This window comes from Lagenorhynchus albirostris, chromosome X (assembly GCF_949774975.1).
Source record: "Lagenorhynchus albirostris chromosome X, mLagAlb1.1, whole genome shotgun sequence".
NCBI lineage: Eukaryota > Metazoa > Chordata > Mammalia > Artiodactyla > Delphinidae > Lagenorhynchus > Lagenorhynchus albirostris.
The window spans coordinates 131,268,994-131,338,995 of record NC_083116.1 but is presented as its reverse complement, the minus strand read 5'-3'; the positions used below and the strand labels follow the sequence as shown (position 1 = coordinate 131,338,995).

The 70,002-nt window shown below is 52.9% G+C and overlaps 2 protein-coding genes across 4 annotated transcripts; both read left to right on the top strand.

The window, feature by feature from the left end:
* The first annotated feature begins 22,237 nt into the window (after positions 1-22,237).
* On the top strand, positions 22,238-31,548 carry AKAP17A (A-kinase anchoring protein 17A). 3 transcript variants are annotated; one of them, XM_060138010.1, is made up of 6 exons: positions 22,238-22,379; positions 24,013-24,790; positions 25,416-25,564; positions 28,386-28,626; positions 29,628-30,571; positions 30,843-31,548. In XM_060138010.1, the coding sequence occupies exons 2-6, from the start codon at positions 24,029-24,031 to the stop codon at positions 30,853-30,855; spliced, it is 2,109 nt and encodes a 702-aa protein (XP_059993993.1). In that variant the 5' UTR covers positions 22,238-22,379; positions 24,013-24,028; the 3' UTR covers positions 30,856-31,548. The 3 variants fall into 3 exon arrangements, with proteins under 3 accessions (XP_059993993.1, XP_059993992.1, XP_059993994.1); XM_060138009.1 differs by having other exon boundaries at positions 30,813-31,548; XM_060138011.1 differs by lacking the exon at positions 30,843-31,548 and having other exon boundaries at positions 29,628-30,575.
* A 14,845-nt stretch (positions 31,549-46,393) lies between these two features.
* Positions 46,394-60,405, top strand: ASMT (acetylserotonin O-methyltransferase). The gene is made up of 5 exons (XM_060137461.1): positions 46,394-47,128; positions 49,111-49,240; positions 52,122-52,190; positions 54,187-54,327; positions 60,346-60,405. The coding sequence occupies exons 1-4, from the start codon at positions 46,564-46,566 to the stop codon at positions 54,251-54,253; spliced, it is 831 nt and encodes a 276-aa protein (XP_059993444.1). The 5' UTR covers positions 46,394-46,563; the 3' UTR covers positions 54,254-54,327; positions 60,346-60,405.
* The last annotated feature ends 9,597 nt before the right edge of the window (positions 60,406-70,002 follow it).

The following is a 70,002-nucleotide window of genomic DNA, read 5'->3' as shown; positions in this document are numbered from 1 at the left end:
GAGGAAACCCGTTTTGAAATTTCCTGTGTAACGTCTGTTTGTCTGCTCGCTCCCGTAGTCCAAACCCGCCGGTCCCCGTCCTATCAGCGCGCGCCCTGCCGGGGGCGGGGTGCCGGCCCCCAGAGCCGCGACCTCAGGGCTCGTCCTGTCCCGAGGCGGCTGCGGGGAGACCCTGCCTCTCCGAAAGGGTTTGCTGCCTGCAGACCGGGCCGGGAGGGAGGGCCCAGTCCGATGGTGTAGCTGGCGGTGACCTGAAGTGGATTCCCAGACGGAACAAATAAATGCCTGGGATTTTAAATTTTTTTTAAGTTTTAAAAATATGCTAAGCGAACTGACTTCCTCTTGCAGGCGAAAGCTGGGTGCCTGGCGACCTCTTTTGGTCTTGCAGCCAGAAGGTGACCCGCCCGGTGACACTTGCCCGGACACTGCCCTGGCGGGGCCGGGGGGGGCGTGCCCCTGACACATGTTCCCCATCCACCCACCCACCCCCGATGGAGCGGGGTTCACGCCTCCCGGACCGCGTCCTCTAGGGCAGAGAGGGAGCTGGGTGGCCGGCGGGGCGCACGTGCGCAGGTGAGGATGATGACTTCACAGCCAGGCGCGCTGTCATCGGAAAGGGGCAGCTGCTCGAAAGCCCACCCCCACCCCCCACCCCCGAACCAAGGTCCAGCCCTGGCGCCCCGGGGCCACTTGGAAGGGGGAAGGAGGGTGGTGATTCTCAGAGGTTGTGTGCCGGGAAGTCATGGGGATGATGAATTCGCGAATATGGAAACGCTGTTCCCGGGGAAATCCAGGGTCATCTATTTACAGAGTATGGAGGATGTATGTACCCCTAGGCATCTGTTGTCTGTCGATCGATCATCTATTTACATTCTATACCTGTATCTATGTTTATCTATCATTTAATTATATTTTTCTATCATGTATCTATCGTCTGTATCTATATATTGATCTATTATCTACCTATCAATTCTCTACTTATTTATCTTCTATCTCTATAACTATCATCTATTATCTATCTATATCTATCCATCAATACGCCTGCCTGATGACATATATCCATCCATCAATCTTTCTATCTCTATATTTATCTATTATCTACCTATTAGTGATCTTTAGATATCAGATGATATTATCTACCTATCATCTGTCTTCTATCTGTCTTTGATTTCTATTATCTATCTATCCATCATCATATCTATCTATTATCTGTTTGTATTTGTCATCTGTCTGTATCTATTTATGCATCATCTACCTATTATCTCACATGTATGTATCAGTCACTTTTCTATCAATCATTTATTTATCTATCTGCCTGCCCATGCACACACATAACCTTCCACCCATTCTTCTATCTGTCTACCCACCCATCCATCAGTCTGCCTACCTACCCATCCATCCATTCATGCATACGTCCATCCATCCTTGCATCTATTACCGCTTTTTATCTATCTATCCATCTATCCATCCATCTGTCTGCTTACCTATCCATCCATCCTTGTATCTATCACCACTTATTAACTATCCATCTATCTACCTACCTATCTACCTATCTATCTATCCATCCAGCATCTCACTGTGTATCTATCATCTATCTGTATCTACCATCCATCAGTCCATCCATCGATTTATACATCTCATCCTTCTATAGACTGTGGTTCTCCCATGTTGCAAGTTCACAGCTAATGGTGGTGGGTTGGCCCCTCAGAGAGGACGTGGCCCCGGGCTGCTACGGTTCTGGGCACCACCAGGGAAGTCTCTGTTTCTTTTTAAATGGCCCAAATGTAAAACGGAAGAAAAGAAAGGACAATGGTGCACATGTGCTGGGCATAAGTGTCAGAGGAGAATTTAAAAGGTCAGTACGTTGTGGGTAATGATTGGAACTGGGTGAAGGTATATGGGCTTCCATGCGCTATTCTCTGGTTTGTGTTTGAAAGCGTCTGTGTTAGCTCAGCTCAGCTGCCATAACAAACACCACAGACGGGGTGGCTTAAACGTTAGACATTTATGTCTCCCAGTCCTGGAGGCTGGAATCTGAGATCCAGGCATAGGCAGGGCTGGTTCCTCCTGAGGCCTCTCTCCTGGGCGTGTAGACAGCCGTCTCTTCCCTGTGTCCTCACGTGGTCGTCCCTCTGTGTGTGTCTGTGTCCTGATCTCCTCTTCTTATAAGGACACCAGTCCTATGGGATCAGGCCCAACCTAATGACCTCATCTTAACTTGATCACCTCCATAAAGACCCTGTGTCTGGAGTTCCCTGGTGGCGCCGTGGTTAAGAATCCACCTGCCAATGCAGGGGACACGGGTTTGAGTCCTGGTCCGGGAAGATCCCACATGCTGCGGAGCAATTAAGCCCATGCGCCACACTACTGAGCTTGTGCTCTAGAGCCCGCGAGCTACAACTGCTGAGTCTGTGTGCCACAACTACTGAAACCCACACGCCTAGAGCTCGTGCTCCACAACAAGAGAAGCCCCCACTCGCTGCATCTAGACAAAGCCTGCACACAGCAATGAAGACCCAACACAGGCAAAAATAAATAAATAAAATAAACAAATTTATATTAAAAAAAAAGAATTTGAGGAGGGGGACACAATTCTGCCCATCACCCCTGATATCTAAAGGTTCCACCTGGTGAGTTTGCACATCATTTCCATTTTCAAAACCATCCTTTCTCATCAAGGCTGAGGAATCCAAAGTAACTTTTGGGAGGTGGGGCTGGGGAGGACAAAGTTCAGCCTCTGAGGGGGCTGACTCACTGGAAGGCAGATTCGAGAGGAATTCTTCCCTGGTGTCCACGGCTGATTTCAGGAAACCGTTACAAGGTTCCTGAGGAGGTGGTCAGGTTGGAGGGGCCATGATGGAGTTCCTTATGGGAAATGGGCACCGTGCGTGGGAAAGGGGGCAGGTGGATTGGGCCACAGGGCTCAGGTGTGCCCAGGTGTGGCCGTGAGGTTGAGAGGTCTTATGAAGTCATGTGGAGAAAGAACCACCTGGTCCAGGAGATGGTGGATGGGATCGTTATCTACAGGATGCTGCCCCGGCCATACAGAGGATGCTGAGTGATTAACTTCACCATCCTAAGGTCAATTCTCTCATCTCTAAACAGACCAGGTGGAGTTTACCTGAATCCGCTGTCCCATCAGCTCCAAAGTGTGCAGGTCTAAGGCAGACCCATGCCAAGAAAGAAGTTTTTTAAATGATGCAGCCAATACCTCAGAATCCTGATGGGCTGAAGAATGGGCTGAAAGCGTCAGAGACCCTGCCCTGGAGTGTAGACCTGTGGTGAACACACATTGGAATATTTTGTCTGTAGCGGGGAAGCAGGTACATATTTAAGCTTTGAGCCCCATGTGGTGTCTGCTGAGATCACTGGACTCTGCCATTGTAATGAACAGTGTGGTGCTGACACCACAGCAGTGTGGTGGACCCAGCACTGTTCCAATAAAACTTTATTTACAAAAGCAGGTTGAGGGCCAGATCAGGTCTGAGGGCTGAGTTTTGGAGCCCGGTTCTGTGGCCCCTGTGGTGGAACGGCGAAGTCCCCTGTGCAGAGACCACACGCGGGGGTTAACATAGGGCCATTCGTGAACCCCATGTGTTGGTGGGACGTGGTCTGTGTGTGCCTGGTGGGGAACATGGACTCATCTTCCTGAGGATCTGCTGACTGTTTTCCCCAGTGGCTGCTCCATTTCGCCTTCCCACCCACTGTACATGAGTGTTCCGATTTCTCCACATCCTCAGCTTGCTTCTTGGTTTGCCTCTGACACAGACGGACCCCAGGACTGGCCGCAGTGTGGGCAAGGTACCGGCTCTGGGAAGTTCAGAGGCTCCATGGCAAATGGCCCCTGGTGCCCCTTAATTCCCACAAGGCATTAGGAGGGTGACAAACAGCCCCACTAGAGCCACCTGCATGCCTGATGCTGGACCCCCCCTGGTTGACCTTCATCTTCTAGGGTTTTCATCTGAGAGATGTGCCCCATCCTGTCCCCAGCGAACAAAACTGGGGTCCACTCGCCTGCATGCAGTAAAGCCAATCTACTGACACTGGGTTGCGGTGAAGGAAAGTACAGCGTGTATTGCAGGCACCAAGCAAGGAGTCCAGGCAGCTGGTGCTCAGAAGACCCAAACTCCCTGACGGCTTTCAGGGAAAGGGTTTTAAAGACAGTGAGGGAGTGGAGCTGTGGGCTGTGTGATCAGCTGGTGGACATTCTTCTGAGTGGTTGGTGGCGAGGTCATCGGGAGTCCACATCATCAACCTTCTGGTCCCAGCTGGTCTGGCGTCTCCATGCTGGTGAGCAGCATATGAAGGTAACTTCTCCAACCTGGTGGAGGTTTCAGTATCTGCAAAACAGCCCACAGGATACAGCTCAGAATATGATCTACAGCCCTTGAGGAGGAACTAAAGTCCTTGACTTTGTTTTATGGCCCAACTATTATAATTTTGTCTTGCTTGACTGTTTTCCTTTCTTCCTGCATTTTCTCACTTCTCTGATTAAATGTATTCTTTGGAACTCGGAAGGCCTCGGAGGCTAAAGCTTTTCTACAAATGAGAAGGCATGCGGAGGACATTGCAGGGTGGTGGTGGTGGGGATCTGTTCCCCTACAGGGTCCTGTTCGGTTAGAGTGGGGAGAGAGAAGTCCATTCTCCACGTGGTGTGAGATTATTTAGTTGCTGAAAAACACTTTAGGACGACAGGATGGCAATGTGGCAGCCACCCAAGCCCCACAAACCCCCAAACCCCAAGACCCATCCTCTTGGGGTCGTTCCAGCAGGTGAAGGGTCTGCGCTCCATCCTGGCTTGCTGGGACAGCGGTCCTGTCTCCAGCAAACAAACATGGGGTGCAGGAAGAGAAGGGTGATCTGCCACTGGAGAGGGTCAGACCCCCCAGGGTAGACGCTGATGCCATCTGGGTTGAGCGAGTGCCCTGAGCATGTGTTGGGGGAAATCCAGTTGCCCACACTTCCTCATCCAAACCACAGAGATCAGACCCACATGCCGGGTCACAGCCCCAAGCCTGCACTTTTGTTCCCACCCCCACTTTCAGAGCAAAGCCGACCCCAAGAGGCAATGAAGCGAGGCCCCGGTTCTACAGAAACCATGATTGGCTTCTCAGGAAGGTGGGTCCCTGCCCCACGGCCTCCTGGTCTCTGTGCAGCCCTGGGTGGACTGAATGGTGCTGAGAATCTGGTGAATGCACAGGAAAAGGAAGGGACACACCCTCCAGCTCACACCACAACATCAGGTCCTCAACTTCTGGGCCGGTTGTTTCCCTCCAGAGGCTGGTACTGACAAAACCTCAAGAGAAAAAACAAGCTCATGGGTACGGGAGGCCCAGGGAAACCGTTTCACTTCCCCATAGCCCTGGCGTGAGGCCAGGCTGGGCGGTCTCGGTGTGTGAGTGATCCTCCAGCTTTAGGGGGTGTCACAAAAAGCTCTCGGCCCCATTAACTGGGACCCAGGAGGCAATGACTCTGTGTTGTTCAAGCAGCATGATTCACAACAGCCCAAAGGTGGAAACAACCCAAGTGTCCATGGATGGATGGGTGGGTGGATGGATGGATGGATGGACGGATCCTTGGATGGATGGATGGATGGATGGATGGATGGATGGATGGACGGATCCTTGGATGGATGGATGGATGGATGGATGGGTGGATGGACGGATCCTTGGATGGATGGATGGATGGATGGATGGATGGATGGGTGGATGGATGGGTGGATGGATGGATGGGTGGGTGGATGGATGGATGGATGGGTGGGTGGGTGGATGGATGGATGGATGGATGGGTGGATGGGTGGATGGGTGGATGGATGGGTGGGTGGGTGGATGGATGTTGGATAAACAGCACGGGGTCCATCCATACAGTAGAATATGACTCAGCCATGAAAAGGAGTGAAGCTCTGACACAGGCTACAACGTGGATGGACCTTGAACACACGATGCTCAGTGAGAGAAGCCAGACCCAGAAGGACACACAGTGTGTGATTCCACTGATAGGAGACGTCCAGAACAGGCAAATCCCCAGAGACAGAAAGTGGGTTCGTGGTGCTTTCTGTGGAAGGGGAGGGGGGATGACTTAATGGGGACAGAGTCTTCTTTGGGGGGGATGAGAATGTCCTAAAACTAGATAAATGTTGTGGTTGCACAGCACTGTGAAAGTGCTAAGTGCCTCTGGACTGTGCGTTTTAAAGGGATTACTTGTATGCTATGTGGATTTCCCTGTAATTTAAAAAAAATAAAAAGAATCAGACGGACTGGCCTCCGTTCATGGGAATGTCAGCTGCACCAGGACCTTCAGGTCTCCCACTGGGCCCCCTCCCACCCCGAGCTGAGAGCCCAGAGCCCACCGTTGGGATGGGGGAGTGTTTGATTCGGCAATAAGGTCCCTCTGGCATTCGTATGATCCTGCAGAGCAGAGCCAGGCTGCACACAGAGCTGATGGGACCCTGGAGGTCGCTCTCTGGAAACAAACAGTAAAACTGACAATGGATGGAAAATAAATAACCTGCTTTTGACTCACCCCAGTTTTAGTTTCTACGGCCCCATCAGCGTGAGCTCCCCATGAGGGTTTGGGACATTGCAATGCTGATCTTGAAACCAAAAGCAAACACCAGGCTCTGTGGGACGCCCAAGGCCCACCTGCACTTGGCTGGCCTATCGGGATGTGTGCGGGCTCCCAGCCAAGGACACAGCCCCAAGAGAGCAAACCCTCACCTGCCAGGCCCGTGCGTGCCCTCTGGGTCTCCTGGCCTGGGGTCTCCAGACCCCAGATTTCTCTACATGTCCAAAAGACCCGAAATCTTGCACGTTTTAAATAATGCCGGTGTGTGAGTCTCTTGGGGCAGCTGCTACAAATGACCATAAGCTGGACGCCCTAAAATGATTGGAACCCACCCTCCCCCACCCTGCAGACCAGACGCCTGAGGTCCAGGTGCCCCAGGGCCACGCTCCCTCCAGAGGCTCCCGGGGAGGGTCCTTCCCGCCTCTTCCAGCTCCTGGGGGCTCCAGGCGTCCCTGGGCTCGTGGCCGCGTCCCTCCCGTCTCTGCCTCTGTCTTCCCGGGGCTTCTCCTCTGTGTCTGGGTCTCTCCTCTTCTGTGTCTTAGAAGGACCCTGGCATTGGAGGTAAGGCCACCCTCCTCCAGGGGGACCTCATGTGGATCATTGCATGAATTACCTCTGCAAAGACTATTTCCAGTTACGTCCCACAGAGAAGTTCTGGAGGTTGACATGAAGCCTCAGCTTCCAGGGCTCGCCTGCGGTGGAGGGGCCATGGGGTTACGCCGGAGTCTCCCCTGGACCGGGGCTTGCTTTGTGGTTGTGAATGGGTTAATTCTGAGGCAATCCGGGGGTTGTGGACCCACCCACAGAAAGCACCCACGCCTGTGCGGTTTGGGGTTTTCCTCTGGGGCAAGTGCTGGGCCACTCTTCATCTGTCTGATTCCCTCTCATCAAGGCGAAGACAGAACTGCTCAGAGCGAGGGACCCCTCCCTGACTCCTCGTCAGACTCCTGGCTTTCGGCAGCTCAGAAACTGAGCAAAGAACCTCATCTATCTGCCTGTCTCTCTATATCTATCTACTACCTATCTATCTATCTATCTATCTATCTATCTACGGCTGTGGTTCTCACCCAGGGATGACTTTGCCCCCAGGGGACATATGACAACGTCTGGAAACATTCCCGGTTGTCAGCACGGAGGGGAGGGGGAGCTCCTGGCGCGTGGTGGGTGGAGACCAGGGAAGCTGCTGCACAGCCCACGGGGCCCGGGACGCCCCGCATCAGAGCGTCCTCCAGCCCCAGATGCCAGGAGTGTGAGGCTGAGAAGTCTGCCCTAAGAGGGCGAGTCTGCCCGCACTGTCCTTCCTGGTCTCTCCCGCACTGATATCCCGGCACAGCGTGCTTTTGGGGTTGCTTAGCTTCCGTGCGGTCACCATCGCTGTGAATGGAGATTTGGAGACCAGCCGAATAGAGAGACCCTGGCTGTGGCAGATGCGCTGGAGGGCTCCTGCCGGCCCTTCTGTCCTGTGACCAGGGCCATACCACCCCCGGGGGCCCTGGCCTGGTCCCACCTGGCTCCGGGGAGGGTCACACTTCACTCACACTCCTGCCGTCCCCGTCTGGGGAGCGACTGCGACCCCAGAGAGGACAGTCGTCTCCCGGGATTCACAGCCCCCTGGAGGGTGCACATCAGACCCAGCTGGCAAGGAAGGTGTAAGAAACAGCCCCAGGCCCCCAGGTGCCTTATGGACAAGACACCTGTTCTCCAAGGATTCTTCGGTTTCGGGACCAGGGCACTGACACTCCCCCTTGTTTTGCGGGTGGCTTTTCCCTATCAGGGAACAGTCACCCTATTGGGAAGATACGTGCTGTTTAGTTTCTGTAATAACGTGGTGTCATTTCTCAGGATGTTTTATAGGGAAGGAGACCCTGAGCGTGTGTGTGGCTGGAGTGTGGAGGGGTAAGGAAGCAGGAAGATGTCAAGGGCGAGGCATTTGGGGTTGATCCTGAGGTTGGATCTGCAATGCAATTAGGAAGGACATTTGGGTCAGGAATTCCACCTGCAAACACCATATACTTTTTTTTTTTTAATATTGGGAGATAATCCAATAATGCTGGGATGATGGGATGTATTCCTTCAACACCGTGTGGCAAAGGGACCTTTCTGAAGTTGGCTGCACACCCCGTGAAGTGGGGCTCCCCCCACCCATGACATCAGCAATCTCTGCGGTCAGCCGACCTTCACCCCACTCATCCATGGGAAGCAGGTCCAAACTCATCCTTCAGGGAATCTTTCTGAATTCTGAAACCTCCCTGGGACTATCTCTGTTTTTCAATACAAGGAAGGAGGAGTTGTGTATCCTTTTATGTCATCAAAGTGAAATACAAGGGTATCTATATTAATTTACTATAATAAAGCCGGGAGGGAAGATCTATGGTGTTACATTAGACGTTGCATAACTAGTTTTTAAAAAAATTTTATAGGGGTATAATTCATTTACAATGTTGTTAGTTTCAGGTGTACAGCAAAGTGAATCTGTTATAAAAAAACATATATCCACTCCTTTTTAGATTCTTTAAAAAAATAAAATAGAACTTGTGTAACTAACACAACATTGTCAATCAACTATACTCCAATATAAAATAAAAACAAAAACATAAAAGCATAAAAAAAGAAGCTGTATAAAGTTTGTGGTATTTTCCAAGTACGTGGGGCAACAAGTGGAAAAAATGATTCTTTCTAGTTATAGTTGCCATTTTCTAAGACTTTCACATCAGTTGTGCTTTTCCAAAATTGTTTTCTTTCCCTGTTGTGGGCTTCACTTTTATTGCCTTGTTGCTGCCTCTGCTTCAGTTTTTATTAATCACTTTTCTTCTAATTGTAAAAGGAACGCCCACTGGAGAAAATTGGCGGTAGGAATGGAGATAAACTTCCCTGGTGGCGCAGTAGTTGAGAGTCCGCCTGCCGATGCAGGGGACGCGGGTTCGTGCCCCGGTCCGGGAAGATCCCACATGCCGCGGAGCGGCTGGGCCCGTGAGCCATGGCCGCTGAGCCTGCGCGTCCGGAGCCTGTGCTCCGCAACGGGAGAGGCCACAACAGTGAGAGGCCCGCGTACCGCAAAAACAAAAAACAAAACAAAAAACAAAACAAACAAACGAAAAAAAAAGTCTGGGCTCCTAGAATGGAACATCTTTGCATTTACTGTTAAAAGTATTATTACTTTGTTTCATGCCCTCTATTTCTCATGCTACACTTGCTTGAATTATTTTCAGGAATTATTATTTCAGTGTTTTGCAACTACCAACCTTCCCCTGCTGACAGTTGCATTTGCAGTGAGAAGTAACTGTATGGAATCCTGTTTTTAAAAAAATTATTATTATCATGAAAAGCGGACCCCAGTCCACTGTGGACCCCAGTCTGTGGGATGAGAATACAGTCGGGTATTCCAGAGCTAGATCCTATATTTCTTGAAACATTTTACATCTTTTATTTCAAAGTCAGTGTTTTCTATATTGTACTTTAAAAATACATTGTGTTCTAAATTAGGAGTTTGGGATTAACAGATACACACTACTATATATACTATATATAAGATAGACAACGAGGACCTACTGTATAGCACAGGGAACTATATTTTATATATATACATATATATATATATATATATAAACTGAATGACTTTACTGTACACCAGAAATGAACACAGCATTGTAAATTAACTATACTTCAATTTTAAAAAGGTTACAAATATATAATGTTCATATTAGTTCATAACAACTAATATGTATAATATTACTCCATTACCATTAATTATTAATTACAATGTAATTATGCCAATGCATTGTGTATTTTTATATATTACACATTTAAAATGTTTTTTGTTAAACTCTTTATTTTTTATGGCAAACTGCCAATTATTTTGTACCAAAGCTTTTCCACTCTAAAATTTTAGATTTCACTTCCTCTCTTCTTTGGCCAGAGTTCGTTTTATGAGATTTTTTTTTTTTTTCCAAAAAGGGAACATGAGGAGCATGTTTTGAATCATGCCTGCAATTTTATGCTTCCAAGATGACACCTTTTCCAGCATAGGATTTTGGGGTGGAAAACCTTTCCCTGTCAAAACTAGATAGACAGCCCCTGCCCCCAGCCCCACCCCCCAAAAAAAACTGGAGAGACCTGGTGCTTCAGATGTTTGGGTATTTGGTTCTGGGGATGACTGAGGATTTGTTTCTGTAAATAATCTGTTTATTTTTCTTGGGTTCTAGATGATGTTCTTTATCTTCAGTATTTCAGAAGAATTACCAAGAGGAATTTCTGGGTCTCTTTTCCCTTGGGGGAGGGGTGCTTTGCTTTGCACAGCTGTATTCAGTACAGGGATATTTTTGTTTATTTTTTTTTGATTATTGTTTCTGCTTTATTGGTTTTCTTCATGGAATTTATGTTGCAAATATACTATGTGTAGAGATATGAAATAATAAATATGACATGCACATAGATAATGTAATCTATGTATACACCATACGTGTGTATATACACAAACACCATATATATACTATATTCATATATTTTATATATATTCATGTAACTCATACATATGTTATATCACATTCATGTAATAATATATTCAGTATTAAATTATCTTTTAATCCTTTTACCTCACTATTCCACCGGAGTTTGACCCTTCCTGATGGATTTAATGACGGATGACCTCCCATCTTTACTGCCCTGGCTCTTGATTTTAATTTGCCTGTTAAGAATTCTCCATGCTGTCCTTCCTACTCGTAACTTTTCTGATCACTCCAGTCCCAAGGACACCCTTCCCCTGGCACTTAGATAAGAGGCGGGGATCTCTGACCACCTGTCCCCCATCTTTGTGCTGGACCTACAGAAGGAGCAGCTGCTGTGGGGTCTACCGTGTTTCTGAACAATCAGCAGTCGTCCTGAAGGGCTTCCCCGGTTCTCTGGGTTCCCTGTGTGTCTGCCTCTTTCAGGCAGGGTCTCTGCTCACAAGCAGGTAGGGGGTGGGATTAGGGGGTGGGGGGCAAGCAGAGGATGCTGCCCTGCTCACCGGGGTGACACCAAGGATTGGCCCCCACCTCCCAGAGCAGGAAGAGTCAGGGCTGTCCTGTCATCTCCCGACAGTGCTTTCCAGGATCCTGCCCCTGGAAAGGGGGCAGGACCTCTGGCTAGACCTACCGATGGCATCAGGGCAGACGCTGAAGTGAGACATGTGATTTGAACTGGGCCCATCAGATGTATAGGTATGGAGAGAGATTCATTTTAAGGAATTGGCTCACGCAATTGTCGGGGTGCAAGTCTCAGATATTCAGGCTGAAGACCCCAGGGAAGAGCTGAGGTTGCAGCTGAAGCCCAGAGACCATCTGCTGGCAGAATTCCTTTTTGGCTCAGGGAAGATGGGTTTTCATTCGCTTGAGGCCTTCAACTGATTAGAGGCCCGCCCACACTGGGGAGGGCAGTCTGCTTTACTCAAAGTCCACTGATGTAAATGTTCATCTCACTCACAAAATAGCTTCGGAGAAACATCCAGGATAATATATGGCCCCATATCTGGGCACTGTGGCCCAGCCACGTGGGTACATAACAGTAACCGTCACAAATAGATAACCTTGTATGCTGAGAGGTGGAGGGATTGCCTCTTTGCTCCACATGGAGAATGGAGAAAACCTGTCTGCAGGGAGCAGATCACAGCAGGACCCAAGAGAAAAGCAGAGATGCAAAGCAAAGCACAAACGCTATCTGGTCCCTAAAAATTCCCCAGCTCCCATCCCTAAGCAGGGCCCTTTCTCTTTTGGGTGGTTAGAGGGATAGCTCTGAAACCCGTGGTAGTCCCCAGTGATAGTTAACGCACTGGGCAGGTTTCTACACCTGGAAAGATTGTACCATCCTGCCCCACAGGTCCACGGGCCCATGCTAGTTGAAAGTGTGTAGGCAGATGCTCTCTGCTCTGACCTGTTCCCAGAACATCTACTGAAAACAAGCCCAGTTTAAAAAACCAGCAGAATGCCCTGCTGCTCTCTTTAGAGTAAAAATAACTGGCTTTCTTTCCTTGCGGTGAAAACCCAGCCATGAAAAGGACTGAAGCTCTGACACAGGCTACAACATGGATGAACTTTGAACACAGGATGCTGCGTGAGAGAAGCAGACACAGAAGGACACACAGTGTGGGATTCCACTGGTAAGAAGTTTCTAGAACAGGCAAACCCACAGAGTTGGAAAGTGGGTTCCTGGTTACCAGGGGCTGGGGCGTGGGCTGGGGAGTGACAGCTCATGGGGACAGAGTCTCCTTTAGGGGGATGAGAAGGTGCTGGAACCAGAGAGAAGTGGTGGTTACACAACACTGTGAACGTGCTGAACGCCCCTGAGTTGTACGTTTTAAACGGTGAGTTACATGTTCTGTGGGTCACCGCAGTAAAGAAAAATACCTGGTTTTAAATGAAGCTTCTTAGGGACCAGGGTGGGGAAGGAGGGCCGTTGTCTGCACTCCTAATACGCCTTGGGCAGCCGTCCAGCGCTTCTGCAAATGGTCACTGCGCCAGTGAACGTCGCAAGACCATGCAGGTGGTCCATGGGATAGAACCACCGGGAATGAGCTGCGAATACTTACAAAAATCCAGCAGGTCCTGGGACCAGCTCGTGTGGCGCGCTGTGCCCTGAGTCCGAGTTCTTCGTTTCCACGTCGCATCCGAAACGCAGACCCAGAAGTGGCGGCCATTCGGTCAGCCACCGTGAGTGAATCCACAGCCTTATGAGGTGGAGTCTTGTCTGTTTTTATCTACCGGCGTCGGCTGGTTTGCGTAGACACCGATGGAATGCAACGGGTTCAGGTGACAAACTGCGGTGGGGTCCAGGCTTGGTCACAGGGGGGACATCTGTCCCACAGACAGGCTGTTGTCTGGGATGCGGACGCTGTGGTGTTTGTCCGGGGACGCAGTCACCCCTGGAAGGTGTCAGGGAAACACGATGATGACGTTTGCTAAAACGGGACGTTGGACCAGGGCAGGTGGCTGAGTTCTTGCTGCTGCCTTTGTGGAGAGGCAGGCAGGCTCGGGGTTGCTGTCTGTTTCATACCCAGGCTGCTAGGTGTTCATTACCGAAAAGGCTCGCTCTTCTGAGCTTCAGGAAGGTGCTAACTTTCCGTGGACAAGCCTTCCAGTGAGAAGGCGGTGCTCAGCTTTCGGTTTGCCGACAAGATTGAGCAGATACCACTGTTCCTGCGTCCAGGCTAATCTTACCCTCACAGCTTTCCGTGTGCAAGGAAGAAAATCATAAAGCCAGCTTGCGCTTCTGCAGCTGCCTGCGACCAGAGGGTGGTACAGTGAATGCTAGGGAACTGGCTGGTTTATGGAGAGAGCCAGGCGTGGTGGTCCTGGCCACAGTGGGTAGAGGGAGAAGGGGAACGCGGCGGGTAACACTTTCTCCAGCTCTAAACATCCCTGGAATTCTGCATGTCAGTCATGTCCACAGGATGTCCAGGTGCAAATGGAACAGAAAAAAGGCAGGAAATGAAGAGCCGGCCCGAGCTATCCCCTTACCTTGGGGAGCCCCACCTCTGAGCAAACCTGGGTGACTGAACAGGGCTGGCAACCCAGCTGTGGGGGGGAAAACCCAGCACTACTGGTGACAGTTTCCTGGGTTTGTTGATTGCACGTCCTGGGGGGGGGGCAAAATAAAAGAAAACTACTGTGCCCCAAATTCAGTCTTCAGCGTAACGATGCTCATGTCATGTGATCACTGACAATAAAAATTGATGCAAAAATCCACAAGGAACAAAACATTAGCGTTTTAAATAAGGATGGGACCCATGAGGTGAAGTGAAACATTATGAGAGGTTGATGGTCCCTTGGTCAAGAGAATTTTGTCAAGTGGGGCAATTCTCTCAACCTAAGATGAGATGGGTGAAGAAGGAGACTTTGAGAATATTTTTGATGAGCGTTCATCCATCGAAGTTGGGCCAGTAGAAATGTAGGAAGGATGGGTGGGTGGGTGGGTGGATGGATGGAGAGGACAAAGGTGGCCAGCGCTCTAACACTGGACCCTAGTTCAGTTCACTGGTCGCTGGGATTCTTGCAACCGTGAATAAAAAATATTGCCTGCCCTTTCAGTAAATAAAGGATGTTGCGGCCATGAGGCCACTACAGCCACTCCCAACGGTGCACCCTGGGGGGACTCAGGATGGAGAAAAACAGGATGCTGGCCCCGGACAGCTGAGGTGCACATCAAAGGAATGAATTCGATGAGCCCAGACTCTTGCATCTCCCCATACATGGAAACGCGCTAAATTCATGCACTTGAAATGCCTGGTTTTCTTTAATTAACTGTGAACTTTTAATGTTCTGACCACCTGGTCTTTGTTGCAAAAACCCCTAGATACCCTGGCCCCTCCCTGACCTCTTGCAAGCAGTGCCTCAGAGCCTTCTGAGACGCTGCCTCCCGGACTTAAGTCCTCAGCAAGTCCACCAAATAAAACATAATTCTCGACTTTTAGGTTCTGCATTTTTTTCAGTCCACACAACGCTTACCCACTCCCCCCGTCGCCCTCAGGGTCCAGCTACAGGAGGTGAGAGCCCAGTCCCCGAGGATGAGTCCTTCTCTCGCCGACCTCTCAGGACTGGGCCCTGTCTGTGAGTCTGTCTGGCAGCCCTCACTTGTTGGGGGCCTCGTGGTGTGGACCACAGTCCTGGGCCTCCCCCACCCCCAGCTGTCACCTGCCACTGGAAACTTCCAGTTGACCATCGCTACACAGTTGGCTCTGGAGCCCATGCTTTTTCCTGGTTCTGTTCATCCCGGACAAACACCTTCCACTCTGTTCTGAATTACACCCCAGTTACCCTAAAGAGAAAAGGCAAGGCCCGCACGTTGGTGACAGACCTGAGGACGTCATTGCTGTGAAAGGAGGGACTCTCCTTTATCTCAGTTTTGTACCTTTATCTCCTGCTCCGAGACTGCCCCCTGCTCTGATCTTCACAACATCTGATTTTCTCCTCCTCACACAGGAAATAAGAACCCCCCATAGCATATAAGACCCCACCCCCCCCCATAGCATATCTCCTTAAAATATCACTTGCACATCAACATCTAATGAATTCCCGGACTCTGCAACACAGGAAGCAGCATTTTCTCATCAGGCTATGTTGTCAATGAAATCTCCCCACTCCCCCTGTTCCTAAGCAACCTTAGATAACCTGTCGTGGTACCCTGGGTCCTTTCTCATGGAGTGTATTTGATTCTTGTGATCTCATCATTAACAGGGCTAGACACGGATCATCTCTCCTGGTGACCTCACCTCCAGACCACTTCCAGTGACTGGGGTGGTGTCTGTCTCCTGTCGACCACCCCTTAGGTCTCTGTATCTGCAAACCCAAGCTCAGAGATGATTAACGTGTTGTAGTGCAGTCGGGGGAAGAGAAAGGGACGGTGGGAGAAAGTCTCCGAGAGAACCACACACATAATACCTTTCCTTCCAAAGACTTGGAGAGGTGAGGCTGGTACCGTTTACTAAAAAAAAGAAAAAAAAAATCCCAGCTCTAATTATGCAGATCTGGGGAGGAAATAATGTAGAGATTTAAGGAACGTTCTTGAGAAATAATGGGGAAGGCACCAAATCATGAAGACACTTTACTCATGTCTACAGACTGGGAACAACCACCCTGAAAATATAGTCCATCTTTGCACAGAGTGAGGAGGGAGGGCCCTTGCTAAACCGACCTTCTGCTCCAGGAAACACTGTGTGTCTCTCTGCGATCGTATGATGGACCACACAGGTGAGGGGAAGTGGGAGATGAAATCGATCTTAACGCAGCAAGATATAACCGCAGCCTCCACTTGGGTGCTGACGGCTGGTGTATGGTTCAGCCTCTCCTGGACCCGCCAGGATCTCGTTGTCCTGGGGACCCCACCGGAGGGCTCTCTGATCTCCCCCAGGGAAGGTCCCATAAGGACATTTGGCCACTCCTGTCTGGGCTTGTGCAGAGGGTGCCTCTTTGCACCAGGAGGCCACGTTCCCTTCAACTACGTTCCACAAGCCCTGCTGTACTGCCCTTAAAGCTCTCGCCCTGTTCTCATGAGGGGACCCCACCCTCGCCCTCCCCAGGCTTTATGTCACCCTTTCTCATCTTCCTTCAAAGCACTGCCATAAATTGTAGCACTCCTGTGCTTTGCTTGTGCGTAGTGAAGACTTAACCTGACCCAGAGACAGGCCTGTCTTTGCCCTCTACTCCCGAGAGGTGACCTCCAGGCCCCTGCAGTGTCCTGCTTCATAGGCGTGTCTTTGTTTGCTTGGGGACGTTGGCTGCTGGACCCTTTAACGATGCGATTTATGATGGGGACTTTGGGACATGCCATATCAGTTCCAAACTCCAGGAGAAGATGGAGACTACAAACATTAGTATCCTGAACGTCTGGAGGGGGCTGGAGACTAAAGGACAGCCACGTGGTTGAGTACCAATAGTACCGGATGCTGAGGCTCAGGTGAGTTTCCCTAGTGGACAATATTCTGTGCATATTGTCACACATTGATGCGTGCATGCATGGATGGGTGGCTGGCTTGCTGGCTGGCTGGATGATGGATGGGTGATGGATGGGTGATGGACAGATGACGGATGGATGGATGGGTGGATGGATGGATGGATGGATGGATGGGCGGCTGGATGGATGACGGATGGCTGATGGATGGATGACGGATGGATGGATGATGGATGATGGATGGATGGATGGATGAATTGGGGGGTGGATGGTTGAATTGTGCCCAGTATCTTCTCCTGTACCGGGGATGCACCTCCAACATCATGGTTTTTCCTGCTCTAGACTCACCCGGGGCTCCTGAGTTTACAGAACAGCTCCCTTAAGGCTGCGGGCACCTCCAAGCTAAGTCAACCCTCCTGGACCCACCTGCCTCCTTCCTCTTCCAAACTGCACCTTCTTCTGTTGGTTTCCCCTCAGTGCATGTCATTGACCTCAGCCGGTGGCCAGAGCCTGGGACCTCAGAGTCATTCTTATCCCACCACCCCTGACCCTCGTAACCCAACCAGACACCCTTGATCAATCCCTGAGTCCTTTATCCCAGCCTAATCCCCTTTCTCCATCTTCGACAGTGGTGCAGTCACCCACCCCAAACTACTGATCCCACAGTCTGACGTCACCGTTGAGTACCACCGTATCATCACAACAGCGGGGGCGTGTAACATGTCTGCAGCATGAGGTCTTCATGTAACACTCAGAGAGTGAGTGGGTGAGTATATCTGTGCCTGACTCAGCATAGAGGTTGCTGTCACGGCTTACTCAGCATCCTGTGTGTGTGCATTAGGGCTGTTTCCAATGTCAGGTCTTCTAATGCAGCCAGAAGCATTAATTGCACATATGCCTTTTATACCTACAGGGACTACATATATATACACACACACACACATATATGTATATACACACATATGTACATTATGTACACATACTATATGTGTGTGTGTGGCCACACGCGCACGCATGCAGAACTTACACATATGCTTTTGTATATCTGTGGGGAATAATTCTATAGTCTGAATTACCAACACTGAGGCTGGAGACTCAAAGAGAATGTGAGCACTTTAAACAGGGTACTTGAGAGATTTTGTGGAATTTACTTTTGAACATCAGGCTAATTTGTACCGCCAGCACCAGCAGAGGCGAGAGTGCATTTCTGCAGAGTCTTCAATTGTGGGGCGCCTTTTTCTTTCTATTGTGCTGCTTATGGCGTGATACATTGTGTAGAAAGTTCTGGAATAAATAAGAAATGATCTAATAGGAGACTGAGTGGCCGAAGGTGGACTCCATAAATATGGGAATGTTCATGGGAAATGACTGGACTGATACTTTTCTGAGGATGGATGACCCTTCAGACCTTGGCTTCACATCCAGACCAGAGGATTAATATGGTGGAGCTCTTGCCAGTGTTCATTAAGGAGGTGGGTGCGCCACCTGGTGGAAAGGGGTTGTTTTGAATAAAGTCTTGAGAGGCATGGATCTGTGAGGTGGATGGAGAGAGGGATGGCTGGATGGGTAGGTGGATCGATGGGCAGATGGACAGGTGGGTGAGTGGGTGGATGGAAGGATGGGTGAATGGATAGGTGAGTGGACAGATAGGCTGATGAGTGGGTGGGTGGGTAGACCAGTGGATGAGTGGATAGATGGATGGATGGATGGATGGATGAAGAGACAGACAGATGGAGTGTAGAGGATGAATGGACAGATGAATGGACACACAGGTGGATGAATGGATGGATAGCCAGACAAATGGTTGGTTGGATGGATGGATGGATAGATTGTTGGATGAAAGGACAGGTCAATGGATGGATGGATAGATGCGTAGATGAATGGATGGATGGGTAGGTAGGTACATGGATGGATGGGTGATGGACAGACGCATGGGTGGATGGGTGGATGGGTGGAGGGTGAATGGACACACAGATGGATAGGTGGATGGATGGATGGGTTGTTGGATGAGTGGCTGGATGGGTCAATGGATGGATGGATAGATGGGTAGATGAATGGATGGATGGGTGGGTGGATGGTTGGATGAACAGATAGATAGATGTATGCATACATATATACATACATTTATAGATGCCCATACTAACACCAGGCACTTTTCTCGAAGGAAAGGATTAACAGGGTCCCTCGATATGGCTCAAAGTGAAAGGAATGCTGATACAGAGGGGGGAAGGTGTCTAACCTGGAGGGAAGTATCTGAATCTAGATGGAAGCCAGAATTGGAGTAGCTCTGGGTTCAGAAACAGGTGTCCAGCTTACTGTTCTCAATTCTCGCAGTACCTCATTGAATGCCTACATCCAGCATGAACCTGAGTACCTCTGCATTAGCTGTAATTAGTTACATGAAGATGAGGGCACAGCGGAGGAGGGTGGGTCTAATCTAATGTGTACGAGGCCCTTATGAGAAAAAGACGGAGACACACACACAGAGGGAGGACGATCCTTTGAGGATAGAGGCAGAGATGGCAGTGAGGCTGCCACAGCCCAAGGGACACTGGAGATTGCCAGCAAACCACCCAAAGCCAGGAGACAGACCTGGGACAGATCTTTCCTTGGAGCCCTCAGAAGGAACCCACCCAGCCCACACCTTGATTTCAGGCTTCTGGTCTGAAGGGGGTACGTTTCTGTGCTGTCTGGGGTAATGTGTTACAGCAGTCCTAAAAACTGAATCGAGTGATGATAAGAAAATCACTGCTTATTTAAGCACGAGAGGAGGTCATTTTCTGCGTGGGGTAAAGAGGCATGTTTTTCTGTGATTAAGGAGGGCTGAGGATCCATATGTTGATTCCAGATGTAGTAGTCATATATGGCTGGGTAACAAAGGGCTCCAAACGTAGAGGCTGTAAACAACACATGTTTACCATCTCCCAGTTTCCCTAAGTCAGGCGTCCAGGCACGGGCTAATGGCGTCCTCTGCTCAAGGGTTCACCGGGCTGAAATCAAGGTGTCAGCCGGGGCTAAGGGTCTCACTGGGGGCTTGGGGCTCTCTTCAAAGCTCAGTGCTTGTTGGAAGAATTTCAGTTTCTTGTGTTGGGGCATTAAGACCGTCATCTCCCAGAAGCCACCTGCCAATCCCTGCCAAGTGGTATTTTTCCACCAGGCACTTTGCTCCCTCGAGGCAACCAGGCAGTTCCTCTGCTGTTTCAAAGCTCTCCGACGTCTTAGCCCTGACTCCGACACCTGATTAGGTCAGGCCCATCCAGAATAATCTCTCCTTCCATTAGCTCGAATCAGTGGATTATAGACTTAAATTACAACCACAGAATTCCTTCACCATTGCCATATAATCCTGGGAGCGATATCTCATCCTATTCCCAGGTCCCCGTCATGCCCAACGAGAGGGATTTATATACCCACGCATATATCACGCCAGGACAAAGGATTCGGGCTACAGGTAATTGGGAACTTTGTTTTCCTGTTTCTGGGGTACATCCCCTGGAGGAACATTTTGCTCAAAACTGTAAAAGGATTTTCCTTGAACATTTCCCAAATTATTACAATCATCTCTTAGTCTTGCCGCTCCCGAAGAAGTGAATACCTCATTTCTTAATTCACTTTGCAAATTGCTTGGTAGAACACAGCGGAAAAGCAGTTTCCAAATTTAACTGTTCTCCAGGGAAATAAGCAAGCCATCCACATGCAAGCAGCCTTTGGGAGAACGGCTTTCAAGGGAACACCAAACACCTTTATGTTCTCCAGAAGAAGAAGACAAAAGAAAGCAGAAAAGATACATACCCCAATGAGAAGCCTGCCTGTGTTCAAAGAGGGACCCCCCTACCTGGGGGACCCTGGAGCCTCCGTTTCCTCCTTGTCAGGTGGATGTCATGATTATATTTGACTATATGGGTAGCATTTAATTCGACTACATATCTCACCCATAGCAGACACCCAGCAAATACCCAGGAGCCTCTTTTCAAAACTCCACCTGACATAGGGTGGAGTTACCCACTCTCGCCCCTTCTGAAGCAAATGCTTTGGCACTTTCCGTGTTGAAAAACAGAGGGTCTGTGCTCTTGTTCTCCGACCCTGGGTTGTTTATTTTTTAATAAACTTATTTATTTTTATTTTTGGCTGTGTTGGGTCTTCGTTGCTGTGCACTGGCTCTAGGCGCGTGGACTTCAGTAGTTGTAGCACGCGGGCTCAGTAATTGCGGCTCATGGGCTCTACAGCGCAGGCTCAGTAGCTGTGGCGCACGGGCTTAGTTGCTCTGCCGCATGTGGGATCTTCCCAGGCCAGGACTCGAACCCGTTTCCCTTGCATTAGGCAGGCGGATTCTTAACCACTGCACCATCAGGGAAGCCCTCAATCCTGGATTTTCAATGTGGGGACTTGTGACATATTTGGGGCATCAGAATCACATGCCTTGTGCAGCGCCTGGCACAAAGTGGGAGCTTAATAAATTGTCATTTGTTAATTTATATCATAAAATTATATGTATATTATTATGCATAAAATATATGTAACATGTAGTTATGCAAAAGTTCATTACATATGAAATACGTTGCATATAACGCCTAAAGCATATTATTACTTATTTACATTTAAATTTTAGATATTATTAGGCTTCACCTTAAAATGATAAAATACATAAAGTATATGTCAAGTAAGTAAAAGTAATCGATATGTAATTTGTGTCATTTTCAGATATTAAAAATAAATATTATAGAAAAATAAATGTTAAAATGTAAAACATTCAAAATGTAAAAATACTATATGTTTACACTAACATTGTATTACATATGTAGATGTAATTACCTTATAATATAATAACGTTATGCAACGAATCAATTCCTATAGTAAATAAAATAATATGTAATTAGGTAATAGTTTATAACGAAATTATATTACATATTATGTGCGATGCATAATTATAATAGAAATTTAGGCCCGAACACCTGGTCCCGGTCCTAAGGCAGGTGGCCTCACACTCCTGCCCCAAGTGTGGCCTCCGCCTGGACCTGAACACAGGTAGCGGCCTGGGGGCGGGGTGGGCTCGCGCATGAGCAGTGCAAAGCCCGGGGGGGGAGGGGAGGCCCCGGCCTGCACCACCCCGTCGTCTCCGGAAGTCCCGCCTCCGAGGGCGGGACCAGGGCCTGGAGGAGAAACAGGGAGCCGCCGCGCGGCCGCTTCCGCGGGCCCCGGCGCCGGAAGCGGATATGCGTCACAGGGGCGGGCGGCGGCGGCGGCGGCGGCGGTGGCGGCGGGTCGCATTGGGGTTGCCTCCGGTGGACGGTCGCGACGCCGGGCGGGGAGGCCGCGCCTGCCAGGGTCGTCGGGGGCCCGCGGAGAGCTGGGGCCAGGGCGGCGGCGGCCTGGGACGCAGGCGGAACCCCGCTCCGGTGAGCGCCGCCCGCAGCCGCCTCCGCCCGCGAGCCGGGCGGGGCTCTGGGAGCGGGGACCCAGTGGCCGTGGTATCAGAGGGCCGGGGTCTGCGGGGCTCTCGGGAACAGGGACCCAGGGGCGGAGGACCCAGAGGTCGGGAGTCTGCGGGCGGCCTGGGGGCGGGGGTCGTAGGCCTGGGGACCTGGAGTCTGGGAATCGAGGGCCTAGGTCTGTGAGGAGCCGGGGGAGGGGGACCTGGGGTGACGAGGTAGCAGGGGCCGAGGTCTGCGGGGATCTTGGGGCCGAGGACACTGGGGGCTGGGAGAAGAGCCAAAGGCGTCCGGGGAGACGGGGGTTCCCAGGAGGCCACTGGTACCGGGGGGGGGGCGGTGCGGGGGGTGAGGGCAGGGCCGGTGACAGAGAGGGAAGGAGGCGGGGCCGGGAGCTGGGGGGGCCGGGAGCTGGGGGGGCCGGGAGCTGGGGGTTCCGAGGTTAATGGGGTTGGCGGGGGTTACAGGCAGCGGCCCGGGACAGGGAAGGCGGGAACTGAGGGGCGGGGGGGACAGTTAGAGGGGCTGGAGGTACTGGGCACCGCGTAGGGTCAGCTGGGGGTATCAGGGCAGCGAAGGAGCTGGGGGTCGCGCCCAGGAGGCAGGAGAAGCCAAGCAACAGGGAAGCTGGGAGTACCAGGGCTCCCGGCAGGCAGGCGGGGGAGGGGGTAGGGTGTCCGGGGCTCTGGTTCGGGCCCTCCCTGCGGCCTTTGGGGTCCTGTGGAGCGGGGAGTCACAGGTCTCAAACCAGGCCAGAGCTCCTCTGCAGTGCCCCTGACCCTGCCACGTGGCTTTCCTCCAGCTGGGACGCCCGCACCCCTGGGGTTCCTCCTGGATCTGGGGCGGGAGCTCCGAGAGCTAGCGGGTGGGCGGGCAGACCGGCTGAGGCCGCCACCTGTAGGGCTTGGTGTCCGTGGGTCAGGCTTTCTGGAAGCAGGCACGTCTCCCAGCAGGTGGGAAGAGCTGGGGGAGGAGGGTAGGAGGGGCTCCCTCCCCTCCCCCGGTTTCCGAAAGGTCACTTTTTATGCTTTATCTGGGAACAGAGAGGGTGCCTCTGCCCACAGTGGGGAAGTTGAAGTCGATGGCCCTTGGCTGTTTTTTTCAGCCTGAAACTTCTTTCCTGTTTCTTCCGTGGAAACACAGGGCCACCTCCTCCACAGACCCTCCCAGATGCCTGTCCTGGGCCGTCCCTTCCCTCCCCCGTGAGGTGTGTGCACCCTCTGGTGGAGGTGGCGGGTGGAGCCGGCCTGCCCCGTGTTCGCTGAGGGCAGCGACCGACCCCGCCGAGCTGGGCTCCCACTGCCCTGGCCCCGGGAGAGCTGCCTCTGGGTACTGGGGGCAGGTCAGCGCTGCTGGAGGAGTCGGGCTGCCAGCTGTGCCTAAACGTTTTGTTGGCCCGTTTTCTCCCCTGCTTTAGTGTAATCTCATTAAAAGCACCAACGTCTCGGGCCGAGGGCCTTTCCCTCTGTAGAGGCCCGTGTGCCTGACGTACAGAGAGCGAGCAGACTTGCCTCCCTGCTCCGGGCCCGCGGCACCGGCCAGCCTGGGACACCTCGGCCCGGTGCCCGGCCCTGACCCGTCGCGCACGCGTGTTTTTCAGGCCCGAGGTCCCGGCTATGGCTGCGGCTACCATCGTGCACGACACGTCCGAGGCGGTGGAGCTGTGCCCTCCCTACGGCCTGTACCTGAAGCCCATCACGAAAATGACCATCAGCGTGGCGCTCCCGCAGCTGAAGCAGCCGGGCAAGTCCATCTCCAACTGGGAGGTGATGGAGCGCCTGAAGGGCATGGTGCGCGACCACCAGTTCTCCGCGCTGCGCATCTCCAAGAGCACCATGGACTTTATCCGCTTCGAGGGCGAGGTGGAGAACAAGAGCCTGGTCAGGGCCTTCCTGGCCTGCCTGGACGGCAAGACCATCAAGCTCAGCGGCTTCTCCGACATCCTCAAGGTGCGCGCCGCCGAGTTCAAGATCGACTTCCCCACCCGCCACGACTGGGACTCCTTCTTCCGGGACGCCAAGGACATGAACGAGACGCTGCCGGGCGAGCGGCCCGACACCATCCACCTGGAGGGGCTGCCCTGCAAGTGGTTCGCCCTGAAGGAGTCGGGCTCCGAGAAGCCCAGCGAGGAGGTGCTGGTCCGGGTGTTTGAGCGCTTCGGGGAGATCCGCAACGTGGACATCCCCATGCTGGACCCCTACCGCGAGGAGATGACGGGCCGCAACTTCCACACCTTCAGCTTCGGGGGCCACCTGAACTTCGAGGCCTACGTGCAGTACCGCGAGTACGCGGGCTTCATCCAGGCCATGAGCGCCCTGCGCGGCATGAAGCTCATGTACAAGGGCGAGGACGGCAAGGCCGTGGCCTGCAACATCAAGGTGAGGGAGGGGCCCCTGCAGCGCGGGCAGGGCCCCGTGGAGAAGGTCCCCGCGGCAGGCCGCGCCCTGCAGGACGGCAGCCGCGGGCAGCGGAGCGGGCGGCCCCGTGCTTCTCTCACAGAGCCTGCGTCTTCAGGGCGCGCGAGGGAGCCGAACGTCCTCCCGTGGCTGCCAGGGTGACGGTGGCCCTGGGAGGGGCTCCAGCCGGGCCCCCAAACGTCCCTTGAAACGAGGCGACGGTTCTTTTACGGCCGCGCACTGTGCCCCGTGCCGCCTGGGCGGGGGAGGCGCGGCAGCCGGCCTCGGGGCCCCGGGGCCCTGTGGCAGGAGGGGAGAGGGGCGCGTTTCCCGCCGGTACCGGGGCAGGGCGTCGGGCCTCCGGGTACGCTCGTGCTCCCGGCGCTGTCCCCGTGGTTCGTGGTCCCCTTCCCCTCTCGGGAGAAGTGGGGTCCTGAGCGCTGACCGTGAGGCTCGGGGCCCGCGGCCACGCAGGGGAGGGCGTCCCGGGAGCCCCTTCCCTGCGCTGAGTCTGGGGGAGCCGGCCTCGCGCGGGCGGGGCTGTCGCCCTCAGGGAGGCTCTCCGGTCGCCCGACCCGCCCCAACCTGCCCCGTTCTCCCTCTGAAGGTTTCTTTCGATTCGACCAAACACTTGAGCGACGCCTCCATCAGGAAACGGCAGCTCGAGCGGCAGAAGCTTCAGGAGCTGGAGCAGCAGCGGGAGGAGCAGAAGCGCCGGGAGAAGGAGGCGGAGGAGAGGCAGAGGGCCGAGGAGAGGTGCGTGCGGCCGGGGCCGCTCGGGGCTCCCGCCTGGGCCCCGTGCGCGCACCCGTGTGCGCATGTGCGGGCGGCAGCGGCGGCGGCGGCGGCGGCGGCGGCGGCGGGGCGAAGCCCCCTACCCGCGTGGCCCTGCCCAGTGCCCTGGACGGGCCTTCCCCCTCCGAGCCTCCCTGAGTGCCATGCGCGGGTCCTGCTGACACAGGCACGGAGTCTTGGCTGTTTTGCAGGTTTTTGCGTTCAGGCTGAAGCTGCTTTTAAGTGAAGTAGAGAACTGATGACGTTGGCGGGTTTTTGCAAAAACGCCTCATTTAGGTCTGTAAAGTAACTGAGGTTCACGTGTCTAATGGCACACTCGGGGGACGACCTTTCCCCCTTTTATCTTTTGCTTTATGAGTTATAAGAGCAACCTGACTAACGATACTACCTGGATTTTAGAAAACAAGGAAAGATTCTTCTTGGTCCATCACGGCTGCTGTGCGCTTGGTGTTTCTTTCCAGCGTGTGCGTGTGTGTGTGTGTGTGTGTGTGTGTGTGTGTGTGTGTGTGTGTGTGTGTGTGTGTGTGTTACAGTCAAGGTGTCGTGTGTTTTGCAGAGTGTTGTTCAGTCTTAGGTGTGCGTGATCTGGGCAGTTCATTGTTCACCAGTCTGTTTATCTGTTGCCTGAATTGACTTACCTCTTGCCCTGGCTGTCGGGTTCCTGTTTTGTTTTCCCTTCTTCACCGACAGCACTAACACAGATGCGGAGATATCTCGGCGGGTAGCAGTTCCTTTGTCTGCACCGGAACCCAGTTCCAGGGTAGTGCGTCCAGACCATGCCGCTGTTCTCTGCTCAGCCCCACGTGGCTCCCGCGGGGAGGCGGGGATGCCTGGGCTGCAGACGAGGGTGTGGCCGTTGGTCGGGGGCCAGGAGCCCCGGAGTAAGGCCGTGGGTGCAGAGAGAGGAACGGGCGTCCGGGGAGTGTAGGCTGTGCTCGCTGCGTGGCTGCCCTCAGGAGGCGGCCCTTGGCGGGGACGGTTGGGATCGTGCAGTGAACCGGGCCGCAGCGTCAGCACGGCCCCCTCAGGCAGAACCGGGAAGCGCAAGTGGCGTGCGGACCACCCACCCGCCCTTGTCCCAAACGGGCCTTGTCCTCCCTCTTCGAGGTGGGCCGTGACCACAAGCCCCCGAGCTGGGGGGTGTAGAAGTTCCCCACGGCCTTCCTAAAGCAGCTCTGAGGTCTCGTTAAAGGCAATTTGCTTGACCTTATGGCAGGAAAAGCGGGTGGGGAAACGGGACTGAGAGTGGCCTTGGAGGACACAGAGCAGGACACGTCCTGGTGAGGACCCGGCCTCGCAGCCCCAGGGCGGCGCCTCGGCTGTGGCCACGGAGCGTGGCAGGGCTGGCCTGGCACGAGCGGTGGGCCTGGAGGCGCCCAGGGTGAGCAGTGGTGGCCAGGGCTGTGGGGCGGAGCCTCGGCGTCTGTGCCGCATCACGGGCGCGCGTCTCTGGGTCCTTCGGTGTTCATAGGAACAGAGTGCAACTGCCCAGTAGCGGTCGCGTTCCTGGTCGTGGCACGCCGTGGGCCATGAGCTCCACAGTTGAGAGCTGTGGGCACTTGAGGCCCGTGAGGCAGCTAGGACCCGCAGCTCTTGACGGACACCTGCTGCGGGAGGCCTTCAGGTGTGTGTGGCCTCCTGGACGCCGGCACCCTCGAGCTGTCCTGCTTCCCCGCGTTAGCTCGGCCTCGGTGCCCAGCCCGCCCCCTCCTCTGCGTCCGGATGAGCTTGGGTCCTCCCGCCGCCTCCTCCGGGCCTGGCACCCTGGGAGTGATGTCGGCTCTTCTGCAGACAGTCCGCCTTCTGGCCTCAGGGGTCTCCTCTGTGTCTGGTCCTTCCCGCAGCGACCTCGCCTCTCTGCTGTGCCGGCCCCACCGGCAACTCAGCGAACAAAAGCTCGCAGGAGATGCGGGTGTGCCGGGTGGACACATCCGTTGGTCTTCAGACCTTCCCTGGGGGTCTGGAGCCATCCTGCTTTCGGTGGCATCCTCATTTCCGAACGAGGAAGGATGTTGTTAGGGTCTAGGCTGGCGGGTGTGGTGCGGGGGTGTTTATGGAACAGTCGCTGTCTCCAGGGAGTGTGTACGCAGTGATCTCGCAGGGTTTCCCCAGGCAGTGCGTCCTCTCGGGACCCCTTGATCGGGGTACACCCCAAGGCAGACCGGGTCGGGTTTGCGTCCCCGTGCCTTTGTCGTTTCCACTACTTCCTATGAAAGGCCATGCGGTACAGTCTGTCGAGTTTGGTCTTGCCCTTAGCTCGCTGCTTCCGGAACCTTCCTGCGGCTGTGTACGTTGCCGATTCCCTCCCGCTCAGGGCCCGCGGGTTCCCAGGGTGTGAAAGCCCGGGCCGGGTGTCTCCGCTGCCGCTGGGGCTGGGGACGGTGCAGCACGTTGGCTCTAAGTTCAGGGTGCGTGCGGCCAGCGGAGGGGCCTCGTCGCTCCGCGTCGCAGCCCTTTCCGCGTCCGTCCGTCGTCGCCCCTCCGCCATCCGGGTGCCTCTTGTTCAAAACTCAGCGGCCGCTGCGTCCTCCCTGGCCATCCATCCCTTTCTTCACGATTCCGGGCTGGGGTCGCACTCAGCGAGACTCTCCCGCGGATGACGGCGGAAAGTCGCAGCCCCTGAGCGCCGCGCTCCTCGGGGTCCCCGGATGCGACTGAGGTTTCTCCGGGGAGGAAGCGCCGCGATGCCGAGCCCCGCGGCCGCCACCCGGGTGCCCTGTGGATGGCGCGCCCTCGCGCATGCGGCCCGCGGCCTCACGGAGCCCGTGTCTCGCTCGCGCAGGAAGCAGAAGGAGCTGGAGGAGCAGGAGCGCGAGAGGCGGCGGGAGGAGAAGCTGCGCAGGCGCGCGCAGAGGCAGCGGGAGCGCGAGCTGCGGCGCGGCCAGCGGAAGCTGGAGAGGCTGCAGGCGGAGGAGCAGCGGAAGCTGCAGGAGAAGATCCGGCTGGAGGAGCGCAAGCTGCTGCTGGCGCAGCGCAACCTGCAGTCCATCCGGCTCATCGCCGAGCTGCTGAGCCGCGCCAAGGTACCACCTGCCGCGCCTGCGGGGCACGGCGCCCGGCCCGCGGGTGGGGCTCGTTGCGCGGGACGACGCTTCTGGCGTCCCCGGGTCGGCGCTCCACATCCGCGCCCTGTGCTGAGGGAGCCTGCGGAGCTGTGGGTCGGCCTCCCCACGTCCAGGCCTCGCAAGGGCCGGCCTGACGGGGCGGGGGGGGGGGGTTAGGTGGCGGGAAGTGGGGGTGGGCAGAGCCCGCCAAGGGCCGCCCGCCCACCCCCGGGGCTCACTGGGGCCGCGCTGCTCAGGCCCCGTCAGGTCAGCCGCCCTGGGCCGGGGCCTGCCGGGGGTCGGGGCGGAGGCCGGAAGATGCGCGGTCCTCGCCGTGGCCCCGGGAAGCCAGGCGCCTGGAGCCGGGCCGCGCCCCCTCGGTCCGCAACTGCAGAGCTGACAGGTCTCAGCTGCGCTGTGCGGACGGCCCTCCCGGTTCCCGCACCTGCTTCTCCTGGAGGCCAGGCCGGTAACTGCCGCGAGCCGGGCCGGGGGCGTGGACGGACCTTGCTGGGCGCGCCTGGTGCTCAGGCGGGCCACGGAGTCAGGCGCGGGGCGACCCTAACCTGTTGTCTGGTTACAGTTGTGATCAGTCCGCGGGAAGGAGCGTGGCGGGCGCGCTGAGACCTGTGGCAGCGTGTTCTTGTTTCATGGTGAATATTGAAGACCCTGAGCAGGCCCGGCCCCGCGCCTCCGCGCCGTAATCTCAGTTCCCCGTGGCCGGCGACCTTCGCACTGACAGCAGGCGCAGAAGGCCCGCCCCGGGGCTGCGGCGAGGAGCTTTGCCAGGGCTTTCCTCCGCCGGCTGGGCAGGACGCCCGGGCGCGGGCAGGTGCGGCGGGCCAGGCTCCAGCCGGCCGCCCGCCCGCCCGCCCGCCCACCCGCCGGGTCCCCCAGGTCGGCGTCTGCAGAGCCGCGCGCCGCGGAGCGTCCGTGCGGGTTCAGAGCCCAGCTCAGGCGCGGCCCCCTCTGTCCCGCAGGCCGTGAAGCTGCGGCAGCAGGAGCAGCGGGAGGAGACGCTGCGGCTGCAGCAGCAGGAGGAGCGTCGGCGGCTGCAGGAGGCGGAGCTGCGGCGAGTGGAGGAGGAGAAGGAGCGCGCGCTGGGCCTGCAGCGCCGGGAGCGCGAGCTGCGCGAGCGTCTGCTCAGCATCCTGCTCAGCAAGAAGGCGGACGGCGCCCGCGCGCCCGCGGGTCTGGGCGCCGCGCACGCGCACCTGCTGCAGCCGGTGCTGGACATCCTGCACACCGTGTCGGCCGGCTGCTCGGGCGCCGCCCCGCCCACGCCCACGCCCGGCGCCCAGCGCGAGGACCCGCCCCGGCCGCCGGCCGTGGGTCCCGCCCAGAACATGAACGGCGGTGCCGCGGACGAGGCCCCGAGCAAGGAGGGGCAGGATCCTCGCCGTGTCGCCCCCGACGACGGCCCTTCCGAGAAGAGGTGCCCCGGCGTCCTCGCCTGCATCCCCGACAACAACCAGCAGCCCAAGGCCGCGCCCGCCGCCTGCGAGCAGAGCGCGCCCAGGAAGGACGCGCGCTCCGAGCAAGACAAGTGCAACCGTGAGCCCAGCGGGGGCCGCGGCCGGGCCAGCGGGGACCGGGGCAGCGATGACGGGCCCAAGCGGGAGCGCAGCCGGCCGCGGCGGGCGGGCAGCCGGGAGGACGTGAGGCTGCCCAAGGAGCGGAGGTCGCACAGGAAGCGCTCGCACCAGGACGGGAGCCCCCGCCGGCGCAGCGCCAGCCCCGAGCGCGAGCGCGAGCGCGAGCACGAGCGGTCGCGGAGGTCCCACAGCAGAGACCGGCATGGCCGGCGGGAGAGGAGCCGGGACCGGGACCGCAGGGGCAGCTCGGGCAGGAAGCGCAGCCGCCACCGACGCAGCGAGAGGTCGCGCTCGGGCTCCCCCAGCCGGCACCGCAGCACCTGGAACAGGTAATGCACGGAGGGCCCAGCAGCCGTCCCGGAGGACCAGGACGGGGGGGGGGGGGGGCGCACGTCCTGCTGCTGCTCGCTGCCCCCCACGCCACCCCGCCCCCCCCCAGCACACCCAGGGAGCTTCTTGGTGAGGAAGGCACCGCCTCCAGCCTCCTCTGCCTCGTGGCCGTGGGTCTAGTTCAGAGGCATCGTCCCCGGTGACGAGCTTTCGTTTCCCTTAAAACTGTTGATCCAATAGCTTTAACGTCAGCAGTCCTCTCTGAATCAGGAGGAACACGTAGGCCGCCAGCCGTGAGAATTGCAGACCACCCCACCCTGGGCACACAGGCTGGCAGCGCCGAATCCCTGCACCTGCTCGGAGACGCCTCTCATAGTCACTTCACGGGAGCTGCCTGTCGCGTCACGGGGATGGACTGTCCGGTGTGGCGGCCACAGCCCCATGGGGTGTGGAAAAGAGGAAGCCTCGCCCTGCGGGTGTTTTTTTGTTTTTTGGTTTCTTCCCTCTTTTGTAAGTTTAACAGACTGGGAACAAAGTTTGGGTGGGATGCCAAAGGAAAATGGCTCTGGTGCATTTAAGTCATCGGCGGGGAAGCTGTATGTTCTGCAACGCGGAAACTCAGACGTGCCGTCTTTTTAGGTGTGGGCAGGTGCGGAAGTGGTACGGAGGGTCCCAGAAGCTCACTTTTCTACAAATTCAAGTAATTCAGCGTAAAAAAAAAAAGGTTGATTAAAATTAGTTTTGGTTCCTAGTCAAGGTTAGCCTGTGTGGTTTTTTTAAGAAACCGTTTTGCTAAATTATTTTTACTTGGAGCGTTTCAGATTTAATGCTGCAAACATGTTAAATTTTATAATCGTTGGCTTCTCTGAGTGAAGCTCAGAAATACTTAAAAATAGCTGTTATCGTCCGCCTTAGGAGAGATGGTGTTTATTCCAGTTTGCATTTTTATGGTGAAATAAAATCCTTTTCCAATGAACTAATGTTTCCCATACTTAATGTGTGTTCGCGTTTTTAAGTTCTTTGGGCTACCTCACTGACCTGAGCGTGATTTGGCGTATCTGAAATCGCTGGTTTCTGAAGATTCATTTCACATGCTGTGACTTTTGTAAAATAACTCCCTGGAGGAGAACACGGGTCCTGAGACTCATTCGTGTTTACCGGGAACATGAAAGTGTAGCAAGTTCACAGAAGCAGTCTTTTTAAAGCTACAGTGCCATTAAAAAAAAAAAAAAAAAAGACTTAAAGAAAGTGGTTCTCTCCTCATCTTGAGTTGAGGTAGCAGGTAGGTGTCAGTGCCCCTGCTGGGACCCCGAGCTGCAAGTGATCCCTCCGTCTGTCTGTGTTTTAAGTCAAACGCAGATGTTCTCAGCACGTGGAGGGCAGTTATATGCTTTTTCCACCCTAGTCACATCATCGTCAAGATCTCAGGTCGGCACAATAGACTTGCACTTTCCTTCTCTGCGCTGGCATTGGTCTGGTCTATCACCAGTTGAGGTGTGGGTGCAGGATGTGCTCATATGCCCGGTGATTGGAGATGCCTCAGAGATGCACACGGGCAGCTGTGTCAGGATTCCTGCAGCCTGGCATTAAGTGTTTTTTGCCCCATCAGCAGCTTTGAGAAAGTCGGAGGACTGGGTGTCACTCTGGGTGCCCAGGATATGTTGCTGGATGAGACAGGCCCCCCGAAACATGCGAATCTTGAAGGAGCAAGTACAGGACTGAGGAGCAGGCCACGTGGCATCGCGTATGTATGTAGGGGAGGTCTCTGAAGTCAAGGGAGATCTCCGTGAGGTCAGAGGAGGTTTCTCTGAAGTGAGGGAGAGTCAGATCAGCAGACATCTCTGAGGTCAGGGGAGGTATCGCTGTGGACGAGAGTCAGGCATCTGAATTCTAAACCTGTTCCACTGATCATGCGTATTCCACCTCCAAAACCACTGAGCTACGCAGCAGAAGGTGGCGGCGTCATCAGTGCTGCCCAGGCCAATCCTCCCTTACTGACTGGTCCTCCACCTGCTGGATCTGTTAGTTCCTGAGACGGGTGGCATTGACATCTCCAGCTGTAGCAGCAGATGCATCTTTTTCTCCTCAAAGGCCTAACAGTTTGTGCCTTTTGTGTTTGACACTGTGTTATTAGTTGTGTACAAGTTAAGGATTGTCACGTCTCCTTGGAGAACTGGCTCCTTGGTCATTTGCAGTGCCCTTGTGTACCTTGATAATTTTCCTTGTCCTGAAGTCTGTTTGGTGGTAAATGGGGAGGAAAGGAATTTGATGGAAAGAGATGTCCGTTACGTGTATGTGTCTCCTAGACACACACACAGCATCCGAGGGTGTCAGGGGAAAAGAAGGTTTTGGCGTAAGCCATGATTGTTCTCTCTTTTCAAGCCAAGCTCCGCAGAGGAGAGGACAGTAGTTTTTTGTTGTGACACAGCAGATACTTTTAGAGGCAACGTGCCTAAGAATGAGGATTCGGGAGCCTGGCTTAGAACCGTTTCACCCCACAGCCCCTCTTCTGTGAGGCTGACGGCAGTGATTTGCGTGGGGACCAGGTGAAGAGCACCCATGCGGCCCGTGTGGGATCCTGCTGGTTTGGACTCATCTTGGGTTTAAGGCACTTGTCGTCCTTATGACTTAGGGTGGGATTTCCCAGGTTACCCGTGCAACCAACCCTTATCCACGGGCTCCACATCCGTGGATTCAGTGAACCGCAGATTGAATGCTACGTTTACCACCCGCGGTTGGTTGAAGCCGTGTGTGCGGAACCATGGATCCGGGAGGTGGACTCTGGGACTTCAGCATCGGCGAATTTTGGTACCGGCGGTGAGCCCTGGCACGGATCCCCGTAGATACCGGGGGACAATTGTGCTTTCATTTATTTTCTATAAGTTCTCTTGTTTTCTGTAGGAGTTGTTAGCAATAAAAAACAGATTAATTGAAACACGTCTGTTAACTAATTAGATTTTATCTTCACAAACCTGGATTTTTCTTAGTTCTGAGGTGACTAGATTGTAACCAAGGGCGCTGTGACTGAGGAACACGTTCATTTGAGGAAATGGAAGGTTTCCACCCTAGAAGCGTTGTCCTGCCAACTTCTGGGGTGAATGAATGGGAGGTTTGCTTCTCCTTTTCTGTCTGTCTCATAGCATTTTGTCCTGAGCCTCGTTCTAGCCGAGTGGGCTCATCTCATTGTGGGTAAATAAAAACCACCCCCAATTTATCCGTTTCACCCGGCGGAGATGTTCTCCAGACCTGAGGGCCTGGGGGTCACCAGGTGTTCTGGGATTTGGGACTTGACTGTGGCTCTTGTGTCCTCTGGAACCTAGCAACCTGCATTCGAGGAGAGATTGGGACATGACAAAAGGCGCAGAGCTCTCAGGGAGGGCTCCAGGGAAGAACGAGGTTAACGTGGCGTCAGGCAGTTGACTCACCCCTTTCGCTGCCATCTTCACTCCTGCAAACCCTGCATCTGACGGGCGACTACCGATGCAAAGGGATTTTTGACCTGCTTTCGTTTTGTAGTTGCTTTTACTTATCTGGATTTTTAAAATTCTGCCAAAGAGGAGGGTGTCACCACTGTAACCATGCCTCGCTCCTCCAGGCACCTGTGCTTTTCCTCACCATGCATATCCCTGCTCAACACACACGGCGGAAACCCCGCCGACTGACCTGAGTCACCTAGGCTGCCGTCTTGCTAGCTAGAGTCCCCACTTCCTGTCTTTGCCCTGTGATCTCCCACCTGGGGCTTCATGCCAGCTCACGGGGTCCTTGATGCACACACGGTTTGAAGGGGGTCGGGTCCATTTCTCAGTCCTCGGCTTCGCTCTAAACTTGCTCTTGTGACTGATCGTCCTGGGAATGTGCCTGGCTCCAGCGTCCCCCTTCTCCTCCCTCTCGCGGCCCCCGTGGAGGCACCGTGCCGCCTCCTTCCTCATACTTGGGCTCTGCTCCCCAAGGTGACACGGCTTCTAGGCTCCCAGTGTCACCTGGAGAGGTGGGTCTGGGAGCGACACGATGACAGCGGAACGGAAGAAGGGCCTCCTGGAGGTGTGTGCTGGGAGGTTGTTAAAAAGGAGGTGACACCCTTCTGTCCATGTTTCTGCTCCCACCAAGTACATGAACCAGGTTCCCCCAGACCCAAGGAAAACCGGGAGAAAGTTCACTCCGAGCCATCATGAGAGGAAGCCCTGTCCACCTCGTTTAGAGGACGCATTTCCAATCGAACATCAGTTACTAACATTTGCAAAGTTTTCATTTATACACCTGCTCACGATGAGTCAGAGCACAGAAAACACATGAAACCTTCTGTTAACAGTGAAAAACCCAAACAACGTAAATTCTCGTACAATTTCAATTTATATATTTTATTTTTTCTAGCTTTATTAGGATATAATTGACATTGGTTTGAAATTTGTGTATACTGCAAAACGCTCACCACGAAAAGGCTAGTTAACCTCCGTCACCTCGTGTATAGACATCTTACTTCACAAGTACGATGGGATGACCAGGTACATTTCTAAGCACAAAACATAGAGCCCAGAATCCTGGCGGGGAGAAAGGTGAGTTGAGAACGTGGATAGAACTAGAAAAGGAAACCGCATGACATTATTATTTTAAACACACTGTCTTGTGGGGTTTCAAGTGGATGGATATAGTTATTAAATCGCTAGGGTGTTCAGGGTCTATCAGACACTCTAAAGACTGCAGCAAATTGGAAAAACGTCTATTATATGCCAAGCATTGCACCGTTTGCATTTGCATTTAGATGATATTAAAAAAAAAAAAAGCGTAGCGCGTACCTGAAAGACCCCTCCCCCGGGATGGCGGTCTGGTTTCAGACTTCCAGGTGTTCTGGGCTCACCTCGGGGTGAGAGGAAAAGGCAGGATTCCACGCGGCAGGTGTGTTGGGGGGGGCGGAGCTCCTGTAACAGGTGTTTTCCAGGTGATGCTCGTGCTCTGTCGGAGGAGGGGGTGCACTTCGTGGAGCGTCCCTTCCAGCCCCTCCCACCTGCCCCACTGCCCACTCGCACATGGCGTGCCCGAGGCCCAGCCCCCTCCTCCGGGCAGGCCCTTCCCGGGTGCTATACGTACCCGCCTCTCTCATCAGGCCCCTCCAATCAGCGCACAGACAGGCTGACGTCTCCATCCCCGAGCTGTGTACGTGTCTCCCCACACCCGCTTCAGCCTGAGTCCCCCCATCTCTGCTCTCGTCCATAAAACCCCTGCAGGAGGGTCTTCTCTCCTGCCCTGCAACTCAGGCGCTGCCCTCACACTCCCACCACCCTCACCGCCCCGTCAGAACGCTCGCACCCAGGCGCTGTAGACGGAACGTTCGCGTCCCCCCAAATTCAGACGTGTTGTGGGGGGCCCCTTACCCCCAAGGCGATGGTGTCAGGAGGTGGGGCCTCTGGGAGGTGATGAGGTCATGAGGGTGGAGCCCCCGTGGATGGGATTAGTGTCCTTAGAAAAGAGACCCCAGGGAGCTCCCACACCGCTTCCTCCGTGTGAGGACACAGTGAGAAGACGTCCATCTAGGAACGAGGAGGAGGGTCCTCACCAGATGCTAAATCTGCCCTCGCCGGGATCTCGGACGTCCAGCCTCCGGGACCGTGAGGAATCAGTGTGTGTTGCTTATAAGCCCCCAGTCTGAGGTATTACAGGAGCTGCAAGTAACGAATACCAGGTGGTCTCCAAGTACGTCTGAACTCGCCCTTCTCCAATCAGGTTCCCTCTTGCTTTAGGGCAGCAAGTTAAATCATCCTGCGGCCCCAGGCTCCACACTAAAAAGCAAACAATTTGCTCAATTAAAAAAGCCAAAACCCACTAGAACGGCAGTACTACTACTGCTACTAATCACCATCACTGATAGTAATAATAAAAGGGAAATAAACACTGACAAGGATGTGGAGAAACTGGGTCCCTGTGCACAGTTGGTGGGAATGTAAATAGGGCAGCTGCTGTGGGAAGCAGTATAGCAGTTTCCTAAAAAGTTAAACATAGACGTACCGCGGGACCCAGTCATCCCACTGCCAAGTGTACACCCAGAGGAACTGAAAACAGTCATCTAAGAAAAACTTGTACAGGGATATTCATAACAGCAGTATTTACAACGGCGACAAATGTGGAAACAACCCAAGTGTCCATGGATGGATGGATACACAGAACGGGGTCCATGCACACAGTAGAATATGACTCAGCCGTGAAAAGGAGCGAAGCCCTGACACAGGCTACAGCGTGGATGGACCTTGAACACACGATGCTCAGTGAGAGAAGCAGACCCAGAAGGACACACAGTGTGTGATTCCGTTGGTAGGAAACGTCCAGAACAGGCAAATCCACAGAGACAAGAAAGGAGATCCATGGTTGTCGGGGGTGGGGGAGGGGGAGGGGGAGTGACTTTTCATGGGGACGGGGTCTCCTGGGGGGGGGGATGAGAAGGTTTGATAGAGGTGATGTTTGCACAACACTGTGAAAGTCCTAAACGCTTCTGAGCTGTTTACCTGAAATGGTTAAAATGGTCAGTTTTATGTTACGTGCATTTTACACGAATGAAAACCTAAGGATATGGTGTTTTGGCTTTTCCTTTGATTTCTCCTTTCCCGGCTTCTTGGTCTAACTCTGTAACGGAGCCAAACTCGGGTCCTGTGTGCAGTAAAGCCAGTCTCCTTCACCCCTGTGGCGAAGGAAAGTGCAGCCTTACTGCAGGGCCCAGCAAGGAGAACAGGGCTGGTGCTCAAAAAACCCGAACTCCCCGAAGGGCTTCGGCAAAGCATTTTTAAAGGCGAAGCACGGTAGGCGTGTCCCAGGATGTGCGATCAGCTCCTGCACAGTTCTCTGATTGCCTGACGGTGAGGGACCAGGACAGGGTCACAGAGGTTCACGTCATCAGTCCTCAGCTGCCAGGAGGTCTGGGGGCTATGTGTTCATGATCATCAGGTAGTTAATTTCTTCCACTTGGTGGTGGTTTTAGCCTCTGCAGAGCAACTCCGGAAACGTGCACCGGATACTGTTATCTAAGTACTTCAGGGAGGAGCTACGGCAGAGGGCATGGGGGAGGGGTCTGTCCCGGAAGGCCCCAGAGGCTCCTACTCGGTTACAGTTCCCTGGGCGCCTCGATCTTTGAAAAAGGTTTAGAAGGCTGGTTTGGTTCAGGGACTGGAGGGTGTACAGCTCCCCAGACGTCGGCCAGCCCCGCCCTCCTGGGCCGCGGGGCGGGGGGGGGGGGAGCAGAGGATGGTGTGGCCGCCGCCCACCCGCCAGGCTTCAGCCCACGCGGCTCCCAGCCCGGGGCGTCTCTCCTGCTCATGCGTCGTCCTTACACCAGCTCGGTATCTCCTCGGCCTTGGACCCCACCCGCTGCAAGGCGCAGAGTGAGGGGTGCACCTCTGAAACAGGAACGCTGCCGTCCAACACTGATCCGTGACTCGCCGCTACTGGTGAGAAATCTGTATGGGTTTCCTGGGGCGTCTGTGACAGATGGACACAAGCTGGGGGCTTAAAATAACAAACAGTCATCCTTCCCTAGTCCTGGAGGCCAGTCATGTGAGGGTCAAGGTGTCCCAGGGCCGAGGTCCCTCCAGAGGCTCCAGGGGAGGGTCCTTCCCGCCTCTTCCAGCTTCTGGGGGCTCCAGGCGTCCCTGGGCTCGTGGCCGTGTCCCTCCCGTCTCTGCCTCTGTCTTCCCGGGGCTTCTCCTCTGTGTCTGTGTCTCTCCTCTCTGTCTCTTAGAAGGACCCTGTCATTGGATGTAGGGCCACCCTCCTCCAGGAGGACCTCATCTCAGACCCTTCACTGCATCACACCCGCAAAGACTGCATTTCCAAATAAGGTCTTTTCTGAGGTTCCAGGAATTTTAGGGGGACAGTCTTCAACCCAGTGCAACATCCCAATTTCAGAGATGTTAAGTGTTTGGGTTTTTTAAATGTACATTTTGGAATTGATACAACCATTTCTCACCTAATGACTAGATCATGTTGAATCTTTAACATCTTCCTTGCACGTCAGCCCTGGGAGTGTTTAAAAAGCCGAAAGCTTTTTACATTTGTGCTTACGTTTAAGTCAGAGATTTAAAAAACATTTATTTTATTGAGGCAGAGTTGATTTACAATGTGTTAATTTCTGCTACACAGCAAAGTGTTTCAGTTATACGTATATATGTATTTTTTTTCATATTCTTTTCCATGATGGTTTATCCCAGGATATTGAATATAGTCCCCTGTGCTCTACAGTAAGACCTTGTTGTTGATCCATCCTAAATGTAATAGTTTGCATCTACTAACCCCAGACTCCCACTCCATCCCTCCCCCACCCCCCTCCCCCTTGGCTACCACAGTCTGTTCTCTACGTCTGTGAGTCTGTTTCTGTTTCATAGGTGTTTGTGTCATATTTTAGATTCCATGTATAAGTGATAGCATATGACATTTCTCTTTCTCTGGATGACTTACTTCACTTAGTATGATCATCTCTAGGTCCACCATGTTGCTGCAAATGGCATGATTTCATTCTTTTTTATAGCTGAGTCATATTCCATTGTGTATATGCGCCACATCTTCTTTATCCAGTCCTCTGCTGATGGACACTTAGGTTGCTTCCGTGTCCTGGCTACTGTGAATAGTGCTGCTACGAACACTGGGGTGCATGGATCTCTACCAGTCAGTGTGTTACTGGACCATATGATTGAGAGATGGCTTTAGAACGCGTATGGTTGTTTGCAGTGAAAGCAGAAGAGGCTGTTTGCAAGCTCGTGTACTGAGAAGCAGAGGAGCAGTGGGGATAGCCGTCTCTGCCCTGCACGTGTGTGTCTTCAACACTGATGTGTAGGGACCCCCGGAGACAGCGGCAGGGCAGCCACGCAGCCCAGAACAGGCCGTGCGTTTTCATCCGGCCTGTACGTGCGATCACCTGAGGCTACTTTGGTGTTCTGCTTCTTCCTGAGTTTCCACGGATGGGCAGACCTTGTTTCGTCATGCTTTGCTTTGCTGCATTTTACAGATGGTGGATTTTTTAGAAATGGAAGGTTTGGGGCCCCCCTGTGTCGGGCAAGTCTGTTGGCGCTATTTTTCCAACATCATTTGCTCACCTTGTGTCTCGGTGTCACGTTTGGGTCATTCTCGCAGCATTTCAAACCTTTAAATTATTTGTTATGGTGTCTGTGGTTTTTGATGTTATTTCCATGACTCACAATATTTGTTTTATTGGGGTGGCCTGGAACCGAACCCGCAATCTCTCCAGCGGATATCTGTGTGCTTTTTTCTTTTATTTTCTTTGGCCTCCTGCACGGCATGTGGGATCTTAGTTCCCCAACTGGGGATCGAACCCACGCCCCCTGCCGTGGAAGCGCAGAGTCTTCTTAACCACTGCACTGCCAGGGGAGCCCCTAGGCTCATTTTTAAAGAACACTCGTCCACATAAATTCTTTTCTGGCCGATGAGAATAGCCTTCTGTCAGGATGCCGTCTTCCTTCTTCCGGTATAAATGGGGACCGTTGAGGGCCTGGCTGTGCAGGACAGATGCTGATCCAATGAACAGCTCAGCACGGCCAGGCACCTTGGGGCTCTCGTGGCCTCTAAGTCCTTTTGAGACAGGCTGTGACCTGGGACCCTTTGCTGCAGGGCTTGCACCTGGACACACCTCTCCTGGAGCAGCAAAATACAAAGAAACTAGAAGGGACTAAAAATAACTGCGTGCATGCGCAGTTGGGGCAAATTCTGGACAAAAGACACAAAGAGACCGAAAAACGCAACTGCCACTTTTGAAGAGTCTGGAGCAAAAGCAGGGCACTGCGCACGCCCCCTGCGCTCACACCACCAAGGCAGGGCACTGCGCACGCCCCCTGCGCTCACACCACCAAGGCAGGGCACTGCGCACGCCCCCTGCGCTCACACCACCAAGGCAGGGCACTGCGCACGCCCCCTGCGCTCACACCACCAAGGCAGGGCACTGCGCACGCCCCCTGCGCTCACACCACCAAGGCAGGGCACTGCGCACGCCCCCTGCGCTCACACCACCAAGGCAGGGCACTGCGCACACCCCCTGCACTCACACCACCAAAGGGGTGGGCAGACTCCCTAAGCCTCCCCTCCAGCCCGACCCCTGGACCCACCCCTACCCTCACCCCGTAGAAGGAACCAGCTGCCCCCTCCTCGGGGAGCGGGGCAAGGGCACCTGTTACTTGTTCTCGCTCCCCCACCCCCCGCTGCAGCAGGGACCCCAGTAAAGCTTTGCCTGAATTTCTTGTCTGGCCTCTGATCAATTTCTATCGATTAAGGAGGCCAGGAACCCGGGTCGGTAACACTTTCTGCCCCTGGAAGAGTAAATCCAAGCCCCGACCTTGAATTTCATAGGTTCCTTCTCGTCACTCAATCTCGTTACTAAACTAATCACCTTAAGTGAAGATGCCGGATTGATCATGCAGCCGAGGGGGATCTGGCTAAGAAAGGGCTGCTTGCATTTTAATCAAGCAAATGGTCTCCAAGGCCAGTCCTCTGGCCTCCTGTGGGTCCCTCCCAGGGGTCCCCCGTCGCTCTCGCCTTCAGGCTGTGTCCACCATGGCATGGTCAGCTGACACTGAGGTCCTGCTTGCCGGGGTCCAGGGTGGAAAAGGGAGGGCCACCACGGCGGGGGCAGGTGCGGGGGGCAGCTGCAGCCCCCATCTGGGCTCTGAGGGTTTAAACCTGAGCATCAGAAATGGCTGGAAAAGGGGGGAGCAGCTCCCCAGCAGGGCTGGGCCATGGCAGGACCCGGTTCAGGGCGGGTTCTGGGCTTCCTCTGGGATTAGCATGGCTCACCATTCTTCATTGGTGATTGAAACGTCTTCAGTGGAAATAATTGATCACCCTGGTGTAGCGGATTAAATGATGGCCCCCCAGAACATATGTCCTTGTCGTAACCCCCAGAACCCAGGAATGGGACCTTATTTGGAAAAGGGGTGTTTGCAGATGTGATGTAGTGAAGGGTCTGAGGTGAGGTCCTCCTGGATGAGGGTGGCCCTACATCCAATGACAGGGTCCTTCTAAGACACAGAAAAGAAGAGACACAGAGGAGAAGTCCCAAGACAAAGGCAGAGACGGGAGGGATGCGGCCACGAGCCCAGGGACGCCTGGAGCCCCCAGAAGCTGGAAGAGGCAGGAAGGACCCTCCCCTGGAGCCTCTGGAGGGAGTGCAGCCCTGGGACACCTTGAACTCAGACGTCTAGTCTCCAGGACTAGGTGAGGATGAATGTTTGTGGTTTACAGCCCCCCAGTTTGTGGTCATTTGTTACAGCTGCACCAGAAAATTAATACACCCCCTCTCTCCCCATATGAAGGGCCCAGAGCCTGTTCAATCCATCCAGTGGGTTATCAATGCCAGGGATTAGTGGGCATACGGGTTTGGGACCAGTTCCACAGCTGATGGTGCAAGGGCGGGCAGGGGCTGGGGGTGCAGGTGATTTTAGGGCTGTGTGCTCATCAGGGACAGAAGGAGTGAGAGGAAACCCCGGGGGTCCCCATAAGCTTTGTCATCCCCTTAATCAGGCTGATGGAATTTTCTAGAATAATCCATCTTGGGCTCACTCCCGGGCCTCCAGCAAAGAGCTTAGGGCATCAGCACTGAGCCCCTGGCCGTCCCCTCAGCTTGCTCAGAGACCCGTGATTCCCGAAGCCAGGACGTTGGGGGTCCTCCAAGCCAGGCTGGCCTGGAGGGAAGACGGGTTCCCCCTGGGGAGGAGGACTGCGGTCTCCTGGAGGAATATTCCAGCGCCTTCGTGGTCGCCCAGGTGGGGGGCTCTGAGAGCTAGCGGCCGGGCGCGTAGACAGCCTGAGGCTGTCACCTGCACTGTCTGCTCTCCTCCGGGGGGATGAGAATGTCCGGGAACTCTGGACAAGACTGTGTGCAGAAGCTTGGCCATCGGGGCCTGGGGCCCTTCTGGGGATCTGTTGACCCCCGTGGACTCCATCTCAGAATGCTGTTCATGCAAGCTTAACCCGAACTAGATAAGATTACAAAGGAAATGATGGTTATTGGAATACAGGTATCGACTTATTTCAAACACTTGGTGATCGAGGAATACGGGTGCTCGTCTGCTGCACCCTAAGGTGATGCGTTTAAAATAGAGGCAGCTTTGAAAGGTTCACCCAGGAGGTAGGAGACGTTAGTGTTTCGTCCCTTCTCGTGGCTGAATTTTATGTGCAGTGCAAGTGCCAGACGCAGAAGGTCCCGGGTGTGCGACTCTGTTTATGGGAAACGTCCAGGACAGGCAAGTCACACGGGCAGAAAGTGGGCTTGTGGCGCCAGGGGCTGGGGAGGGGGATGGGGGTGACGGCTCGTGGGGACGGGGCGTCCTCTGGGGGGTGAGAAGGTTCTGGAACCAGATGGAGGTGGCGGTTACCCGACGTTGTGGATGTGCTAAACGCCGCTGAGCTGTTTAGTCTAAAATGGTTAAAGGTGATTCTGTGTTACTTGAATTTTTGCTTCAGTGAAAGCTGGCGGGAAGTTGGAGCTGGATTTTGTGTTGTAGAGAGACAGGGTGGCAGGTGTGTTGAATGAGGTTGTGAGCGGCGGGGGCAGCCCTTCGGCCGGATTCACTGGGAATCCAGTCCGTCCTCGCTTTGGGGTCCAAGTGGTGCAGCTCGCCGTGCGCAGTCGCTCGGAAGCAGGTAGGGGCAGGCCAGTCTCCGCTTGCTTGAGGGCGAGGCTGGGCCTGTCTCTCTGAAGAGCACGAGCCCTCCAGGCTTTCTCGAGTGAGGCTCCGCCGTTGAGAACACACAGCCTCACCACGTGGCAGCTGACTGTCCTTGGGGCCTAGAGATGCCCCAAGCTTGGCCACGCTGGCGGGAGGGGAGGGGTGTGTGGGCCTGTGGCAGCAAGACGGGGCGCTCTCTGCAGCTGGTGGTCCATCCAGACCCCCGGCTTCAGGGAGGGCACTGCCCGCCGGCAGGGTCCCACGGTCTCTGCGGCCGCTGTCGTGCCCCTGAGGACAGTGTAGCACCTCCTGGCCACGTGGTCACACATGCATGGTCTGGGCGGACTTCGTCCTCGAGGGGGGTGCTTAGATTCAGGAAGGGTGGACCGAAAAGGGGAGTGAAGCATCTTCCCCATCCAAGGTCCGGATCCCCCGAACGCTACCCGGGGACGCCCCTGGGCTACGACGCCTATCTTAGCGCCACTGAGACATAGGGAAGAGGACCTTACAGAAAACAGAGTAACTTGCTGCCTTCCCCTGGCTTGAAAACGTGACCCGGCTGTGCTCCCATCCCGTCCCCAGCCGGCTGGGGCTGCCCGCTCTTCACTCAATGCCAGCCGCGTGCTCACAGGGCGTGCGGTGGCTTATAACTCTTGGGAGGAAAGTCGCTTTGGTACACGCAGTTTCATGCCGCGTACTGTCACCTGTAACAGAATCAGAGCAGATGCAATTTTAGTTTTCGGATAAAACTTAATACAGCCTGAACAGAACGAGAGAGTTAATAAAATCTCCGTAGAAGAAAGCTGAATGCAAGCTTGAAAGAATAAGTCAGTAACCTCTCAACAGAAGAGTGATTACAGCTTTACTATAGTAAGAGTTAATACAACCTCACTACATGAAAGCGAACACCGTCTTAATCAGATAATACAACCTTAATAGGACAAGAGTTAATAGAATCTCAATACAAGAGGTTCATCCAACGTTAAGAGAATAAAACTTACTACAACCACATAGAATAAGAGTTCGTAAAATCTTCACACACAAAGAGTGAGTACAGCCTTAATACAGGAGCTCATACAATCATGACAGGGTAAGAGGTAATGCAAACTTCACAGAGCAAGAGTCAACACAACTTTAACAGAAGAAGAACTAGTACCATCTTTAGAGAAGATACCTTAACATATCCTTAATAGAACGAGACTTAATAAAACCTTAATAGAAAAAATCTGAATACAACCTTCATGGAATGAGAGTTGATAACATCTCAGTAGAACAAGAGTGATTGCCATTTACTATACCAAGAGTTAATACAACCTCACTGCAAGAGCTAATACCATCTCAATAGGATAAAACTTAGCACCTTAATACGGTAAGAGTTCATGCGACCTTAATAGGATAACAACCAATAGCACCTTTGGAAGAGTAGATTCAATCTTAATAAAATAAGAGTTAATGCAACCTTAAGGGAATAGGAATGGATACAATCTTAACGAGAGTTAATATAAAATATAATCTTAGTAGAGTGAGAGTTGATGGAACTTTAATATAATGGTTCTCAAGTGGGGACTGTGCCCCCGGGGGCACACTTGTCAGTGTCTGGGGACATGTTTGCTTGTCACAGCTGGGGAGGGGGGAGGGGAGCTCCTGACATCCGGTGGGTGGAGACCAGGGAAGCTGCTGCACACCCCGCAGTGCCCAGGACGCCCCACGTCAGAGGTTGATCCAGCCCCAAACATCGGTAGCGCCGCTGCCTTAATAGAATAACAGTTACTAGAACCTTAATTACAGAATTAGGAATTAACACAGTAGTATCACACTCCCCTCTCCCACATGCATTTGGAGGGCTTTCCAGTGTCATCGTGGGTCGGGAAGCAGCAACTTCCCTGGTTAACATAGACACAGGTCTTATTTTTATGCTGTTAAAACAAGCCTAATCGTAAGTGTGGGAAACACATTGTCTCAAGAAACCATCTCTCCACTGCACACCTGAAACTTAAGACAACACTGTAAACCAACTACACGCCAGTAAAATTTTTTTTAATTTTTAAAAATGAAAAAGGATAAATAATAAGGACCTACTGTGTAGCGCAGGGAACTATACTCAATATTTTGTAATCTATGTGGGAAAAGAATCTGAAAAAGAATGTACACGTGTATTCTTTTATATATAACTGAGTCACTTCGCTGTACACCTGAAACTAACACGACATTGTAAATCAACTCTACTTCAAAAACATAAAAATTGTACCCGAAATCTAGGGTACAATTCTGGGAAAAAGAAAAATAACTGTCTCTCCTCGTGGGGCGTTAATGGATCCACCTCTCACGGCCAATGTTATCCCAAACCTTGTGTGCGAGCGAAAAAAATGCATTGATGGTTTATTCATTATTTTTACCCTTTTTGTATTATTTGGAGGCACCCTATTCACTTCTTTAGATGGAGAGAGAAAAAGAGAAAATAAACCGTCTTAAGACTCTTGACACCAGCAGGTAGGGAACACCATTGACACCTTAAGGAAAAAAAAAAGGACTGCGTATATTTCCTTGTTTGGAAAATGCAAACAATGCAGAAGGAAGGGTGTAGAATGAAAACGCAGAAGGCCCTGTCTGTCCCCCATCCCCCGAATTTCTGCTCCCAGGTGACCAGTGTGACCAGCGAGAGAGGATTATAGGATTTTGAAAACTCACGCGTGGCTTCCCGTGGTTGCATGTGCCCCTCGATATCCCTCGGGCGTCCCCTTTGGGGACCTCAGAGTCCCTCACGGGGGGTGTGCATTTCCCAGGACAGGTTCTTGCTGTTCCAGGCAGGTTCCGTGAAGAGCTGCTGTGGACGGACAGGGCGGGGGCAGCTGCTGCAGACGCCTGGACCTACCAGGCTCCCACACCTTTGCTCCTGCCCGGCTGGCCAGCCCATGAATGACCCCCTTGGCCCCCGCCCCTAGGGGGACAGCCCCCCCCGGGCCCTGGCGCCCCCCCTCCCTGGGGACCGATCCATCCACTCCCGTGGGGCAGGGTTAGGGCTGGAACAGCAGGAGCAGTCTCTTCGTGGGTGCAAGGTGGAAGCGTCATTTAAAAACTTTTTATTGTGGTAAAATAGACATACTATAAAATCTACCATTTTTCAGGGCACAGTTCATTGGCATTAAGTCCATTTATTGCTGGGCAACCATCCCCACCGTCATGTCCAGAACTCTCCCATCTTCCCAAACCTTGTCCCCATTAAACACTGACTCCCCCTCCCCCAGCCCCTGGACCCACCATCTACTTTCTGTGAATGTGACTCTTCTAGGGAACCCCGGTACGTGTCCTTCTGTGTCTGGCTTCTCTCACTCGGCATCATGTCCTCAAGGTTCATCCACATTGTACCTGGATCAGAATTCCCGTCTTTTCTAAGACTGAGTCATGTTCCATTGTTTTTACACGGTATTTTGCGTATCCGTCCATCCGTCAGTGGACGCCTGGGTGGCATCCACCTTTTGGCCATTTTGAAGAATGCTTCACGTGAACACACGGGTGTCCACGCCATCTGTTCGGCTCCCTACTTTTGGTTCTTTGGGGTCTACAGCCAGCAGTGGAATTGCTGGATCCTGTGGTCATGCTACGCTGAATTTTGTGAGGAACTGCCCTGTTTCCCTGAGCACTTGCAGATGCACGCTCCCTCCCTGTGGCGTGTGCGTCTGGTTCTTAAGAGAATTGAAGCTGAGTCTGGTTTCTGCCGTTGCCCCGAGGTTCTCTTCGCCGCCTGTGAGCGGGGAGCCTTTGACCTTCTGGCCGAGGTCCCGGAGGCCCTGGGCTCGGCTGCAGTGGCTGCATGTCTGGGCGTCAGCTCCTGGGGGACAGAGCTACTGCTGGATGCCTGTGTGTCCCTGAAGCTGCTTCAAGTGGAAGTGAGGAGAGAAAAAGGTAAGCATCCTGGCTATTTTGAAGGAGGCATTTTAAAGGTGCACCCTCAGCACTTTTTTTTTTTTTTTCTCTGTAAAGGGCCAGAGAGTAAGTATTCTTAGCCTCGTGGGCTGGCCGTGTGGTCTCTGCAGCTGCCATCCATCTCTGCCCTTGGCGCACCCAAGCAGCTGGAGACAAACAAATGGGAGGGGCTGAGTGCCAATAAAACTTTATTGACAAGACACGTGGTAGGCCAGGGTTCCAATAAAACTTTATTAACAAAAGAGGTGGTGGAACGGGGTTCCAGTAAAACTTTATTGACAAAATTGGTGGTGGGCTAGGGTTCTAATAAAAGTTTATTGATAAAACAGGTGGTGGGCCAGGGTTCCAATAAAACTTTATTGACAAAAACAGGCAGAGGGCCAAAATCAGAGAGCAAGCACGGGATGTCATTTACCAGCTCCGGATCTAGAGGTTTCCTCAGGCTGGTGTATGCACTGGAACCCCGATGAAGTATCCAAGGAACAAGATAAAAATGTGAAAAAAAGAAATCTCAAGGGAGTAATTTTCCATCAAACTGAACTGATTCAGTTCAGGGGTTGCCATTTATGATGAGAGTATATTATTTTGGTGTTGAAGCTGCTTTTCTCTTATGGAAGATGGTGATGGTAGGGTTTTTTTTTTTTTCTTTTTTTTAATGTCCTTCCTTTGCAAAATTCAAAACTGTCAACCCTATGTCGGTCATCCAGATGGTTTTTTAGAGTTTTGTCAATCCGAGAAATTGCCAAGTGTAGGGACTATGGCTTGATAGAACAGGAGTGGGTGGACCGGAGGTGGGGGGGGGTAGCTGGTGGGCTTTTTTCTTGCAGCCAAAGGACTCGTGTACCTGTTGGATTTCCGGGGTGCGGCCGAGTTAACTTGAACAGGAAGACATCATCTGAAGGGTTGGTGGTGCTCAGATAGCCCGGCTTGGAAATCAAGCAGGTACCAGCCACACCACGGGAACAAGCTTTGCAGGTCCCCCTCCCGGCCCCCACTGGCAGCACTGCCCCTGAATGCCCAGCCCATGCTGAGACCCAGCCAGGACACACCTGTGGAGGATGCTGGATGTTCTATGGGAAGCACGTGGGGGTGGGAGGAGCCTGTGGTTCCCGCTGACATGCGGCCGAGGCAGGTGAGGATTTGGGCAAGCGCACAGGCTGGGAAGCCCCGTGACGGCAGCGTCCACTCCGGCTGTGCCTCTGGGGTCCCCGTGGAGACCCACAAACATGGGGCAGGTACGCATTGTGCAGGAGAAATGAAAGGCTAGATCCTTCCTCCTCGTGAGCGGGACAAGCCGCTCCTGTCCTGGGAGGGATGCCATGACCAAGAACAGGACCACGCCGGACCCCAAGCACCACAGCTGGGCCCCCAGGACAGGCCCAGGCACCGGATGAGCCGTTCGGACATGTGGCCCCGAGATGCCCAGGGCCGTCCCCCCTTGTCGGGGGCTGGAGGGCTGGAGTGGCTTAGGGCGCAGCCGGGGAGCACGGTGCCGTCTGCCCCGGGGGGCTGTGGGCGTCCTGCGCCTTGTGGAGATGATGGCCCCACCAGGCTCGGGTCCCTGCTGCACAGCTGAGCTCACCCAAAAAGCGCCCCTTTCTCCCCTGATCTTTGTTTCCTCTGCACGAGTCGGGCTGTTGCCCGCATATGTCCATTTTAGAATCAGGGGTTGCTTGAAGGTCCGCAGACTGTAATATACGTTTCCCTCGGGCTCGTTGGCTGTTCACCGCTCCGCCGGATCTTCCCATGGGATTTGCCGAAGCCGAACCCAGCAGGTGCGCCTGCTGCCCACAGGTCAGCCGGCCCTTCGGGACGAGGGTCCAGCTGTTGGGGCTTCCGTGGTCCCAGGCAGGAATCGCGTTTCCATCAGGGTGTTCCCAGTGCTGGTGTCGGCGTGTCGGCGATGCCGTGGTATCTAATGCGTTTTTGGGGTTTTTTCCCTCTGTTCTGTGTGTTTTCAGCTGTGTATGAAAACACAGAGCTCGCCAGCACCTACCTGGCCAGAGCCAGCCCCAAGTCCCAGCAGGACGTGCTGCTGTACGCGGCCAGGACCACCTACCTGGGCTGGGGCCACCTGGCCGCGGCTGTCAGGTGGGTGCGGTGTCGGGGGCGCTCCTGAGTCCCAGGGCTGCCTGGGGGCTGGTTTTCAGGGCATCCGAGGAATCGAAATGCCGGGTTTCTTGTAGAACCAAACGCGACATCATTAGATTTGGGAATCCGGAGCAGATGTGTGAGGTCACCTGGTGTCGACCGACGGGATTACTCTAATGATGTCGTGATGAGAATCCTTGTGCTTCAGGAGTCTCCAGGGGAAGCGGGGGCGCCCCAGGGCAAAGCAGGAAGATAATCTGGGACAGACGGTGGAAAACCCTGCGTGCTGCTCTCTGTGTGTGATGGCTGTGCCGCACACCGGGCTTCTCAGCCTCACCCCACTGGCATCTTGGGCTGGGTGACCCTCTGATGTGGGGCATCCTGGGCCCTGTGGGGGGCGGAGCAGCTTCCCTGGTCTCCACCCGCCAGGTGCCAGGAGCACCCCCTCCCCCCAGTGCGACAACCAACAATGTCCCCAGACATTGACAGGTGTCTCCTGGGGGCAAAATCAGTTGTAACTGGGAATCACTACGGTAGAGACAGATGGATAGAGCTATAGATAAGTGATAGATATGGATAGATCAATGTTATTAGATAAATACTGATAGATAAGTAATGATACATTATAGATGATAGATGATTGATAGACAATATTGACAGTTTGATAGGTGATTGATAGATATAGATAGATATTGATAAAATGATAGCTATTGTTAGGTATGGATAGATTGTATGTAGATAGATGGATCTATAGATATGTGAATCTATAGGTAGATGTTATTGATAGATAAATATTGTTAGATAAATGCTGATAGATAAGTACTGATAGTGATCAATAGATGATAGACATTGACAGATGATTGATAGGTAATATGCATAGTTTGAGAGATAGATGATGATGGATGGACATTATTGGTAAATACTGATAGAAGATGATAAATATTGATAGGTGGGACTAGATAGATGATAGAGAAATAGATGAATACAGCAGTCCCCAACCTTTTTGACACCAGGGACTGGTTTCATGGAAGACAGTTTCTCCACAGACGGGGCGAGGGGGCTGGCAGGATAATTCGGGCAGTAACGCAAGCGATGGCGGGATGGTTCAGACGGTAATGCGAGCCGTGGGGAGCGGCAGATGAGGCTTCGCTCGTCTGCCCCCTGCTGTGTGGCCCAGTTCCTGACAGGCCATGGACCGGTACTGGTCCACGGCCCAGGGGTTGGGGAACCCTGGGTGAATAGATAGATAGATAGATAGACAATAAGTGATAGCTACTGGAATTATAATAGGTGACTGATAGAGAGAATCTCTGATGCTAGGTCAGGGTTTCTCAGCACGACTGACATCGGGGCTGGGTGACCCTCGGATGTGGGCGTCCCGGGCCCTGTGGGCTGTGGAGCAGCCTCCCTGGTCTCCACCCGCCGGGTGCCAGGAGCTCCCCTCCCCCAGTTGTGACAACCAACTGAAGACGTTGACATTGTTGAGAACCGTGGCTCCCCATTTTCTTTCTTAATTATTTTAACTTAAACCCCATCTCGAGCCTCCGGTAGCTTAACCGTGAGAACCCGAGGACCCAGTTCTGCCGCTGGTTTTGGAAAAGATACAGCTCATCAGATTCACGCTTATCGTCACTGTTTGATTTCACGTTTCTCTTCCAAAATCACACCCACGTGAGACTCACCGCGCACGTGGCGTCGATGCTGTTCTGAGCGTCCCCAGGTGGCCCAGGGCCGGTGCGTAAAGTGCGTCAGGGTGGGGCCCACAGCTTGGAGCCAACGGGACTCTCGGTAAGTCTCTGAGGGAGACCAAAGCGTCAGGGCTCTCGTGTCACAACCAGACAAGAGGGCACAGTAGGGGCAGTGGCACGGCAGAGCGTGGACGCCCGTCTAAGGGGCCAGCCCCCCGTCAGCTCCCGCAAGTTGTGCCCACGCGGCCACGGGGTGACAGCCGCCCCAGCTTCCTAGCTTTGTGTTTTACGACAAGCAGGATGTCGCGATTTCAAGGGGACGCCCCCTGAGTTTTTGACCTTGGGGCCCATTCAGTTAAAGAAGGAAGCCGTGAGGAGCTGGACACAGCCCAGTGGACTCCGCCCGAGGGTGCGAGTAACCAGCGGCGCCGCCACATCTCCGCAGCCCTTGCTGGACCCTCTGGAGTCAGTCCGAGGGACTTCAGTGCTTTGCCCCACGTGCAAAAGGAGCCTCTGGTTTTGGAGCAACGGAGAGTAACAGGCTTCTTCCTCCTGCCTCGTGCTGGTGTATCTGGGTCCCACGCGGAGGCACGCATTTCTGCTGCTGTGTATTTTTCATCAGTGTCTCCCGAAGGTCAGGTGGGAAAGAGATGCCTCACCTGACCAAAGGCTGGGTCACCTCATATCCATGAAAGGAGCAGGGGGCTGACTGCGGCCAGACTAGATCCAGGATGGAAGGAGGACACACCGCAGGGAGTCAGCTCACCTGTACATCAGGCAGCGGGGCCCAGGAGGACCCAGAAATCCCCCTCCACCGGCCTCAGGGGAGTAGCAGGAAGCTGTGGGTAGACCCGCTGGCCCTCCAGCTACAAGGACGGCCCCATCCCCAGGTGCCAGGGGCTGAGTCCTCCTGGACCGAGGCATCGCCTCATTTCACGGCATCTTTACACCGTCTTTAGACTGTCCCTCGTTTCTTCTTTCCTCACATCGGAGAGGCCTGCAAGACGGGTAACGTGCAGCTCTGAATGTGCAGTTATTTTTTGCAAAGTAGAAAGGAATTCGTGAGTGTCTTGGGTTACTTGTTTCCTGTTTGCTCTGTCTGCGATGTAAGGATAGGGTCTGTGAGCACCAGTGTGCGGTACCTAATGTGCGGTAAAGTCTCAGAACCCGAGTGATGCCCGCCCCGTTTTCAGAGACAGGAGGAACCAGTATCTGAAGGCCTTTGGGGTTCCCTCCGAGGAACTCTTCACTGCCATCTACAGGTAACGCCAAGCACCTGCTTTTTTTTTTTTTTTTTGGCCTCACTGCGGGCTCTTAGCTCCCCAACCAGGGGTTGAACCCGAGCCCCTGCAGTAGAAGTGCAGGAGTCTTAACCACTGGACTGCCAGGCAGGTCCCAAGCACCTGCTCTGATAGGGTTATGCTTATTATATTTTAAAATTTTATTGACGTGTAGTTGATTGACAGTGTTGTGTTACTATCTGCTGTACAGCAAACCGACTCAGTTATACACATTTATACAATCTTTAATATTCTTTTCCATGATGGTTTATCCCAGGGTATTGCATGTAGTTCCCTGTGCTCCACAGTAGGACCTTGTTGTGTATCCATCCTATATATACGAGGCTGCATCTGCTAATCCTGACCTTCCACTCCTTCCCTCTCCCAGCCCCCTCCCCCTTTGCAACCACTAGTCTGTTCTCTGTGTCTGTGAGTCTGTTTCTGTTTCATACATAAGTTCATTTATGTCATATTTTAGATTCCACGTAGAAGTGATATCATATGGTATTTGTCTTTCTCTGACTTACTTCACTTAGTATGATCATCTCCAGGTCCGTGCATGTTGCTGCAAATGGCATCATTTCATTCTTTTTTATGGCTGAGTAATATTCCACTGTATGTATGCACCACATCGTCTTTATCCATTCCTCTGTCAGTGGACATTTAGGTTGCTGCCATGTCCTGCATGGAAACAGTGCTGCAGTGAACATTGGGGGTGCATCTTGGGGTCTTTTCAGATTATGGTTTTCTCCAGACACATGCCCAAGAGTGGAATTGCAAGTTCATGTGGCAACTCTGTTTTGTAGTTTTCTGAGGAACCTGCGTACTGTTCTCAATAGTGGCTGCGTCAGTTTACATCTCCACCAACAGTGCACAAGGACACCCTGGTTTTAATAGTTCCCGGTGACCCAGTGAAGGAAGAAGATGGATATCCCAGTAGGACAGTGGGGAGCATCTTCCTGTCACTTCTCAAAGGCTGTCGTGGTCCCAGCTCCTTTCACTGCAGCCAACTAACACGGTCTCCAAGGACGAGGGGCGTGGGACACAGACGTGGTTCTCCGTGTAGACAACAGTGAGAATCCTCTGGGCGGGGTTGCAGGCTGGTCTGCTGAAACTCCGAGAGCAGAGTCTTCTCACGCTGCCTTCCTGGTGGAGGAAAACACCGTGTGAGCCTGCAAGGATCAGGAGAGTTTACTGGGGTCCTGGGGGGCAGATGTCACTCCTCCGTTGTGATGCTGGCGGGGATGAGAAGGAAGGCTGGCCATGCCTGCACGTTGGACACTGGGAAGCTCCCAGAACAGACGCAGGACTGGGTGGGTGGTCATCCTCCCTGTCTTACGGGATAAGGGGGTGGGGCTCGGTTGAGGGCGAAACGGCAGCGGTGAGCACCAACCCTCGGTCTGGTTTCAGGAGACCCCACAGCTCCCTCCTGACCCAGCACTGCCTTCCCATAGAGAAGGGACGGAAAGCATGGGTCGCCCTTCGGGTAGGGATGTGAGGCTTCAGAAAATCATCTCTGGTGCACAAGGGGTGTCTTTGCCATGTTCGCTGGTAGCAGGTTCCTCTAAGCAAGAGCAGACTTGCAATTGCTCTGCCTTGGGGCCAGCTGGGCGTGAAAACACAAGACAGGAGGGTCTCCAGGACCTGGGACGTGCATGCCGTTGGCGTCTGGGAGGGTCCCCCTTGTTTCTCACTGGGGCGTCCCCTGGAAATGTCCCCCACAGGGACCCACGGGCACATCTCACTCCAGCATTTGCCCAGGGCTTCCTCTGCTTGGCTGTTGTCTTCGGGTGGACAGATGCCCTGGCACGAGAGGACACAGTCAGGTCAGAGTCTGTGTGGAAGGTTGGCATGCGCGTCGGCCCAACCAGGAAGACCCCCTAGATTCCAGGGCCTGTAGGTGAGCCCGTAACTGTGGAGACCAGAGTGTGGGCACCACCCAGGTCCCCACCCTGTCACGTCCTGTGTCTGCTTGCAGGTGGTTCCGGGGCTGTGGCCAAGGCGTGCATGTCTCTGTACCCGGGGTCTCAGGTCACCGTGTTTGACATCCCGGACGTGGTCCAGATGGCAAAGAGGCACTTCTCATTCCCGGAGGATGAACGGATCGGCTTCTGTGAAGGTGGGTTTCCAAGTGCTGTCTGTGTCCACGGGGAAACATGCGTCCCGGGGGGGCGTGGGAGAAGGCGGCCGTGGACGGTCAGAGTGGGTTCCTTCACCCTCCAAATATACTTCCCCTCAACCTAGAACTGTGAGTCATGACAGATGGAAAACTCTGGGAGGGTATATTGTTTTCTTGCAATTAATTCTTTCTTGAGTATTGTACTGGGTTCAACAGTGTCCCGTCAAAATTCATGTCCACCTAGAATTTGTGAATGGGACCTTATTAGGAAATAGGGTCCTTGCAGATGTGATGAAGTGAAGGGTCTGACATGAGGTCCTCCTGGAGGAGGGTGGCCCTACATCCAATGGCAGGGTCCTTCTAAGACACAGAAGAGGAGAGACACAGACACAGAGGAGAAGCCCCGAGAAGACAGAGGCACAGAGGGGAGGGATGCGGCCACAAGCCCAGGGACGCCTGGAGCTCCCCAGGAGCTGGAGGAGGCAGGAATGACCCTCCCCTGGGGCCTCTGGAGGGAGCGCGGCCCTGGGACACCTTGACCTCACATGTCTGGTCTCCAGGATGGGGAAGGGTGGATTTCCTGGTCTGTGGCCATTTCTTACGGCCACCGCAGGGGACCCACACAGGTGTCTAAATCCAGGTCACTTATGAATGACAGTAAATGACGTGGGTTGACGGTAGGATCAGGGGTCAGTTCCTGACTCAGAAGCTTGAGAAGGTTCTCGGGCTTTCCAAGGCTCAGAGACCACAGCAGCTTTGCCGAGAGCTGGAAGGGACTTCCTCTTGCTTTGGAAACGTGGGGTGCGGCTCCCAGAGATGCTGTCCCAGGAACTAAGGTCTTACCAGCAGACGCCCTGTACCTCCATTTATGGAGGAAACTGGCCTTTCGTGGTTCTATTTTTCTGCTCGCTCAGAAGAAAAACACCAGGTGGGGATATCATTTCCATCCACTCTTAGATCTGCTGTAAATTCACTATGATGATGATTATTATTTTTGGCCACACCATACGGCTTGTGGGATCTTAGCTCCCCAGCCAGGGATTGAACCTGTGCCGCCTGCAGTGGAAGCGTGCAGTCTTAACCACTGGACCGCCAGGGAAGTCCCTCGCTATTATGTTTTTTTTTAAAAAAATCACCTGCACGGGACTTCCCTGGCGGTCCAGTGGTTAAGATTTCATCTTCCAATGCAGAGGGTGTGGGTTCGATCTCTGGTCGGGGAGCTAAGATCCCACATGCCTCATGGCCAAAACACCAAAACATAAAACCGGATCAATATTGTAACAAATTCAATAAAATGATCTACAGCAAAAGATCTTTAAAAAAAAATCACCGCCAAGTTCATGGCATCTCATGGGACAGGTCATCAGCATTGCATCTGGGGCCAGATGTGGGGTAGACACTCCCGAAATGTTGACTGATCCAGACGAAGGATCATCTCCTTTTGAATAGCTCTGGATCCGATAGGCTGATTTCAAGGTGACAAGAATGTGCTGAATTGTGTCCTTGAAGGGCTGGATACCATCTTTATTGAAAATTCTGAAATTTGGGGACGTCCCTGGTGGTCCAGTGGCTAAGACTCCACACTCCCAATGCAGGGGGCCCACGTTCGATCCCTGGTCGGGGAACTAGATCCCGCATGCATGCTGCAACTAAAAAGTCTGCACGCCGCAACTAAAGATCCTGCGTGCTGCAACTAAGACCCGGTGTGGCCTAAATGAATAAATAAATAAAAATAAATATTTAAAATTCTGAAATTTTGACCATCAGGAATTTGTTGGGGGGTGTGGGGGGCTTAATGCTGATTTTTAAAAAATTCTTTTTAATTTTTATTTATTTTTGTCAGTGCTGGGTCTTCGTTGCTGCGCGCGGGATTTCTCTAGTTGTGGCGAGCGGGGGCTACTCTTCGTTGAGGTGTGCGGGCTTCTCATTGCGGTGGCTTCTCTTGTTGCGGAGCATGGGCTCTAGGCACGTGGGCTTCAGTAGTTGTGGCTCGCGGGCTCTAGAGCGCAGGCTCAGTAATTATGGCACACGGCCTTAGTTGCTCCCTGGCATGTGGGATCTTCCCGGCTCAGGGCTCGAACCCGTGTCCCCTGCATTGGCAGGTGGATTCTTAACCACTGTGCCACCAGGGAAGTCCCTAATGTTGATTTCTAAAGCCATTGTATTAAAATACCAAGTTTTGGGGCCCCTTAAATTTTGTGCACAGAGGCAGTGCCTCACCCTGATCTTAACCCTAATCCCACCCCTGGGGAGTCTTCCTCCTACTTCTTGGAGACACACGATCAGTGTTACTTCGGTGCCTCATTTGGAAAATGGGGTGAAGAAGCAGACTTTGGAGGTTGGGGGAATTAAGTGAAATACTACTTTATTATGTGCTGTTACCCCGTTGAGGTTGGGTGTCTGCGATTGGTCCCCAAGGGCAGCTGGTAGAAGGTGCAGGCATGTCGACCTTCATTCCTGGGTCTGCATTCTCTCCAGGCTGTAGGCAAACAGACGCCTGACCAAATTTGGCCCTTGGGCCGTAGTTTTCTAAGAAAAACCCGTCTTTCTTCACTGAGTGGAAGAAAACCCATTTGGAGGAACCTCCTTCTCCGTGCCCTGTCTCATGGGGGAATATTCTGGGGTCCCTGTTTCCTGGGATACACAGCACAAGAAAGAGATCCAGGGGATAGCATCTGTGTCATCCAAGACATCCTCCCCAATTCCCGTGAATTTGCAGAGTATGGACCACACAGGTCAGCTGAGGTAACCCTCTACGGCTCAGGGCTATCCAAGCTCTCTTCCCACATTGATACTTCTTGCAGGAAAAATGGTAGGAGAGTTGAGTGTTGGCCATCACCTACAGGTAAGAGTCTCTCGTGGGCATCTTTATGCAGTCAGGGAAACACGTATGGACCTTGTTGGTCCAGTTTGACTCATCGGGATGGAGCTTCTGATCCATTGCCAGGGACCTCCTGAAATCCATGGCTTAAAGGATGCTGTCTGTTTACACGGGACCTTCGGAAACAAAATAAAAATAAAACCATTGTCCAGATCTGATGGAGGGAAAGGGGCCCCCAAACATCGTTCGGAATGGTCCTGTCTTCACTGAGATTTCTTTTTGTTCAGGGGCTGGTTGAAAGGTCACCAGCTGGGAAGATCTGGGAAAGCTCGGTCCATACAGGTGGCCTTTCCCTGCTGGGTGTTGGTGTGGTCCAACGGGATTGAGATGCAGGCTGACCCCAGGGCACTCGCCCTGGGTCACAGGAGATCTCTCTAAAGACTGCCTTCCAGAGCCGGATCTGTGCATCCTGGCCAGGGCCCTGCATGACTGGACGGATGAGAAGTGTTCACACCTGCTGGTGAGAACCTATCAAGCCTGCAAGACAGATATGTGGTAGGGCTGGGTGTCGCTGTGCTGTCAACTCGGGGCAGGGTTGGCAGACTCTCCTTGGGGTGCCGGGGACTGAGTTCATGTCACAGGTAAGGGGGGTCGTCCAACCAAATGGCTCTCCTTCCACAGCAGTAATTAAAACCGACAAAAAAAATGGCATTGATAACCATTCTTCAGCGTATCCCAACGAAAGCTGGAGGTAGCCTCTGTGTGTGATGGGGACAGTATCCTGTGAGGTCACGATGCTAAGGGTCCACGAGGGCGTGGGCACAGCCTCTGTGTGTGATGAGGTCACAGTCACGGCCGACCACTGAAGGTTTCCTTGCTTTCGGGACGTCACCATGTCTCAGGCTTTTGCATTGCTTCTCCCTCTCCAGAATCGTCCATTTTCCCCCAGAAACTGTGGTTCTGTTGGTGGGGAATCATTTTCAGAGGCGGAGTTGCCATTGCTGGGAGGGCAGTGTTTCTAGACCCCTTCCGTGGAGAGAGCTAGGAAATGGATTGAACACGCTGAATTATTTACATTTCCATCCATAGGGACGTTACCGCGCAGTTACTCAGTGTTTCTAACGCCGTCCTTGTGTGGTGTCCTACGCCCGGAGCCATGCTCCTAAGATCATCAATAGTACTTGTTTGCCTGTCCTGATCTGTACATGACGTCATCCCAAAGGAGCAAAACCAAGGTTACTGCAAACAAGAGAACTGCCAGGCCGTGCTGTGGCTTGTCTGCAGTTCTTCTGTTTAGAATATCCACGAATTGGTGCGTCCACGGTCATAGAAACTGCGGTTGTCGCCCGGAGGTGGTGTCGCCGATCTATCGGTCGTGGTCTTTGGTTTGCTTCCAGTGTTTAGGCCTTGCCTCTGCTTTTTATGTGCTAATTCTTGGAGGACTAACACATTTGCATGATTCGAAAACCAAATGCTGATGAAAAGTCCATGCAGAGAAGTCCAGCTTGTAATCTGACCCCCTCACACATATTTCTCCCCAGCTCTTGTAGGAGAGCTGATTTATGCTCTTTTTAAAAAAAAAAAAATTACAAAAATAAATAAATAAAGCCACCGTGTTTCCTGGGTGAAGCCACGCCCGGGAGGGACCTGGCACCGGGGCCGCTGCCCACAGCAACCACGGTCACCTTGCTGCTCACCCCCCTTGTGTCTGAGATCCAAACACAGCGCCTGCCGGTTTGCATATATCTCTGGACGGCCGCAACTCTGCAAGGGAAGCCGTCGATGGTGCCGAAGGCGGGGGCAGCCCTCGGAAGCGGAGGAGCACGGCTTTGCAGGTCCGGAATTTCTAGCCAGCAGGAAGCTGACCTCGGGCACGTCACCTACCTTCTCTGCACCCTCAGCCTTCAAATTTAACAGACGGGGCTGGGTAATCTCTGAAGTTTGTCTTAAATGCCCTGCGACTCTTTCACTATGTCCAACCAGTGCTTCTCAGCTGGGGTGATTTTGCCCCCCGCCCCCACTGGGGACACACCTGGCAGTGTCTGGAGGCGTCTTGGGCTGTCACGCTGGACTGGAGGACGCTGCTGGCAGCTGGTAACTGGGTACCAGGGATGCTGCCCGAGACCCCATCAGAGAGTGCACAGGGTAGCCCACATCAGAGAGTGGCCCAGCAGCCCCCAGTGCCCACAGTGCCGGGCTAGGGAGACTGGGTTAGGATGTGGTCACACTGCAGCTTCCCTGATAGTCGTGGCTGTAACGACAGGACTGGCTCTTAGGGGTGCGTAGATTTCTTAAGAGTCCTCCTGAGCTGAGGGCTCTGGGAGGGTCACACTGTCTCCTTGGGGGTAGGAAGAGAAACAGGTATTGGAAAGACCTTCTTCAGAAGATGATGGAAAGCCAGCTGCTGGTCCCAGACTGTGCTCCCCAGCGTTGGTCCAGCTCCGTGGCCTGGGGAGGGACCGGGTGGACTCAGCAGGAAGGACCCTCCAGGGCGCCGGGAATCACCTGCTCTGGCTTCTTCCCAAATACCTCTCAGGACAGCCTGGAGCCTTGGAGGGAGACATCCTCCCGTTGCCACGGCGACGCCGGATCACTTGGGGCAGGACCGGGATGCCTGTCTGCCAGCAGATGGCGCCGTTGGGTGGTTTAATGGACGTTGGCTCCACGGACCAGGCAGTCACCAACCAGAGGAGGCTGGGGTAGCCGTAAACGGAGAAGCCACACACACTTTATGCCTTTGCCCCCGAAAATGTTAGGTTTCACGAAAACAAGTACCTTTTCATCATTTTCCCCCGTGAAGGGCGATTACAAAGTAAGAATAAAAGGCATCATTCTCCAGGTTCTAAGTAAGGGAGGGGACACTGCCCCCCGCCAACACCCTGTCCCGTGGAGAGACACCCTGGGCCTGGTGGATAAAAATGTACAGTAGGGCCGGCTGCATCTCTCGCAGCAGGGCCCTGGAGCCATTGCCGGAAACACCACCTCTTTCTGGAGGGTTTCTGCCCCAATAAGGAATTTGCGTGGTCAGAGGTGATATGGAAGCCCCCAGGCAGCTTGTGTAGAAGAAAAGCTGCTGAAACACATAGCACGGCATGAACCCTTTGGATTAAAAAACACACACACGCACACACACAGTTCTTATACAAGGTTGTCACAGAAAACGAAAACCCCTCTCTTTTGTTTCTCTGATGTATTAGCTTCCACGGGGGACGACGATGTACGCTGAACTGATGAACATTTCCCAAAGAACGTGTTTGCCGCTGCCTGGGTCATTGCAATGCCTCCTGCATCCTCCACGTGGGGCCCCAAGTCTGCACAAAGTGGAACCCCTTTATGTGCAAGGGCCGAATGCATCCATCCATGTAAGTTAACGGCTCCTTACAGCAGAAACTAACACAGCATTGTAAAGTAACCACACTCCAATAAAAAGTCATTTTAAAAATTTGAAAAAGGGACTTCCCTGGCGGTCCAGCGGTTTAGACCCTGGGCTCCCAATGCAGGGGGCTCGGGTTCGATCTCTGGTCAGGGAACTGGATCCCACACGCCGCAGTGACGATCCCGCCTGCCGCAAGCTAAGACCCAGCGCGGCCACATAAATAAATATTTTTAAAAAATTAAAACAAAAGTTTGCATTTTTGGCTTTCATCACTCCTGCAGAACGACCGTGTCTATGGGAAGAGCATCGAAGGGAAATATGGTATTGAAGGGAGACGTCAGTAAGCACACCCCAAACCCTCCTCTTTTACAGAGCTTTCACGCCTAGCATCTCATGGGACCCCTGGGGCTGAGTGTGCAAAAATGGACTTGCCGGGCTTGTGCAAATGCATGCAGGGAGATGTTTGCTAAGGAGTGGAGTCTGTCCTGTTTGGAACGATGCACCAGGGTGGGACTGTCACCCCCAACCCCTGCCCTGTGGAGATGCTGGTGATGAAACTGTGCTGGAGAAGGCTTACGGGGTCCTCCAGGTCGACTGTGGTTTATCTCTGGGCTGCCCTGTGCCCATGTGACTGACACCTGCCTGGCTCTCTAACTGTCCGATTTCGGGGAGGGGGCGTCGGCCAATGGGTGAGAAGGGGCTGCTGCCTAGCAGGTTTCTCCTGGGTTCTTCTCCCCAAACTGAGCAGCTCTTTCCTTTGGTCTTCGAGACCTGGGGGGGGTGGTGCATCCCCCTCCCTTGGGGATTCCCCTTGGCCGAGCCCACGCTGTAGGAGTGTCTCATCTGTGATCTCCAAGACGCTGACCCAGACAGGAAGGAAGCAAGTGGCTTCTTCAGTGCCAGGCTGTACAAACGGGTATTATTCGGACGTTATCAGAATTTCACAGGGCCACCCTCAGCTAGACAATACCTTGGCACCGTTTATTTTAAATTTTCTAATGTGATTCTTTAACAAATGTAAATCCGTATAGCAGGGTTTTTTTAAAAAAAATATTTATTTATTTATGTATTTGGCTGTGCCGGGTCTTAGTTGGAGCACACGGGATCTTTAGTTGCGGCATGCAGGATCTAGTTCCCCGACCAGGGATCGAACCCCGGGCTGCCTGCACTGGGAGTGCAGAGTCGTAACCGCTGGACCTCCAGGGAAGTCCCTGTCCCATATTTTAGATTCCACAGATAAGCGACATCATATGATATTTGTCTTTGTCTGACTGACTTTACCTCATATGACGGTCTCTAGCTCCATCCATGTTGCTGCAAATGGCATGATTTTATTTTGTTTATGGCTGAGTCATATTCCATTGTGTATATGGACCACATCTTCTTTATCTCTTCCTCTATCGATGGGCATTTAGGTTGCTTCCATGTCCTGGCTATTGTAAATAGTACAGCTATGAACATTATTTTACTTTTTAGAATAATAAGTGATCTTCATGATGCTTATAGATGGACATGGCTACGAAATGGTTAGCTTTGGAAAAGTAGAAATTGCTTTAAAAATTTGTCATTAATAGTAAAGCCATCCTCCAGATACCTGACCCGCCACCCAAGTCATCAAGCTACCAGCAAATCAAAACCTAATTAGTATAGGAGACTTCAGTTGGGAAAATAGATTCTAAAATTAATCATAAACAGGTTCACATCTCTCAGGATGGCTACTATCAAAAGAGACTCCAGAAAATAACAAGTGTTGGCGAGGATGGAGAGAAACGTGAACGCTTGTGCGGTGTTGGTGGGAATGAAAAATGGTGTGGCTGCCGCAGAGAACAGAATGGAGGTTTCTCAAATAGTTAAACACCGAACTACCATAGGATGCAGGCTTTGAGTATTTACCCAAAAGAATCAGAAACTCAGAGAGGTCTTTGCACACCCACGTTCACTGCAGCGTTATTCACAACGGCCAAAATATGGACTGTAAACGTCCATAAACGTAAATGTTCATGCATGGGTGATGGACACACAGAATGGGGTCCATGCACACAGTGGAATATTACTCAGTCCTAAAAAAGGAGGGAAATTCTGACGCAGGCCACGACGTGGATGGACCTTGAGGACGTGAGGCTCAGTGACACAAGGCAGTCACAGAAGGACAAATCCTGCAGGCTTCCACTTATATGAGGTCCCTAGGGGAGTCAAATCCATAGAGACAGAGAGAAGGAGGGTGGGTGCCTGGGGCTGGGGAGTGGGTGTTTAATGGGGACAGTTTCAGTCTGGGCAGATGAAGGAGTTCTGGAGGTGACGCTGGAGATGGTTGTACAACGTGAATATTCTCAAGACCACTGAGCTGTACACTTAAAAATGGTCAATTTGATGTTGCGTCTTTTTTCCATCATTAAAACAAATCCCCTCTAAAGAACTGTAGGCACATTCCCCTCAGCGCAGACGCGATGACCCAGGCCGCAGAAGGAATCTGCTGGCTTTGGAGGACAGGCGGGTAACCCGTGCAGACAGAGGATCGAGAACGGGGACAGACAGTTCCACACCCACCCCCCCACCCCGGGAGCGGAAGCTAGGATTCCTGCTACCAGCCTCGGGAGAAGCAGCAGGAGGGTGAGGAACCTGCACAAGTAGGGGTGGCGGGGAGCTGGAGGACACAGGTGTCCTATCCGGGAAGCCGCATTCCAGGTGGGAGCGAGCAGGTGTCCCGACGGACAGCAGGGGGCGCTCCTGCCTCATCATCCCGTCCAGCTGCTCTGTCGACCAGTCGTCTCTAGAAATTCATCACGGAGGGAAGGCTTCGATGAGTGTTTGCAAACAGATGTTCCGTTGATGAGGCCTGCCGTGTCGACAGCCTCCCCGTCCCCTTTAAAACGTCTGTGCCGAGATGGTACAACCCCAGTTAGCCAGGAGGATGCTTCCCTGTGTCCCCGCCCCTGTCTTTCCTTTCCTCTCCACTGAGCTGTTTACCTGAGATTTTCGAGCGTGACAATTTACAGATAATTCGTTCGGTGGCGTTGAGAATTGGGCCACAAAGCACAACACGCATTCCTTTTATTTGTTTTTCTTCTCTGATTGCTGTGGCTAAAACTTCCAAAACTATTTTGAATAAGCGTGGTGAGAGTGGGCAACCTTGTCTTGTTCCTGGTCTTAGTGGAAATGGTTTCAGTTTTTCACCATTGAGGACGATGTTGGCTGTGGGTTTGTCATATATGGCCTTTATTATGTTGAGGAAAGTTCCCTCTATGCCTACTTTCTGCAGGGTTTTTATCATAAATGGGTGTTGAATTTTGTCGAAAGCTTTCTCTGCATCTATTGAGACGATCATATGGTTTTCCTCCTTCAATTTGTTAATATGGTGTATCACGTTGATTACAATAGCCAGGACATGGAAGCAACCTAAGTGTCCATCAACAGATGAATGGATACAGCAGATGTGGCACATGTATACAATGGAATATTGCTCAGCCATAAAAAGAAATGAAATTGAGTTATTTGTAGTGAGGTGGATGGACCTAGAGTCTGTCATACAGAGTGAAGTAAGTCAGAAAGAGAAAAACAAATACTGTATGCTAACACAGATACATGGAATCTAAGAAAAAAAAAAAGGTCATGAAGAACCTAGGGGTGAGACGGGAATAAAGATGCAGACGTAGAGAATGGACTTGAGGGCACGGGGAGGGTGAAGGGTAAGCTGGGACAAAGTGAGAGAGTGGCATGGACATATATACAGTACCAAACGTAAAATAGATAGCTAGTGGGAAGCAGCCGCATAGCACAGGGAGATCAGCTCGGTGCACTGTGACCACCTAGAGGGGTGGGATCGGGAGGGTGGGAGGGAGGGAGACGCAAGAGGGAAGAGATATGGGAACATATGTATATGTATAACTGATTCACTTTGTTATATATTCACTTTGTGGTCTGTCCCGAAGAAAGATGCCTGGTGGTGGCGCTCGGGGTGTTCGCTTTGCCGGGGATTCTGGGTCGGAAGTGGCTTCCCATCTACTCGTGTCTGACTTATGACTTCTAGTAATTGTCCTGCTGTTTTACGTGGAGACTGGACCAGTGTATGACTACATGTATTACTTCTGTAATTATACAGCAGCTGTTTCTACCTGGTTCTATAATATATAATCCAAGGATGGCGCCTGTCCGTAGATATCTCCGGGTCTGCATTTATGACCCTGCGTGTGCGTCTACACCCGTGTGTGTCCGGGATGATAAGACTATGTCCGTGTCTTTAATCCCCGGTCACACTGCTTGTCTCTGTATAATCTGAAAGCTTATTCTGTGGTCTGTCTATAAGTATAGGCAACTTACGTGTTCTAAACACTTTTGTTTTTTACAACGTTACAATTTATTCAAATACTTGGCATCTCTGTGCATTTTTTTTCCAACTACAGAGACACCTCATTTATTCCAGGTGGCCATGGAAAGAGGTATTCCGCACAACTGAATTAAAGTCTGAATAAAAGAAAAATTTTGAGTATAAATCTTCCTAAATTGGGTATGAATTTCCCCTACATTCTCCAATGGAGTTTGCCAATCCTAACTCAACTTTCTCTCTTTCTTTCTTTTTCTTCTTCCTTCCTTCCTTCCTTCCCCTCTCTCCCCGTTCTGTTTATTTCTCTCTTCTTGCTTTCTTGATTTGTTTTGGCTTTTAATAACACAGGGTTCAAAACACCTGATATACTTCTTTATATTCTTTTCCATGGTTTATCACAGGGTATTGAGTAGAGTTCCCTGGGCTCTACAGTAGGACCTCGTTGCTGATCCAGCCTATATATAATTGTTTGCATCTGCTGACCCCAAACCCCCAATGCTTCCCTCCCCACCACACCTGCCTTGGCAACCACAAGTCTGTTCTCTGTGTCCACAAGTCTGTTCTCTATGTCCACAAGTCTGTTCTCTATGTCCACAAGTCTGTTCTCTATGTCTGGCTAAACACACATTGAGATATGTAATCTCAGGAAGCCATTTTCTCCCTTGTGTTTATAGAATTATTGTAATGATGATTAATAATGATAATAATATTTTTTAAAGTGCTAACAGCCATATGGCACGTAGTCTGTGCGGGGCACCATCCTGCATGCTTTCCGTATTTCGTTCATTATTTTCATTATCAACCTTCCCCCAAGGCAGGCATTCTTATACTCACTTCATGGATGGGGAAATGGAGGCACAGACCATCACTGACTTTCTGGAAGTGGGCATCAGCACGGAGCTTTGAGCCTGGGGGTGGTGGGGCTGGGGCTGGGGTCTGATGGTCATTGGATGACTAGAAGTCACCCGGTTGCTACGTGGAAGAGGGATGATGTGTGGACTGTTTTAAGGGACATGTCACAGTCCTTTGTTTTTCCAAATCAAGCCAGCCTGGGCTCTGTGTCCCCATTTGAGCTTAGGTGGAAGGGGGAATGAAAATTCTGTCGCGGGGATACCGGGGTCCTGCGACTAAGACAGACAACTCCAGCTTTTATTTAAAGTCTGCGGCCCCCAAACCTAATGTCAAGTGTGTATGGAAAGGAGATAAAAGGCTGTGGACAGAGGGATTCAACTTCCGGTTTCCATGGAGTTGGTCCAGCATCAGAGGGACGGCTTGTGAGAGGTACTGTGTAATCCTGGGGAATATTTTGGCCCTTTGGACGGGAAGGCACTAGTAGAAATGTTTTGTTGAAAGCGTGGTTTTCCAGGAAGGAAATAAACATCGCTGCTCCCCTGGAGAGACAATAAATGAGGTGTGGACACAAGGTTCGCCCTTAACGCCCCCCCAGTCTCAGAAAATCAGGTCCTCCTGGCTCACTACGTGGGGGGAAGCTGAGTCCCCCGCTGCTTCTAGGTGGAATGCGTGAGGAGGGAGGGCCTCGAGAGCATGTGGCCTTGGTGTAGACAGGAAGAAACATTTCCGGCCGGGAAGTCGTCTGGCGTGGCTGAAGTTACGGATGAGGGGGGAAGAGAATTTGTAAGTGGGGAGAACAGGAAACAGAGCTTCAGATGGGACAGCTGACATAGCAATGGAGCCAGACATGGGGGAGTGGGGTGCAGGGCACACCCACCCAGGCTGCCTGCTGACTGGCCCACCTGTGGCCCCCCAGGGACAGGACATGCGGAGATGTCAAGGCCAGTTCTTGTATAACGTAGGCATCAGATATATTTCAGTTACTTAATGCAAGAAACTACAAAACCGCTTTGAAAGTGCATGGTTTTTTCTTTATAATTTAACACAAAACTTGAGGATTTTCAATAAGAGTTAGGAAAAAGATAGTATGCTTAAAAATTGCACGTCTTGGTGATATAACCGCTAGTTATAATTGGTGTATTTCTTTGCTAGGCACCAAACATTTAAAAATAGACTGATCATGTCTGTTTACTCTTTCATTAGGGTCTTTCCTCCACATTCTGAAAATTTCCTTAACCATGTGGTTTTTGATGGCTGCGTAAATTCATTGAATGGCTTCTGTTTTGGAAGGACATTTAGGTCATTTCTGACTTTTTTCACTGTAGATAACCTGTGGATGTCCTCACTCATTGAATCATTAATGGACTGATTGATTCATTCAGCAAACGGGTTCCAAGCCAGACCCCAGACTGGGCCCCAGGAGGGGATGTGGGACCCTCAGGTATGGTCCCTGGGGATGACTCAGCGATTAGACTTTTCATCCCACAGGCAGATGATAAATCCTACAGCGTGTGCTGGTCCCAGAAAGCCACCGACAGTGACACTGGTTTGATCCATATGGGGTTGAGAAATAACTGTAAAATAGTGATTTCCGACTCAGATCTGAGGACCCAAGACTCATGTATGTGGACAGACTTCCACCCAGAAAGACTGTGCCGGTCCAGTCGGAGGGACCGTTCCACCGAAGAGCGCACCTTAGTCTTTATGACACGTGGACCCTCATTCGCGTTTCTGCCACAACCAGGAGACTTAACGTTTTACAGGATTGTCGGCCCCAGGTATCTGTTTCCTCAGATGAATCCCCAGTTCCTCGGCTCTGCTTTGGCTTCCGTCGGATGTGTTGGCCGCTTCTGCTTAATTTGTCCCGTGAAAAGAATCAACTCCCTTTCGGCTTTTATCGCTTTTTATGCTTTTTGAAGGAAAAGGTGACAGGTCATTTGTATGACGATAAACGTGACCCTGCTTATCCTAAGGACTTTGGGAAACCGGGAGGATTTGTAAAAATAATAGGAGTTGGATCCCTTCCGCCCAGAACACACTCCCGATGCCTTTTCTGTGAGATGCTTTCATCACCCCCGTGTGGCTTGTTGGTGCCGACGCTGGCTTTTGGGCTAAGTGCTGCTTCCCGAGAGGGGGTCCTCTCCCCATGCCAGCTGAGTAGGGCTGCCCGCCCGACCCCCATGCCCCACCCCCTCCTCTTTATCTGCATCATTTAGGCCCCGGGCTGCTTGCAGCCTTGCTGGACTTCTCCCCGTCGCGTACCGGAGACCAGGCTGCACCAAGAGGAAACCACAGGGACTTCCCTGGTGGCGCAGTGGTTAAGAATCCGCCTGCCAGTGCAGGGGACACGGATTCGAGCCCTGATCCGGGAAGATCCCACATGCCGCAGAGCAACTAAGCCCGTGTGCCACAACTACTGAGCCTGCGCTCTAGAGCCCGCGAGCCACAACTACTGAAGCCCACGCACCTAGAGCCTGTGCTCCGCAACAAGAGAATCCCCGCTCGCCGCAACTAGAGAAAGCCAGCGCGCAGCAGTGAAGACCCAACGCAGCCAAAAATAAATAAATAAATAGATTAATTAATTAATTAAAAAAGAAAGGGGAAACCGCAGCCTTGGACCGCCGGCCGCTGCTAGCAGTCACCTTTCCCCAGGTGCGTTTTCACGTGCAGAGACACCCCACTCCAATCCCGGCTGCCCACCTCCCGAGCTGATGCTACACACAGAGCTCTTGATACTCCGGAAACCGTCCAAATTGTGCCCGGAGGGGAGTGGCTGGACATGACAGCCAGGTCCCCAGGGCCGCCTGAGAACAGAGTCTCCCTTGACAAGAAACGAGGCTTTCCCGGAAATAACACAAGTGGCTTCAAACAGCAAAACTGAAGACAGTCCCTGTGGAAAACAGCAGGATGTAGAGAAAGGAAGAAAGGATCGGAAAAGTGTCAGTTACCCTCCTCGCAGGGCTAATTAGTGTGTGTTTCTGAGGCACTTTTCCTATTGATAAATACTTGAAAGGGCGGGGGTTTCAGCTGGAAAAATATGAGTCCTGGCCTGCGTGCAAAGCGTGATGACTTTGTGCAAAAAGCCCGTTTGCCTGCTTTGCCCGTTTCCAATCAGTTTGTAATTTGCCACTTAAGTTTTTTTAACCTTTTAAAAACTAATTAATTAATTAATGGCTGTGCTGGGTCTTCGTTGCTGCGTGCAGGCTTTCTCTAGTTGCGGCGAGCGGGGGCTACTCTTCCTTGTGGTGCCCGGGCTTCTCATTGCTGTGGCTTCTCTTGTTGCAGAGCACGGGCTCTAGGCGCCCGGGCTTCAGTAGTTGTGGCACGTGGGCTCAGTAGTTGTGGCTCCCGGGCTCTAGAGCGCAGGCTCAGTAGCTGTGGCACACGGGCTTAGTTGCTCCACGGCATGTGGGGTCTTCCCAGGCCAGGGCTCGAACCCGTGTCCCCTGCATTGGCAGGCGGATTCTTAACCACTGTGACACCAGGGAAGTCCCTAACTTATTTAAAAAAAAAATTTATTGGAGTAGAGTTGATTTACAGTGTTGTGTTAGTTTCAGGTGTACAGCAAAGTTAATCAGTTATACATATACATGTATTCACTCTTTTTTTAGGTTCTTTTCCCATATAGGTCATTACAGAGCACCGAGTAGAGTTCTCCATGCTGTACAGTAGGTTCTTATTAGTTATCTGTGTTATATATAGTCCTGTGTCTATGTCACTCCTAATCTCCCAATTTATCCCTCCCGCTTAAGTTTTTTTGATTTGCCATTTTTAATTTGATAGGAAAACAAATCATCCAGTCTCTGTTCACCGTGTCCACCTCTGTCCGTCGTGTTTAGAAAGGCATTCCTTTATAAAAGCATAGACGTAGCTTCCAATCTCTTTTTTAGGACAGGATTTTATTTTTTACAGTTAAAAACGTGTGGGATTAACTGTGTGGCATTGATGCGGGGGGGATGTATTCTAGGGATCTACCTCTTTGATTCATTGAAATGGGCCGTTCAAGAAAAAAGAAAGCAAAAGCAAAAAAAAAAAAAAAAAAAAGAAGCCTGGCACGGAAGTGTAAGAAGGAGAAAGGTGAAGGAATCTCCAAATAACCATGCAGAGTAAAAGCAGCTAGAACCCCAAAGAACACACGGTGTCCTTCCATTTCTAGGAAAATGTAAATGTCTGGAAATCCCCTGCTTAGAAAGTTCTAAGCGGTCTGATCAATGCCATAGTGAGGGGAAGCAGGTCAGTGGCTGCCTGGGGCTGGGGGTGGGGGCGTGCAGGGTGGAGGAGGGGATTCAGGGAGCGATGCTCAGG

Bases quoted from the DNA above. Each gene is read 5' to 3' on its own strand.
- AKAP17A (XM_060138009.1), top strand. From the start codon at position 24,029: ATGGCTGCGGCTACCATCGTGCACGACACGTCCGAGGCGGTGGAGCTG. The intron at 24,791-25,415 runs GTGAGGGAGGGG...CTCCCTCTGAAG, and splicing joins CCGTGGCCTGCAACATCAAG to GTTTCTTTCGATTCGACCAA. The intron at 30,572-30,812 runs GTAATGCACGGA...TTGATCCAATAG, and splicing joins CACCGCAGCACCTGGAACAG to CTTTAACGTCAGCAGTCCTC.
- ASMT (XM_060137461.1), top strand. From the start codon at position 46,564: ATGTCCTCAAGGTTCATCCACATTGTACCTGGATCAGAATTCCCGTCT. The intron at 49,241-52,121 runs GTGGGTGCGGTG...CCCCGTTTTCAG, and splicing joins CACCTGGCCGCGGCTGTCAG to AGACAGGAGGAACCAGTATC. The intron at 52,191-54,186 runs GTAACGCCAAGC...GTCTGCTTGCAG, and splicing joins CTCTTCACTGCCATCTACAG to GTGGTTCCGGGGCTGTGGCC.